This window comes from Dipodomys spectabilis, unplaced genomic scaffold, assembly GCF_019054845.1.
Source record: "Dipodomys spectabilis isolate Male_0828 unplaced genomic scaffold, ASM1905484v1 ptg000019l, whole genome shotgun sequence".
NCBI classification, from domain to species: domain Eukaryota; kingdom Metazoa; phylum Chordata; class Mammalia; order Rodentia; family Heteromyidae; genus Dipodomys; species Dipodomys spectabilis.
This window is the reverse complement of record NW_024870696.1, coordinates 6622483-6694571: the sequence shown is the minus strand read 5'-3', so window position 1 is coordinate 6694571 and position 72089 is coordinate 6622483. Positions and strand designations below refer to the sequence as shown.

General features: G+C 34.5%; 1 protein-coding gene across 2 annotated transcripts; it reads right to left on the bottom strand.

Moving 5' to 3' along the window:
- Window positions 1–33849: 33849 nt before the first annotated feature.
- Window positions 33850–49485, bottom strand: Rgs18 (regulator of G protein signaling 18). Of its 2 annotated transcripts, none has more exons than XM_042674646.1 (5): window positions 49177–49485; window positions 48575–48676; window positions 47061–47122; window positions 37497–37684; window positions 33850–35159 (listed from the first exon to the last, which is right to left on the bottom strand). In XM_042674646.1, exons 1-5 carry the CDS (start codon window positions 49293–49295, stop codon window positions 34902–34904), a joined length of 729 nt encoding a protein of 242 aa, XP_042530580.1. In that variant the 5' UTR covers window positions 49296–49485; the 3' UTR covers window positions 33850–34901. The 2 variants fall into 2 exon arrangements, with proteins under 2 accessions (XP_042530580.1, XP_042530581.1); XM_042674647.1 differs by having other exon boundaries at window positions 37497–37663; window positions 49177–49482.
- Between the last annotated feature and the right edge of the window lie 22604 nt (window positions 49486–72089).

Genomic DNA, 72089 nt, shown 5'->3' with positions numbered 1-72089 from the left:
CATTCATGCAAGGCAAGCACTCTACCACTGAGTGACCTTCCCAGCCCCTAAACTTTTTTTTTAAATTTCCCTTTCACAGTGCTCTAAACTATTATTAAAGGATAGAGAAGTATACCTTTGTAATAATTTCTTTCTTTAAATGTAACTTCCTAAAAATACAGTTGCTGCAATTTTTTCTTAGAATGTAGGTTTGTATAACTATTAATATTCCAGTATTCAGCCAGTCGCTGGTGGCTCACTCCTGTAATCTTAGCTACTCTGGAGGCTGAGATCTGAGGATTACCGTTCAAAGCCAGCTCAGGCAGGAAAGTCCATGAGACTATTATCTCCAATAAACCACTAGAAGATTGGAAGTGGTGCTGTGGCTCAAGCGGTAGAGTGCTCACTTTGAGCTGAAGAGCTCAGGGACAGCACCCAGGACCAGAGTTCAAGCCCCACTATTGCTATTTTCAGTAATTTCTTGTCTAGATATTCTATTACAATTTCTGTTACCAGTTTCATTACTTCTGTGAAACAGCAATAAAGTAATTACATGTTTGGAACCAATTAGACTGCTGTTGATTACCTCTTTCTTCTAATATAAATCTATAACACACCTACTCTCTCTCTCTCTCTGTCTCTCTCTGTCTCTCTCTGTCTCTCTCTCTCTCTCTCTCTCTCACACACACACACACACACACACACACATCCAAATTATCTAACACCAATGTATTTTTCTAAAACTCCAATACCATTAATACCTATATTAATGCATTTACTAAAATTCCAATATCATTTTTCAATTGATTAACTATAACGCTTATATTTTTATAAAATTTTAAGTGCTAAATCTGTCTCATAGAAAGTTATATTCTAGTTTGGTTTGTCTTCTTAAGTTTTCATTGTGCCTCTTTGACAAATTTACCTCTCACTGTCTTTTTCCTTTCCTCTTTTTTCCCCCTAAATACTATATATCCTCTAAAATAAAAAGTGCTCTGGTTTTTGTAGGAAGCTTTCAAAAATGAAGTCATTTTGTGCAGATATGGTCTTTATCTAAACTCAAAGCTTTTGGAAATGGCTAACATCATCTCTGCAGCTGCTTTGGATTTCTCTTCTACTCTTGTACTACTTGATGTTCAAGTCTGAAAACATCAGTCAAAATATTTTACAAACATACATTTAATCCTCAGTGGGATCTAGAATTGTATATACCTTTTTTGTTACTTCATGTTTTTCTTTTTATGGTACTGATGTTTGAACTCCAGCTTTTTGTGCCTTGGTTATTTTTTTAGGTCAGCTCTTACTTTATGTTTAGGTTGTGCTGCTTCTTCTTATCGTTTTTTTGTATCTCTGGACATGATAGGTATGGACTACTGTGCCTAGCCATGGGTTGAGATGGCCTATCAACTTTTATGCCCAAGCTGGTCTACAATCATGACGGCCCAGATCTCTGATTCTCAAATAGGAATAAAATACATACTTGATAAATGTCTGATATGTGTGTCTGTATCTGATATATGTGTCTGTATCTGAGATTTTTAGTATGTTCCAATGATCTATTGGTATTTTCCTCATTCATATTCTCTTAATAATGTAGATTTTTAGCAAGACTTGAGGTTGAGAAATTCATATCCTTTGATCATTCTATTTATCCTTTGAGTTTTTATATAAGGTTATAATCAATTTAGTGGTAATTACAAAGTTATGTCCTAGAATTTTAATGGTTATGAACTTACATTTTCAAATCATTTTGGCTAAAACCTTAGCTATACTAGGCTCCAAACAAATAATATCTCCATTCATTTCCTCAAAATTTCCTCATTTTCATTTATGTATTTTGTTAGATTGATATCTAAGCACCTCTCACTCTTAAAATCTACAGGCCCAAACTGAGATCCCAGTTCAAACCTAGCCTGGGTAGGAAAAAGTCAGAAGCAGAAGTATGACTCAATTGGTGACTATAAACCTTGAATACAATAGCTAAGGGAATATACCCGGGTCTTGATTTCAAACTCCAGTCCTGGCCCCCCATCCCCCAACACACAAATGTTCATTGTTCAGTTGTCCTATGTTAAGAAATACTTGAGTTATATGTATAAACGTTCTGACTTACAACCCTGATGTATTTTCTTAAGGGTTTCATGGGATTTTTATTACTTTCTCAAGATTATAGGTATACTGAACCAAATTTTATTTCTTCCTCCCCAATCTTCACCAATTTTTGTGCTATTCTTGTCTTATTACCTTAAAAAATCCTTCTAGAATGATACTGACAGAGCGATCAGAAGGAACATTTTTGTTTTGTTCTTCATCCTAGCGGCAAACATTTCAGTTCTTACCACTAAGTATGATGTTTATTGTACTTGGTCTATACCAAGTTCAAATTTCTGTTGATCTTGCTAGTCATAACAGCAGCAGTAAACACCTAAATAAACATACTCATTTTTACTGATCCGAGTAAGAGAAAATGGTGCAAGATTTACTTTTATATGTTTAGTAATTACATTTCTTGGATGGAAAATAAAATGTCATAGCAAATGGAATAAATGTTACCCTGGGTGGCCTTCGTATTTCTCCCATCTACATCATCATTTGCAATGACAGTGTACTTGTGGTCAATTCCTTGCTTCCCCTGTAAATGTGATCATTGTTGAAAGCTGAATGAGGAGAGTGAAATCACCCTGAGACCTGACTCATAGTCTTCCACTAGGGAGAAATGACTGGCTACATTTGTGAAATTTTTCTTCAGAAACACAACCTCAACAGATGATTTATATAAATCTTGGTTAGATTAAATATAATTGTACTGCAGCAGTAAGATAGAATATCATACATACAAATGAAAGAAAATGAATTTATCCTCTCAAGGTTGTTGGAGAAGTTATGTGAACTGATTACAAGAATTCTGTAAGTGATCAGCTTGTGCTATAATATGATTTCAGCTTCACATCTCTGTGGTTTCCTTTCACCCACTGCATACTATTATGTCCCCATGTGCTATGTCCTGTCTATTGGAAGTGTAATATCTGATAGACGGTATTCTTCTGTTCTTCCCCTTTGGGGGGAAATAATATGAGATGGAGTTATGAGAGACAGCTTTGACAATGTTATAACTGTTATTACATTAAGAGAAAGAACTAGATTTAGCTTTCTCAATTATGAAGGATTATAATAAAAATTATAGCTCACAGTAAGCAAGAATGAGGACCTCACTAGGTTAATTTTATCCTTTGCTTTTATTTAACATATCCCACTTCTAGAATTGTGAAAAGTGAATTCTAATTTTTGAATTCACCCAGTCTATGATATTTTGGACATATCAGCCTCATGGAAGGAACACCAAAACGAGTAATGCATACAGTTTGAATATAATGATTACTGAAAAGTATGGGCCAGAGCAATGAATAAAGTCTGCAAGAACTTTGAAATACATATTTAAAATTGTCATGAAGAGAATTTGACAGGTGTGTCTGGAGAGTTAAGAAAGAAAATAAAATTTCCATTTACTTAGATACAATGTGTACATCCCTAAAAATGGAAATGCAAATGTTAATGTGTAAAGTTTTAGTAGAAGCAAAATTAAGGTCGATTCTAACAACATGTGTCATGGAATCAAGGTGCACATTAATGAAAAATAGCATAGGCTTTGGCTGGCTAGTGATCATGGGCTAGGAACATGGAACAAGGAAGTTGAAAGGATAATTTCTGAGGAACTTTCTAAGCATAATGTTGAAGAAGCAGATTGGCCTCTCCTGATTATTTCTAGCAACATGGGAAAAGAAAGGAGCAAAAGGCTTAAGATGTTGCCAGAAGGGAACAAACATTTAATCATTTGGGGTTGGATGCATAGATCAGAAGACAGAACAGCTGCTGATGTGGGTAAAGCTTCAGTTACTGGGCTCAAATAAGAGTCCTGTCTTGGATAAAGGTAAAATAAAATAAAATGAATAAACATCTAAAAGTTATCACCAGGAAAAAAATGAGAAAATATGTTCTGAAGAACAGCATGTGATGATTAGCTTGTAGTGATGCCTGTATGTCCTCCAGTACACATTTGGTGTGAGATTGATTTATGAAACACCTCCCACTTTACTGCCCTGGATTCCATATCTATCCCTGCATCTCTTAAAAGATTTGAAATTTCCATTCAATGTTCTATTATCCTAAAAACATCTGATAATGCAGGAGAAAATTAAAACATGCACATATGGTTACTCATAGAGTTGCATCTATGTTTATTTATTTCAACTACTTATTAAAGATTCTCATGTCTGTAGGCACATATTTTTAATCCTTTCTTAATAAATATTTCAAAAATATGTCTCTCATATTTTTGGAAATAGTGGGGTTTGAGCTCAGGTCTTTGAATTTACTAGAGAGTTGATCCACTTCTTGAGCCATACCACCAGGTTTTCCCCCTCTGATTACTTTAAAAAAAACATGCTGTTTCAAGACAGGCATTGAGAAAGTTACATGGATGAATCAAAGGGTAAAACGAGTAGTCTCCATTTGAAAGAATTAGAAATGACACATCATGTTACTGCAGTTCTGCATTTAGACCTGTGACATCTGATCAAACTTTTAAAGCAGGAAACATTGACTAATTTTTTATGTTCTGATATTTATTTATTTAAAAAAATTTTTTTATTGTGAAAATACGGTACAGAGGGATTGCAATCACATGAGCAAGGTAATGAGTACATTTCTTATCAAGGATTGTTGCCTCTTCCTGTGTTTTTCCCCTACCATCCTTATTGTGTATCTTGAACTCAGGGTCTGTGTGCTGTCCTTTAGCATTTGTGCTCAATGCTGGTGCTCTACTATTTGAGCCACAGCTCCACTTCCAGTTTTCTGATGATTAATCACGGATAAGAGTCACATGGACTTTCCTTCCCTGGGCTGGCTTCAAACTATGATCCTCAGATCATGGCCTCCTCAGTAGCTAGGATTACAGGCGTGAGCCACAAGCACCTAGTATATACTTTTTATTTTTAAGGGACTATTTTTAAAAATATCTTTAGCTATACAAAGGCATTGCCATTTAACAAAGCAGTTTATTAGTGCAATGCATGTTGGACTGTGTCACCTCTTATTCTGTTTACTTGTCTCATTCTCTTCCCAGAAAGAACTGGAGTCCTTATATTTATGATTTTTGCCATAATAACATGCTGTATCACTATTCCCAACTTTAAAATTTGTTGAGCTGGGGTTCTCACAAACTTGTTTGCCCAGGTTTGCGTGCAACAGAGATCCTCCCAATCTCAGGACTCCAAATAGCTAGGATTATAGATGTGAGACACTAACACCCAGCCTGAGGATTGGGTGGGGGGGTGGGGGGAGGCTGGGACGGGATGGGAAGGGGAAACAAAGGAGGAGGCTACAATGCTTGATAAGAAGTGTACTCATTATCTTGCCCATCTAATTGTAACCCCTCTGTACAGTATTTTCACAATAAAAACAAATAAAAATTAAAAAAAAAAACAAAAAAAAGAATTTTTCTAAATTATGTAATCTGCCATGTTCTTCAAAGGTCATATTTGTTATTTAAGAATAAGAAATACTTCAACTGAAAATGTAGAAAAACTCTTCAAAACACGTTCTAATTATATAAACTTCATATTTATCTTTCACAACATCACAATTGAGTGGATAAGATTGAGGATATGATTAAGTAAGTGTATATAAAATATAAGAGACTAAACTAGAAATGTCTAGAAGAAGCTTCTGTTTTCACTATATTTGATGTTGGTATAATTTGGGGAGGGGAAGGGAAAAACAAATTGTTTAAATAGGGAAACAGATTGACCCATTGCAACAATTAGATGAACAAGATGCTATGTCAAAAAACAATCTTTATAATTTAGGCAGGGGAGGGTGGAGGGAGGGAGGAATGTAGTTGTGGAGGTGGGAGGGAAGGGATGATAGGGGAAAAACAAAGGAGGAGGCAAAAATGATGGATAAGAAATGTACTCATTACCTTGCTGTAATGTAACTGTAACCCCTTTGTACAGTATTTTCACAATAAAACTTAATTAAAAAATTAAAATGAGCAATTACTTATGTAACTGTAAGCCCTCTATACATCACTATTCCAAAAACAATTAAAAATACCTCATGGGATTGCCTGACTTGGCTGTCTATAAACCACAATCCTCAGATCTCAGCCTTCTGAATAGCTACGATTACAAACATGACTGTACAGCACATACCTAAATTGAAAGTTCATAACATGAATTATAGCTTTAGAAACAACTGTTTATTCTGACCACTTAATCTTCTTTCTGTACCCTTTTGTTTTAAATGTACTGAGTTCTTCTGTGTCATGAAGGACTTGTATTCATTTTTGTCTTTTCCCTGAATTCTAGACTTCAAAATAGGCTCAATATTTTTATTGAGAAAAAACCCACATACTATACAATTAACCTAGATAAAGAATATAGTCTAATGGGTTTTAGTGTACTCATAGACTTGCACAATTAGCAACTCTCTCACTACATGTATTATATATATGTCTACACATGTGTATATAAGTGTATATGCATATATAAGTATATATGTGCATACATGTGCATATAGTGCATATATATACATTTATACTAATAACATCCATGTTCCATGCTTCAATAGACATACATTTTTAAGTATTTTTAGAAGCACACTTTTCAGTGATGATGCCAGGGCAAAAGCTATCTACATTTTTCCTTCTAAAAATTTGCCAGACTATTTTTCAAACAGACTGTGAACCATTTACATGTCCATCTGTAGAGAATGAGAGTTCCAAACCCTCCAAATTATTGGCAATGCTGTTTTTCTTTGTAATAGCTTCTTTTCTTCCTAGGATATAATCTTTTTTAATGCTAGCCTCCTTATTTTTAATAGGAGATTATGATTTGTCTTTCTTAAATTTCATCTGTCAGATCCCATTTTAAGGCTACTTCCTCAGGAATTTGTTCCTGATAGCTTTGGGTATTTTTGTATAATATTTGGCATGGGATTACATATTTATCATAAATTACTGTAACTAATAATGCAATAGTTTCTCTTTGTAGTTGCAATATCACCTAGGCGAAATACTACCACTCTCAGTACATCTGAACTCTTTGCTTGCCTCAGGTATTTCCTTAATGATTCAGTAAAAGAAAATTTGACTTCACAATCCCTTCTCTTTCTAATGTTCAGCAACAATTAAATTCCTTCTATAACCTGTCCCACTCATAAATTCCCCATCCACATCTTTGGCTTCATTTACCTTTATAATCCAATTTATGATTTATTTGCAGAATGTGATAAACACTTTCACATGATGATATTGTTTGTTTTCTCCTCAGACATCTGAAAGGTCCTCCTGGGTTTTCCTTTCTGCATAAATCTGCCTATTATCAAACTGTCTAAGTGCTATCTTGTGGGAGTCTTGGAAATAAGTTCTGTATACATCTAGGATAATGGTGTTTATGTCTTCATTATAATATCTAGAGGCTATTTGGGACAAGTTTTAAATAGCATTTTGTATAAGCATTGTATAGAGGATTTTCATGTTACTCTGTCAGTAAATTAGTTTTGAATACCTTTCTAAAAATTGATTAAAGTTGGAGATGTGCTTAGCAGTGATGTACATCTGTCCCCTAATAGGTTGCATCCTTACTTTTATTACTGTTTCACGGCCTTATAGCTAAAATAACTGTCTAAAGTCTGCAGGTAGCTGTCTGTTTCCATCAGTTCTCCTTGGTGGCTCTCTTTGTGAATACATATAATTTTCTTGGTAAGTTTAATTTATAATAGTTCTCATATTCACTTTGGGTTTAAGATACTGAAATTTTTATAACAAAAATAGTCTCCCGTTGCTTCCAAATGTATATACTAAGCAATAAGAACATATTATTATTCGAAATACTTCACCAATAAAAGAAGACAGACACAAAACATTAAGCATAAACCCTTCAGTTGCAAAGGTAGTCAATGCTCCCACATTTATGCTATATGTGACCAGGCCACTGTGAAAGGCCAGTGAACTTAATAGTGACAATAACTGTGTAAGTTTTATTAATTATTTGTTAATCATTCTTACCATTTCTTATGGCTAAAAAGACTTGCTCTGAGATAAAAATGAATCTCTTTCTTCTTTGAGTAAAAGAAGGCTGTCTACTTTTTTTCAGCCATTTTTCTTACTAGCATATTTAATGTAAAAAAGAATGACATTCCATCTTTGATATTGTAATTAGCTTACTTTCCTTAAAAATAAAACACTTCTCAAAATTAATTCTACTTTTACAGATAAGTAACCCTCCAGCAGGATTTAGCAGGTTTCCAGTATTTTTGATCTGTGTGTAAGAATTCCCGGGTAATCAGATGGTTTTACAGCGGAATTCTACAAGGCTTTCAAAGCAGAGCTCACACCAATACTCCTCCAACTCTTCAATGAAATTGAAAGAGAAAGTTCACTACCGAACACATTCTATGAAGCCATCATAACCCTCATCCCAAAACCAGGCAGCGACTCATCAAAGAAAGAGAACTATACACCCATTTCTTTGATGAACATTGATGCAAAACTTCTCAACAAAATTTTAGCCAATCGACTTCAACAATCCATCCAAAAAATCATACACCACGATCAAACAGGATTCATTTCAGGGATGCAAAGCTGGTTCAATATACGCAAATCAATTAATATTATTCATCACATCAACAGGAGCAAGAATAAGAACCACATGGTTATCTCAATAGATGCAGAAAAAGCATTTGACAAAATCCAACACCCATTTATGATGAAGGTTTTGGAAAAATCAGGAATCCATGAAACATTCCTCAATACAATAAAGGCTGTATATGACAAACCTACAGCCAGCATTATACTTAATGGTGAAAAACTAAAGCCATTTCCTCTTAACTCAGGAACAAGACAAGGATGTCCACTCTCTCCACTTCTCTTCAATCTAGTATTAGAATGCCTAGCTACAACAATAAGACAAGATGCAAACATAAAGGGGATCCAAATAGGGAAAGAAGAAATAAAACTCTCCTTCTATGCAGATGACATGATCTTGTATTTAAAGAATCCCATAGACTCCACTCCCAAATTACTCAAGCTGATTCAAAACTTTGGCAAAGTAGCAGGTTATAAAATTAACCCCCCAAAATCAATGGCTCTTCTGTATGCCAACAATGAGAAAAGTGTGGCTGAAATTAGGAAAGCAACTCCATTTGTAATAGCCCCACAAAAAATAAAATACCTAGGAATTAACCAAAGAAGTGAAGGACCTCTATGATGAAAACTTTAAAATCTTGAAAAAGGAAATCAAAACAGAACTTAGAAAATGGAAAAAAAAAACTCCCATGCTCCTGGATTGGAAAGATTAAATCATGAAAATGGCAATACTTCCCAAGGCTATCTACAAATTCAATGTGATAGCTATCAAAATTCCAATGTCATTCTTCAAGGAAATAGAAGAGGCCATCGAAAAATTCATATGGAACAATAAAAGACCCCGAATAGCAAAAACGCTCCTCAACGGAAAGAACACTGCTGGAGGAATATCAATAACAAATTTCAAACTCTACTACAAAGCCATAGTAATCAAAACAGCTTGGTACTGCCACAAGAACTGACGTCAGGACCAATGGAATAGAATTGAAAACCCAGAAATGAACCTACAGACCTATAGCCATCTAATCTTTGATAAGGGAGCTAAAAAAATACAATGGAAGAAAGACAGCCTCTTCAGTAAATGGGGCTGGCAAAATTGGTTAACTACTTGTAGAAAACTAAAGCTAGATCCTTATATATCACCCTGCACCAGAATCAACTCCAAATGGATCAAAGACCTCGAAGTCAAAGCAGACACTCTGAAAACATTACAGGATGGAATAGGAGAAACCCTAGGTCTCCTTGGCGCAGGCCAAAATTTTCTGAATAGAGACCCGGAAACACAACAAATCAAAGAAAGGTTGGACAAATGGGACTGCCTGAAGTTGGAGAACTTCTGCATGGCAAAGGACATAGCTAGCAAGAGCAATAGAAAGCCCACGGATTGGGAGAAGATCTTCATTAGCCATACAACAGACAAGGGTCTCATATCTAAAATATACTTGGAACTCAAAAAATTAAATCCTCCAACAACAAATCCTCAAAGAAACAACTGCCCAATAAATAAGTGGGCTAAAGACTTAAAGAGAAACTTCTCTGAAGAAAAAAGAAGGATCACCAATAGACACATGAAGAAATGCTCAACCTCACTAGCCATAAAAGAAATGCAAATCAAAACAACATTGAGATACCACCTCACTCCAGTTAGAATGGCAAAAATCTAGAACTCTAACACCAACAGATGCTGGAGGAGATGTGGACAGAAGGGAACCTTACTTCATTGTTGGTGGGAGTGTAAACTTGTTCAACCACTTTGGAGAGTAGTATGGAGGTTCCTCAAAAAACTTCACATAGAGCTCCCCTAAGACCCAGCAATCCCACTTTTGGGCATTTACCCAAATGTTTACAAACAAGACCACACTAAAGCTACCAGCACAGCTATATTTATTGCAGCTTTATTTACCATAGCTAAGATATGGAACCAACCCAGATGCCCTTCAGTAGATGAATGGATCAAGAAAATGTGGTATATATACACAATGGAATTCTATGCCTCCATCAGAAAGAATGACATTGCCCCATTTGTTAGGAAATGGAAAGACTTGGAAAAAATTATATTAAGCGAAGTAAGCCAAGCCCAAAGAAACATAGGTCCCATGGTTTCCCTTATTTGCAAAATCTAGTATATGTATGAGTCAAGCAGAAAAGGTCAGATAATGTGATGTTAGGAAAATGATCCCTTAGATATTTATTTTAATGTTTTTTTCTTTCATGTATTTGTTTCTAATGCATTTATAAGATTATTTCTTTGTTGCTTTGTATGTCCCTCCTCCACAGTATACCCCCTGCTTTCACTATATTTGATGTCGGTATAATTTGTGGAGGAGATGAGGAAAAACAAGTCGTTTAAGGATACAGGTGGACCTGTTGCAACAATGAGAAGTACAAGTTTTCATGTCGAAAATGAACTTTACAACGTTGTTGTGGGGTGGGGGAGGACTGGGTGGGGGTTGGGGGGGAGGCTGGAAAGGGATGTGAAGGGTAAACAAGGAGGAAGCTGCAATGCTTGATAAGAAATGTACTCATTATATCTTGCCCATGTAATTGTAACCCCTTTGTACAGTATGCTCACAAATAATTAAAATTAACAAAAAAAGATTTCTCGGGTTAGTTGAGTCAATATTTGTATAAATAAAATTTTAAACAATGTAGGATCAGAACCATACATTTCTGAATTTAAAATTCTGAATAAAATTGTCATGCAAACTTGTCATCACTGTTTATAATGGTTCATAAATCCCTTGTGTTGTAAAAATTAAACAGAGTAAGATTCTATGTGAAGGAGATATGGATTCTGTGTGTGACAAAAGGCAAATCTGTGCAAGGTCCCTCTGCTGGTCCATCTATCTCTTCATTTGCTGCATTTGTCTTCCCAGGAAAGCATGGGTACAAAGTTTATTCTTATTGAAAGTTTGAAATGATTTGATTTTTTTCTTATTATTAAACTATCACTCTTTTTTCTATACCAAGCCTCCTTGTCCTTCTTGTTCTTCCTTTTTGCACAAATGTAAAACAAAAGCCTTTTGCATTCCTAAAGTGTGTATTAAGAGGATAGAAAAATGAGGCTAAATCCATTGACAATACATGGTGATGATAACTTTGAAATGTTAGGGGTTGTTCAAAGTTTGTCCTTATAGCAATGACCAGACATTTGCCTCAGGTAAGAAAAGAATTGGAGAACTGAAAAGTAAATGCTATCAAGGTCTCTTCCTCAGAGTTGGCATTCATCTTAAAATCCTAGCCTTATTGCCTTTGTCTGTAGATCATTATGGCCTCTATGTAGACGTGGCTGCAGAAATATTTGTATCTTCCTGCACCCTGTATATTCGTTCTGTATCTCTTCAGTATAACTTTAAAATGCATTATGTAATTTTATGAGAGATTTTTGCAGTTTGAGATAGGAACAAGAAATAAAGCTTAGTGTTATTTACCTTATCACTTTGACACTTTTTTTGTTTAACTGCCAAGCAAAGGTGTGGGTGACATTTGAAGTTTGGTTAAATGATTTGGAAGAAGCTTTATTTTTTACATAGTTTTAGAGGCTTTCAAATGTATGAGTGGGCTTTGCATAGCAGGTGGTGAGTGACAGCTGTTTGGGCAGAATATGAATGAGAATATCAAACACCTCCACATTTTAAGTATCTCAGAAACAAAATATGTTGAGTCTGATAATCAAATGCATGTTAAATTGTCCATTGTTTTATTTTCTTTTTCTACACTCTCATTAAAATTCTAACATTTTAATTTTAGCTAAAACGAAAAAAAATATTTGAATATAATTAGAGGTCATTCTTTCCAACCTTTAATAAACGTGTACTTCAAGGCAGATTGGAACTTTAGATGTTTTAATGAAACATATATTCTAAAACAGAAATAAAACAGGACTTTGAATGTTCTTACCATGAAGAAATGATGAGTGTTGAAAAGAAAATTATGCTAATTATTCTGTCATTATACAATGTATATATTTATTGAAATATTACATTGTACTCTGAAAATGTGTGTAATAATTTAGTCAATAACAATTAAAGTGAAACAACCAAAAGTAAATATCAAATAGAACATTTTGAAACACCAATTTTTCTACTTCTTTGCCTATAAATTTATAAGAAGGGATAAGTAATTGAAAAGAGTGTGAATTTGAAATCTAGGCCTGACTTCTGATTCATTTCAATTTCTATTCCCTTAAAGTAGTTACTCTTGAGTTCAATATTTTAAAAAAGTTTTAGGATAAAATCTTGAAAGTCCTACTTTTCAGTTCACAAATTCATTTATCATATCTACTGCATATCTTTTTACAATATATACCATACTGGAAATTCTATGTTGAGTTTAAAGATAAATTAACAAGAAGATGCATACAGGATAAGTGACAATAAATAAATATCAAGAAGATATATTGAGGATAATTATATCATAAAGTGATTAATGAATTTTTCAAATCTAGATAATTCTTAATGGTCAGCATTAAAAGAAAGACACAATTTAAACAATGACAGAATTTTTAAAAAGAAGTAAGATGGGAGTTCTCAAAGAGTAATATACATAAAATCTTGAGAATATAATGTACTGAGTTTGTGCTAAACAATTAAAATTATTTAATTCAAAACAGGCAGTTTTAGCAGAAAAGTCTCTGAGGTAGGTGTGGTAATGAGAAGAGGGTTCCAAATACAAAGGAAAGATAAAAATCATATGATGAGGGGGTGCTAGTCAATTAAAAATAAACTGATAGTAAACATGAGAAGCGTTATTTTACAAAGATTTTCTCACTTTTGCTTGTCTCAGAGCTTGAACTTGAGACTTGTACTTGCTCTATTTGATTGCTTGCCTAGAGTTTTGCTAATTAAGCCACGCCTCTAGGTATATTTTTCGTTCTTTTTTTGTTTAGTTATTGTTGTTTGCTGGTTAATTAGGAATGGTGTCTTTCAGGCTGGTCTGCTCAGCTGTAGTTCTCAGATCTAAGCATGGGCTGGCTCTGCAGCACAATCCTTGTGCTGTTGTCCTCGTGAGTAGCTAAAATTACAGATTTTAGCCATCAGTGCCCAGCTTCTTTTATAAGTACACTGAGCTTTAAATATAGCAAGTGTTGGATAAATATAAATTGGATAAGTGTGTTATCACATTTAATTCCCTAATAAATTAGATGTAAAGGGAATAATTATTACCATATTACAGAGGGGAAAACTGGTATGTAAGAGACAATCAGCAAACATCCTAGTACTCAAGAGGCTGAGATGGAGAGGTTGGTGGCTTGAGTGCAGCTGGAGCAAAGAAAAAAACTCATGAAACTCCATCTACAAAATAACCATCAGAAAAACAGAAACACCAGGGTCCGGTGACTCACACCTGTAAAACTAGCTACTCAGGAGACTGGGATCTGAGTTTTGCTGTTTGAAGCAAGCCCCTATAGGAAATTCCCTTCAACTCTCTCTCTCTCTCTCTCTCTCTCTCTCTCTCTCTCTTATTGTGAAAATGCCATACAGAGAGGTTACAATTACATGGGCAAGATAACAAGTACATTTCTTATCAAGCATTGTTGCCTCCTCCTTTGTTTCCCTTACCATTCCTTCCCATACCCCCCACGCTTCCTACTTGATTCTCCCTCCCCCACAAAGTTGTAAAGTTCGTTTTTCAACATAACGACTTGCACATCTCATTGTTGCAATGGGTCCACCTGTATCCCTATTTAAACACAAATTATACCAACATCAAATACAGTGAAAGCAGGGGTTATACTGTGGGGGAGTTACATACAAAGCAACAAAGAAATCATCTTATAAATGTGTTAGAAACAATTGCATGAAAGAAAAAAAAAAACATTTGAATTCTTATCTTGGGTTTCATTTTCCTAACATCAAATTATCTGGCCTTTTCTGCTTGACTAAGATATGGAACCAACCCAGATGCCCCTCAGTAGATGAATGGATCAAGAAAATGTGACATACACACACACACACACACACACACACACACACACACACACACACACACACACACACATACAATGGAATTCTTTGCCTCCATCAGAAAGAATGACATTGCCCCATTTGTTAGGAAATGGAAAGACTTGGAAAAAATTCTATTAAGTGAAGTAAGCCAGGCCCAAAGAAACCTAGGTCCCATGTTTTCCCTTATTTGCAATAATCAGTGTATGTCTGAGTCCCTTCAACTCTTATTTCCAATAAACCACTCAGTGAAGGCAGAAGTGGTGCTGTAACTCAAGTGTTAGAGTGCTAGCCTATACCTCAGAAAGGCTCAGATACACAGCCCAGCCCTGAGTTCAAGCCCCAAGATGGGCAAGAAAGAAAAAAGAGAAAACAAAACCAACAAAACCAGAATGGTGTCATGGCTCCAGTGTTAATAAAAAAAAAAAAGTAAGAAAGAAAATCAATAAATACAACCTGGATGTATCTATGCACCTGAAAAGGTTAAGAACTAATATTTAAAGTCATTTGCATTAGTTTTAAATTCTTATGATTATAAATTATATAATACTCGCTTTTTCTCTAGGAACTGAATTCAAGTAGTGTAACATTTACAGGATAAAACTGTAATTTTCACTAAACATTATGGTCCAAATCAAAGAAACCAACTAAAGGAAACCATGTATAAAGTCAGTATCAATCTACTACATGAATGACTTAATTATGAATTAAAATCCATTGGCAAAACTATTCTACCTTTTATTTCTAGCTCTACTCTAAGTTAGAGATAATAAAATATATGGACAACTAGAAAAAGTATTATCATTACAAAAATCACATTATCATCATTAAACATGTTAATATGCATTGAAATAAAAGCTGTGGTGTTATTCTATTCTTTAAATTTTTCTAATCAGGTCAATGCAAATTACATCTAATCAATCTGTTAGAATTAATCTAGTATAGATGAATATCACTCAGGACTTTCAACATACAGTATGAGCCTGAATTGAAATGAATGAAATCTATATTTTGTTATTAAAAAAACTAAGCATTGTCATTCTAAAAGTGCAATAGATGGTTTCCCTTATTTGCAATAACTAGTATATGTCTGAGACAAGCAGAAAAGGTTAGATAAGATGATGTTAAGTGAAATGAACCCCAAGATAAGGAAACAAGTGGTTTTGTCTTGCTATTGTTCCTAAAATATTTATAAGGTGATTATTTTGTTGCTTTGTATGTCCCTCCCCCACGGTATAACCATTGCTTTCACTGTATTTGATGTTGGTATAATTTGAGGAGGCGACGGGAAAAAAAACAAATTGTTTAAACAGGGATACAGGTGGACCCATTGCAACAATGAGATGTACAAAATTCTATGTTGAATAACGAACTTTACAACTTTGGCAGGAGAGGGGATTTGGGGATGTGTATCTGAGGAGGCAGGATGGTAGGGGAAAAACAAAGGAGGGGGAAACAATGCTTAGTAAGAAATGTATTTATTACCTTGCTCATATAATTGTAACCCCTCTGTATGGTATTTTCACACTGAAAAAAATTTTATTAAAAATTTTTCAATATAAATACAGGCCAGAAACTCTCATGTATGTAATCTAGCTAACCAGGATGCTAAGACTTGAATACTGTGTTTTGAGCCAGCACAGGAGCAAAAATTCATGAAATTTATCGATAATTGATCAGAGAAAACAAAGCCAAAAGTGAAGATGTGAGTCAAGTGGTAGAATTCCAGCTATGAGTGAAAATGCTAAGCGGCAGTGTCCAGTACAGGTAAACAAATAACTAATAAATAAATAGTAAATAAATAATTTTTAAAGTGCAACATAAACACATATGTATATAAAATATATAATACAAATTAAATATTCTCATACTCCTGCCTATAAAAAACTCAATAGCTACATCTCAACATCACAATGCATTTGTTGGTTGTTCTAATCCAATTAGTAATAACTCAGTGCATCATGTGTATAATTCTGCTGAAATAGTTTAAATACTGTATGTGATAAATATAAACATATATATTCCATTTTAAGTAGATTCATCAATGAACTTTGTTACTAGAAAAATCTTTTTTTTATTGTGAAAATACTGTACAGAGGGGTTACAATTACATGGGCAAGATAATGAGTTTATTTCTTATCAAGTATTGTAGCCTCCTCCTTTGTTTCCCCTTCCCATCCCTTCCCATCCTCCCTCCCCCCCACTGCTCCCCCCACAATCATCCTCCCCTCCCCCCCACCAAAGTTTTAAAGTTCATTTTCGACATAATGACTTGTACATCTCATTGTTGCAATGGGTCCACCTATAACCCTATTTAAATGATTTGTATTTCCCTTCTCTTCCACAAATTATACCAACATCAAATACAGTGAAAGCAGGGGTTATACTGTGGGGGAGGGACATACAAAGCAACAAAGAAATCATCTTATAAATGTGTTAGAAACAATTGCATGAAAGAAAAAAAAACATTTGAATGCATATTCCAAATATCCAAGTAAAATTAAATGCTGGAAAAGACTATATGCCATCCATAATCCTTCCTTTGCTACAGGAAAAAACAAAAAATGAAAGGAGCAGTTTAGTAAATATAGTGTTCATTTATACAATCAATATTCACTTATTAACAAGGAGTTAGGCACTTTGGAAAGTTTTTCTTGTATACCTGTCCTGTGGACCTCATACAAATACATTTCTCACAGAAGAACCTCATAGATGAGCTTCCAGAAAATCATATTGCCCTTGACATTATAATTATCTTAGTTGTGAAAGTATATTTAACTGAGTTTACACAATAAAGAAGTTGCCTTACAATGCAGTTACCTAAATCTTTCCATCATTGACATATAATATTAGATTCCGAACTTTCACTATCCACTGAAGTTAATATGTGACGGTATGGTCACGTGACTGTATGGTCACATACCATTGCATGGCCACATGACATATTCCTGGCCAATGTGGTCAACAGAAGATCTATAGAAGCATTATGTGTGGGAAAAGGAGGGTTGGCAGGTTTCTAGAAAGAAGTTCTTTGTATCTTTTCTATTCACTCTTCCTTCCCCTCTAATGAGCAAGGAGACAGCATGGATGAATTTACTACAGCATCTTGTAATTGTTCTTGTCTATCTTTTACAGGGATAAAGGAAAATGAGACAATATGATACAATGAACATAAGACACTGAAATCATGATGAGTTATCAGATTATGGAAGTTCTGCTTTTGTGTGGTTTGATGTTTGTTTGCTGAGCAGGGACTTAATTCAATGCCTCATGCTTTCATATGGCTTTGGGCTCACAGTTTATGTTCTGTCAGTTAACTTCCTTTCTTCCTTTAACTTTCAACTGCCTAATTAAAGATTAAAAAGCTTTTGGAATTTTTGGAATTTTTCCCCCTACTGACTTGGAAACTTGAGTTCAGAACTCAGAGTCCTGGCTAGCTAGGAATAAAGGCATGAGCCACTGGGCCCCTGCTAAACCTGTTTTTGCTGTTGTTGTTGTTGTTTTGCCACTATTAGATTTTGACTAACAAATTTACTACATGGATAGAACATGAAGGGTGAGGTAAAACACAGGTACAGTCATGTGGTCATATGAGTGAGCATACAGCTATTCCTTATTTTAATAAACTATCTGGGTTCATAACCTTAAGAAACTCAGATTTCATGGAAAAACCAGCAAAATGAATGGCCAAAGTTACAGAGCATAAGATAACATTACTATAATTACTATACATATAGTTCACAACTATGACACTTTTGGGTTAATTTCTGGATTTGGGAACACTATCTTGGTAGAATTCATTTGCCATTCTATTGTCATCTCTCTTCACTCATTCTTTTACAGAGTATCAACTAAAAGTGAGACAGAATTTAGTCCCAAAATGAAGAAGAAATTATGTTCAAGAGGATAGGAAAGATAGGTTATTTTGATGTCAGTGGCTGGTGCCTGAGATTTGAACATGACAGTTTGAAGGTACCATGATCAGACAAATCTGAGACTTCAGTTTGTACTTGCCATGAGAGGCAATAGATGTATAATAATTTAATATACACTAAACAGTTTATTTATAAATTCAAATTGTGTCATTCATGCTGCTTATCAAATAGTTTCACTGTGAATCAATCCACAAAGCAGTATCAATAGATGTTTCTATAAATTTCAACTGCTTTTTGGTTTAGAATCAATTCATCGCACCTACCTTAGTGCCTTCTAATTGACATTTTACTTCAGGCTAAACACAGATGGTGGAATATATGTGTGACACGAAGAGCGAGTGTTTTATCAATGTTCTTTTAAAAAACAACTTGTGATAAGTTTGCTTTATCCTTTGTATGTATAATTCACTTATGGGCTTGTTTTTCTAGCCTAAACTAAAACTCAAGGGTTTTGTTCATTAGCTAGTCTTTAATTATAGCAGAAAGCAGCTGGCAATATGTTTAGTGTAACAATTGGGTCTTTTGAAGATACACAAGAATCTGTGATTAGTCAAAAATAAAGTGATTAGGTTAGTCAATATGTAGTCTGATGTTGGTCTCTTGAAATTCTGTATTAAGTGTTAAAGCTAGACTCTAAACTAAGATTGTATTTTAAATTATTACAACATTGAAAATTATGATACCATAATGCCAACTATCTTCCAAAAACTTGCTGAAATTTGGATTTAAGGAAAATTTAATGAAATATGATATTTTAATTTATTTTAAGCACTATTCATTGCCTAGCATGTTCCAAAAAAGGTAGGAAGATATGGTCTGATACAGTAACAAAAATCATCTCTTTTTACATTTCTTAAATAGAATAATGATTATACATTTAAATTAGGGTGTATGTGTCTTATTATTATAATGGCTTTGTCAATGCACTTGTAATGCATTCCTCCTTCTAGAGACTTATACTGTGTTTTAAACATGTTTGTTCTCCTTCATGGTAAGTGTGAAAAATGAGACAAATCTCCTTTCTAAGAATGTCACAATGTGAAAAGAATTTTCTCTGTTGGAATAAATGACCTAACATTGGATACATAACAAAAAACATATATCCCTACCTTTGTCTATCTCATAGGTTATGGGTCAAATCAATACTTCTATTGACATTTGCATGAGTCTGAAATCACTTGATGTATTTGGTAAATTTTCAGTATAACATTTCAAAAGGGAGTTGTTGTGTGTCATTTATTAGTTTATATATTTTAGTGCCTCTTATATGTTCATGATTATATGATAATTTTTCACCAACATTAGTATTTGGATTAATATCCAATGATGACTATGCAAATGTCACAAAAGGTATTCTTATTTTCAGATATTAGGTTTGGGTTTTAGGCAGGGATCAAATGTATTCTCTGATTAGTTCTTCACCAGTAAAAAATTAAGGACACGGGAAACCAGAGTATCAGTTGTGGCTCTGGATCTTTGATAATCAGGGAAAATATTCAATCACGGTTTCTCTAACCCAGGGACAAACTTAGGGAATGACCAAAGGCTATTCATGGTTACATCCACACTCAACAAACAGTATGTGCTTATATAGGGTCTGGATAGGAAGGAGTAAGAATCTTGAGAAAGATTCTTATCAGAATTCTGCTACCTACAAGAAATGGAAACACAGACAAAATGACACAGATACAGACTCATACCTACACACACACACACACACACACACACACACACACACACACACACACACAGAATACCAGTGAAAAATATTTTGGAATTCTTTAATGTTTCTTTGCTGTTATCTCCTATTCTAGGAATAGAGGCAAGAAGAGGAAGATGGAAACTTTTCTTGTTTCAGTAGGTCAACTATCTAAAAATTGACTTGTTGCATGAAATAATAGCTAATATACATAGAGTGAAAATTACATGCCAGCCACTTCTTTTGTTGCCGGTCCTAGGACTTGAACTCAGGACTTGGGCATTGTCCCTGAGACTCTTTATGCCCAAGGCTAGCAATCTACCACTTGAGCCACAAAGCCATTTCTGAGTAGTTTATTGGAGATAAGCATCTCACAGACTTTTCCACCAGGGCTGGCTTCAAATCACAATCCTTAGATCTAAGCCTTCTTAGAATGTTGGATTACAGGTGTAAAGCATTGGTGCCCAGCTTTAAACCTCTAAAAAAAACCCCACAAAAACAACAACAACAAAACTATAATCATTAGCTCATGAAATTCTAAAGAAGTAATATCTTTATTCCTTTTTGTAGCTGAAAAATGTTAGAAACAAAAAATAATTGTTTAACAGTGTCAAAGTGGCAGTAGAAACATATTTTACACTCCGCAAGTACAATCCAATTATTTTCTAGAATTATTAGTAAAGGAAATAGTATAGAATATCTTTGTATTCACACATTTATTTAGCTAGCACTTTTGCTGTTTTGTATTATAGTCCCTCTAAGGAGTATGAAAGCAAATTGAGGGAAAAAAAACAGTTGAAGAGAACTTCTGAAATAAATGTTTACAATTCAACATCTCAGTGTCCTGAGTAACACACAAAAGAGAAAAAGAAGACAAATTGCTATCCAGATCATGAAAACTAAATCAGAGTAGCAATCACCATTGCATGTAATCTCAATTATATTTGCAAAAGAGAGAGAAGGTGAAAATTATTCAAGAGAAGTTTCATTGAGTAGGCACACCTGGCCTTTGACCTTAGACAACGTTATGCAAAAGGATGGTTTGTTTCTATGAAATTTGAGTTCACTCTTTCAAAAATGATCTAGGTAGCCTCTTCTCTTCCTCATTAGCTGTTTGACAGGTGGTGATAGTAGTGGTTTGTCTATCCCTTCCTTATACTCTGTTTCCAAGTATTGTTATCTTTCCAATATAAATTCTCACCTATACAGGAACTACAAAACTCAAGCTGGAGCAGACTGTGTGTTACAGCTGCATTGGGTGTGAAGAGAGGGGTATAAGGCAGGAGGAATTTACTCCCAGAAACAAGTATTGTGAGAAATTTAATACTGAATACTGAGTTGTCATCAGAAGAAACCTGGGAACAAGATGACTGTTCACATGCAACAGAAATTGAGCTAAGCAGAGCAATTACATCATCTTCCTGAGTTAATATTTTATATGACCATGCATAAAATTTTAGAAAAAATTTTGCATGCACAAGAGATGCGAAGAACTATGAATTCTTAAGTGAGTAATATACAGAATTCTTAGTTATTTCGAGTCATAAAGAACAAGATAGGACTGGCTCATCAATCCTCAAAAAGACTGTAATTTCATTACTTTTACTAAAATAATTTTATTTTTATATAAACAATACATTAAGAGAGGTCTATAAATAAAAATGCAATTTAAAATTTGTTCAAATAGATTAAACATTTGATATTGGGCCATAGAGTGTGTTGGATGGCATGGTAAAAATAAAACACAAACAAAAAGCACTGGTATAAAGTTGGTGATATGCAAAATGGTAATCTGCATAGAAAGATATAGATATAAATGAGTTGAAACTACCTGATTAATCGAACTGCATAAGGAATTATGTAGCTGATAAACCTTATATTGGTAAATATATTCTAAAACCTAATAACTCCTGAATAAGTAATAATAAGATGGCTAATTATTAATTATTAAACTATAAAACTGTCTCTACTCAACTCTCATGGACATGTATCTTAGCTGGCATCAAATAAAAAGTTTTTTGTAATTGTTGAGCCATTTTCTATAACAATTATATTGTTATCCATAAGCTTGGTTTTAATAGCATGAATTATGAATATTTCCTTGTATATTATTTTAATATTCCATGTGCATACTTAATGCAAATCAAATTTCAGATTGCTTCATGCTGACCTTTACTTCATTGAAGGAAATTAAATTGTGAAGTGAATCTGCTTAGGGAAATCTTAAGAAAATATCTCCTTCTGTACATTGTTGAGGCTTGACAAGTCCTCAGTATTATGTTATCAATTGCAATAATATTGATACATAAGTTTACATAACTGGTAAAAGAATCAAAACTTGAAATGCCTCTAGTTATCTTTTCAGATTGATAATAAAATTCCAAATTTTAAAATATTGTAATAGAAAACTGAGAAACTTCTGATACAAGTATCTATTAATATTTTCAAAATACAATGTGTCTTAACACAATATATATTGGAATATTTTAACATTTATCTTAGGTTGTTTAAAATTGGTGTGAAATGTATCATGGAAAATATATTTGATTCTGTAGATTTGTGAAAATCCCCAGTTATACTCCTCATAATGTATTCATATGTTAAGAAATAAAAATACTCTAAACAAAAAGGAATAAATTAGGTAAAACTTTTGCTCATAGTGACAAATAATGCTCTACTTGCTCTTTTATCTGAGAATGCCTTGTTTTAAACCTGTGATGACTTGTGATAGAAAAGATGGCTACACATGTTGTATATTTCTGATCACAAAATCTCAAGTGTCTATTAAAATTTACAAAAGCAAACTTAGTATAACTGACAGCACTAATGTCATACATACTAAAGAGGAAAAAAGGGAAGAATTTTGGGTTTCTCTCTCATTGTGTATTTAAAATTCACAGTGCATCTTAGTTTGCAAGGTCTGAAATCATATTACAAGGATTATTCTTCTTTTATCTAAGAATCCTGAATCAATTTTCATATTAAAGTGTTTTGAATGTACCATTAGGCGTGGAATCAAAAACAGGATTCTGATGTTTATTCTTGTATCCAGAGATATGTTTGCTCATAATCTAGGTTTAAAAGGAACAAACTCGAAAAACACAACATTTATAGATTGCAGAAAAATTGCAATAAAATGACTACTAATTATTCAGGAAAATGGAGTGTGAGAGATAAACTAAACAAGGTTAATAAAATTACATGAACAATGAATATAGAAGATTAAATTGATTTAGTTGGACATTTTACATGCAGAATAAAGGAGTTACTGGAACTTCAAGCTTGCTCATTTGAGGACTTTTAAAAGAAAAAAATAACCAAATATTAATGATTTGATAACACCTGTGCTTGCAGTTATATGCCCCATAGTAAGGCTGGTATTCATTTGTTTCATATTTGGAAACCTCTCTCATGGATTATTTTTCAAAAAAAACTTCACCCCAGTATTTCTGTTACAGCCTGTATAAGAATTATTGTTGCCTATGATTGATGCTGCTTTCTATTTTATACAGCATAATATAAGTTTTAAACAAAAATATATTCCAGAAAAACATGGAAATATCTGATTATGAAGTTTCTTGTTCCCCAAACCCTTATTGCTATTGCTATTCATCAGCTTTAAAATTTTAATTACACTTTGAAAAGACCTCAGCAACCAACCCATTTTACCTTTTCCAGAGACAGCAAAGCAACATGGAAGAGAAAATCCAACTGCCATTTTACAAAAACAATATTTATTTTCACACTTCATATATAATGCATTTTAACTACTAGTAGTCATTTAATATTTATTTGTGTATTTATTTATTTATTTTGTTGTCAGTCGTAGAGATTGTCTGGGCCTGGATGCTGTCCCTCAGCTCTTCAGCTCAAGTCTAGCACTCTACCACTTGAGCCATAGCACACTTCTGGCCTTTTCTGTGTTTGTGGAACTGAGGATTCAAACCCAGGGTTTCATACATGCTAGGCAAGCACTCTACCAATAGACCACGTTGCCAGTCCTCAGTCCTCCAATATTTATTTTAGAGATAAACCAGAAACTTATTTTATTTGCCAGTGTATAATTTGAACACACTCAACTTCCTTGTTCGTAGCTGATGCTGTTTTGCTTGAGGCACAGCTCCTGTAACTAGATATGTAGTCATTTGATGTATCTGCTAGAGATGATTTTGAACCATGATCCTCCAAATCTGTTTCCAAAGTATCAAAGATCATAGAGTTGATACCCAGCCAAATGAGAATTTTGTAAGAAAATACCAGTGTGTATTTATATATGATATTTATGATAATGTAATATGATTATATAAGACACTTATAGCATGAAAGAGAAGTTATGAGATACATCATATAACAAAAGAATAAATCAAGGGCTTCTGTTATTTTTTAAATATATAATAAAATATCTAAAAAATAAAAATAAAAAAAATAGTTTAGATTTTAAAGTAGATCCATTAAACAGTTGTCTAGTATAAAAGTCAAACCCAATATCTCCTGTGCCTTACTTTAACCAAAATTGTTACAACTGAATATTTATTTAATTGAATGTACAATTTCAATTTACTTCAAGTATTTTTTATTCATATATAAAAACAGGGAAATGAAATCTGTTGAAATTGTTTTAAGAAAAGGGTACAAGTGATATGAGAAAATGAAGGAGGAGGTAAGCATAATCAAAAAATAATTTGAGCCTATATGAAAATGTCATAACAGATATAACTGGTATATGTTAAAATGTTGAAATAAAATTTAAATATATATGAGTATAATTTTAATTCTTATATATTATTCATAAAGATTGATTTCAAATACTATATACCAATAAATATAATGTTTTGCTTTCTATCTTTTATAAAACAGAATTATCTGGATTTGATTTCATCCCCAAACTACCATTTAATTAAATAGTAACACAACAAATCAAAGAAAGGCTGGACAAATGGGATTGTATAAGGTTGCAGAGCTTCTGCAGGGCAAATGACATAGCTAGCAAGATCAATAGAAAGCCCACGGACTGGGAGAAGATCTTTACTAGCCATACAACGGACAAGGGTCTCATATCTAAAATATACTTGGAACTCAAAAAATTAAACCACCCAACAACAAATCCTCAAAGAAACAACTGCCCAATAAGTAAGTGGGCGAAAGACTTAAAGAGAAGCTTCTCTGAAGAAGAAAGAAGGATGGCCAATAGACACATGAAGAAATGTTCAACATCCCTAGCCATAAAAGAAATGCAAATCAAAACAACATTGAGATATCACCTCACTCCAGTTAGAACAGCAAAAATCAAGAACTCTAACAACAACAGATGCTGGAGGGGATGTGGACAGAAAGGAACCTTACTTCATTGTTGGTGGGAATGTAAACTTGTTCAACCACTTTGGAAAGCAGTATGGAGGTTCCTCAAAAGACTCCACATAGAGCTCCCCAACGACCCAGCAATCCCACTTTTGGGCATTTACCCAAATGATCACAAACAAGGCCACACTAAAGCTACCAGCACAACTATGTTTATTGCAGCATTATTTACCATAGCTAAGACATGGAACCAACCCAGATGCCCCTCAGTAGATGAATGGATCAAGAAGATGTGGTATATATACACAATGGAATTCTATGCCTCCATCAGAAAGAATGACATTTCCCCATTTGTTAGGAAATGGAAAGGCTTGGAAAAAATTATATTAAGTGAAGTAAGCCAGGCCCAAAGAAACATAGGTCCCATGGTTTCCCTTATTTGCAATATCTAGTATAGGTATGAGTCAAGCGGAAAAAGTCAGATAATGTGATGTTAGGAAAACAAAACCTCAAATATGTATTTTAATGTTTTTGTTTCTTTCATGCATGTGTTTCTAATGCATTTATAAGATTATTTCTTTGTTGCTTTGTATGTCCCTCCCCCACAGTGTAACCCCTGCTTTCACTATATTTGATGTCAGTATAACATGTGGAGGAGATGGGGACAAACAAGTCGTTTAAGGATTCAGGTGGACCTGTTGCAACAATGAGAAGTACAAAATGTCATGTCAAAACCAGCTTTACAATGTCGGTGGGGGGGGGAGGAGGGGGGTATGATTGGGTGGGAGGGAGGGGGGAGGCTGGGAAGGGAGGTGAAGGGTAAACAAAGGAGGAGGATGCAATGCTGGGTAAGAAATGTATGCATTATCCTGCCCATGTAATTGTAACCCCTCTGTACAGTATGTTCTCAAATAAAATAAAATAAAATTTAAAAAAAAAAAAAATTAAATAGTAATACTCTTAGAATTTTGTATATAAAATTACATTGAATATAGTTTGAATTTTTGACAAAAATTATGCATGTGTATATTTAGTAACACATTAGCATAATTCACTTTAGAAAGAAAGAATAAGGCTTCATATTTAATTCTGATTACAGGTTTAGTTTCTACTAAAGCAAATATATTAATCTTTGAGGCACATAAGTGTAGGTCATTCATTCTTTACTATTTTGAGGATATTTTAAAAGACAATTTTCATATTCTCTCTATATATTCATGTTTAATAATATTGGGTGATAGCTGAGACATGATTTAGAGTATTATAGATATGACTTCATTATTCTGACCATAAACTGTGCACTATGGGTAAACATATCTAATCTACTTCTAGTGCTTGTCTCTAAAGGATAAATAAAATTTAAGAAATCAGCAATTTTCAGCCATCAGTGAATTTTCCAGAAGAATGCCATATTTGTTTTTAAAAAAATCAGATCTTTCCATTTCCTAACAAATGGGGCAATGTCATTCTTTCTGATGTAGGCATAGAATTCTATTGTGTATATATACCACATTTTCTTGATCCATTCATCTACTGGAGGGCATCTGGGTTGGTTCCATATCTTAACTATGGTAAATGATGCTGCAATAAACATAGTTGTGCTTTTAGCTTTAGTATGGTCTTGTTTGGAAAGACTTGGAAAAAAGTATATTAAGTGAAGTAAGCCAGGCCCAAAGAAACATAGGTCCCATGGTTTTCCTTATTTGCAATAACTAGTATATGTCTGAGACACAGAAAAGGTCAGATAAATTGATGTTAGGTGAAATGAACCCCAAGATAAGTATTCAATTTTTTTTCTTTCATGCGATTGTTTCTGACATATTTATAAGATTATTTCTTTGTTGCATTGTATGTCCCTCCCCCACGATATAATCCCTACTTTCACTGTATTTGATGTTGGTATAATTTGGGGAGGGGAAGGGAAAAAACAAATTGTTTAAATAGGGATACAGGTGGACCCATTGCAACAATGAGATGTACAAGTCGTTATGTTGAAAAAGGAACTTTAAACTTTGGCGGGGGAGGGAAGGAAGGGAAGAGGGAGGAACGTGGGTGTGTGAGGGAAGGATGGGAAGGGATGGGAAGGGGAAACAAAGGAGTAGGCAACAATGCTTGATAAGAAATGTACTCATTACCTTGCCCATGTAATTGTAACTCCGGTGTACGGTATTTTTACACACACAAAAAATCAAATCTTAGAAATTTTTGTTTATTCAAGTACACTGAAAAAGAGCATACTTTTGTAAAACAAAGCCCAAAGGTAAATCAAACAAATAATCCAAAACACAATAGTAACAAAAAACTCACACTGTTATTTACTGCTTTGAACTCAATTTAGCCTTTCTATTTTTCAAACCTTTTTATGTTTTTTTTAATCCTGTCTAGGTTTGTCCCTCAAATAGATTATCATTTGTGATTTTTGAGGAACAAGTATACTTTGTTAGTACCTCTATTGCCCAGCTCATAATGAGAATGTATTTTATCTTTTAAGAATTAAGTTTTAGGGGCTGGGAAAGTAGCTCAGTGGTAGAGCGCTTGCCTTGCATGTGTGAAGCTCTGGATTCGATTTCTCAGCACCACATTATCAGAAAAAGCCAGAAGTGGTGCTATGACTCAAGTTGTAGCGCGCTAGCCTTGAGCTGAATAGCTGAAGGACAGCGTCCAGGCCCAGAGTTCAGGCCCCAAGAATGACAAAAACTAAATAAACAAATGAATATAATAATAAGATTTAAAGCAGACTTATTAACTTTGTAATCAAGGAGAATCCAAACAATTTATGCTCTTATAATTCATTAATCATAAAAAAGATTCAAGTAGAATATATATATATATATAAAAGATACTGTACAAAAGCTAGGCACCAGGGGCTCAGGCTTGTAATTCTAGCTAATCAGGAGACTGAGATCTGAGGATCATGGTTCAAAGCCAGACTGGGCAGGAAAGTCCATGAGACTCTCATCTCCAATAAACCACTCAGAAACCCAGAAGTGCCGCTGTGGTTCAAATGGTAAAGCGCTAGCCTTGAGCTAAGAGCTGAGGGACAGTGCCCAGGCCCAGAATTCAAACCCCACGACTGACAAAAGAAAACAAAACAAAACAAAATGATACTAGATAAAGTGGTTACCTGAGTAATAAGTACATTTCCTATTGAGCATTGTTACCCCTTCCTTTGTTTTTCCCTTACTACTCCATCCTTCCCCACCTCCCCATGTTGTAAAGTTCATTTTCAACATAGTGTCTGGTACATCTCATTGTTACAATGGGTCAACCTTTATCCTTATTTCAGCATTTTGTTATTTCCCTTCCCCTCCCCGTTATGAAAATATATATGCAAGATGCAGGGCATCAGAATCAAATATAGTGAAAACTGTGGTTATACCATTGGAGAAGAACATACAAAGGAATAAAATAATCACATATTTTAAATACATTAAAAACAACAGCAGCAAAGATAAAACCTCTTGTGTCCCTATCTTGGGGTTCATTTCGCTTAACATCATCTTATATGTTCATATGTACATAGCTTTTGACCATTTCTGCTTGACCTAGACATATATTAGTATTGCATATAAGGGGAACTAGGGGACCTATGTTTCTTTGTGCCTGGCTTACTTCACTTAATATGATTTTCCAAATCTTTCCATTTCTTAACAAATGATGCAGTATCAGTCTTTCTGATGTAGGCATAGAATTCATATATTCATATATATATGTATACCACATATATATATATACAACACATATATATGCCACATATATATCACATATATATATGCCACCATATATATACATACATATATATGTATATATGTTCCACATTTTCTTGAGGGGCATCTGGGTTTCTCTTTGTTGTTTACCATGAGGTTGGTTGATGAGAGAGAGAGAGAAAGAGAGACAGAGACAGAGAGATTGACAAAGAAACAGAGATGGAGAGACAGAGACAAAGAGAGACAGAAAGAAAGAGACAGAAAAAGACAGACAGACAGACAGAGACAGGGAGAGACAGAGAGAGACCTTCTTATAAGAGATTATGGTTCAGATTATTTAAGCTTTCCTTTTTCTATAATATACTTTTGTTCAGAATATGTACATTGATTTTATTGTCAATATCCTGGCTTTGAAATTAAGGAATTTATTCTCATAAGACTTATATTGTTGTGCTAGAAATGACTTAGCATGTCATTTCTAAAACTAGTTTTGAATTATATACAAGTGCTGTAATAATTAACTCTACTTTTAGAGATGCATTGCCTGAAAATGAAATTCTCTCTCTAAGCTGTTGTTCTAATTCTAAACATTTTAGCTATTCTTTGTGAAAACAAAACAAAACGAAAGACCCTAAATGGTGTTTTCTCTCTTCCCAAAGACACTGACAGTTGTTAGAAAACCATAATCAATAATAGTTGTGATATTATGGAGGAAAATAATGTTTTCCACTGGTTTTTAAAAACATGACAATTATTATTTTACAGCTCTGTGATGACAGTTACCAGTTATTGACAGTTTCAATTTTTTTTTTTTTTGCCGGTCGTGGGCATGAACTCTGGGCCTGGGCACTGTCCCTCAGCTCTTCAGTAAAAGGCTAGTGCTCTACCACTTGAGCCACAGCACCACTACCAGCTTTTTCTGCTCATGTAGTGATGAGGAATTGAACCCAGGGCCTCATGCATGCAAGGCAAGCGCTCTACCACTAAGTCACCTTCCCAGCCTCACAGTCTCAATTTTATATTAAATATCTCCCCCCCAAAATATAATTTTTGTCTTATTTTTATCATGCCAAACATTTGCCTAATGCTTTATTTCCTCAATGATAGAGGAACAAAGTCATTGCATAGCATAAAAAAAATGATGCTGACTGAAGAATGAGTTTAATTATTTATTATAGGCCTTTAAAAAATAAAACAATGTGGCATGGAATAATTTTCATGATTTTTATACACTGCAAAATGAACACCTTAAGGAAAAACAAAACTGACCAAGAAAAACGAAGAAAAAAAAAGAAAAAATTATCAATTTTCTCTTAATATTCTGATTTTTCAGTTTTACAAAAAATGTTACTTCCAAACATGTGTTAAATAATTTTTCTGTTACTAAAACCTAAATGTACTTTTGAGAGTTTATACTGCAAGGGAACCCTTTATGAATCTCATAAAAATATGTATAATTCTAACCCAATCAGTTCAAATTTCCAGAGGCTGACATTTCCTCTCTCCCCTCTTTGAGACTGGTTTTGGTTGTGTTGTCCAGAATCAAATTCTGGATCCTTTGGCATTTACCTCCTGACAACTGGGTTACAGAAGTTGCCAGTTAACAGTGGCAAAATCCAGAGATTGACTTTGTTAAGCAGGTTTTAAGGAAAATGCATACTTTCAGGACCGATCCTTTTAGCATAATATACACAGGGCTGGCAAAGACAGGAGAACTTAAGTGCTTTGCTTTGCCTGGCCTTTTCTGAGAAGGAAGGCAGGATAGATGTGAACGCTTAGCATATGATGAGAAAATGACTGGTTTCTATATTTACTTACACAAGTATACCACTGGGTGTAGTTGAGGATTGACCATTTTAGTCCTCTTTTCATTTCTATATTCTGTACAACAACTGCAACAGATGTGAAGCATAGTAAATTTTTACTGAAACTTTAATGGCTTCTGTGATTCAGTACTAACAAAGTAAGTATAAGATATTCTCAATTGTAGGATAGTAGTTAATTTTTCATTAAGTGTCTGTTAATTGACTTGAATATTATAAAATAACATTTAACTTTTAACTTTTTATTGTTCAAAAACTTACTTGTGGAGTGCATGTAATTGTCTTTTAGATTCAAGAAAATGGCAAAGGGGCTAAATATAAACCAATTTATATAGCACAATGAAAATTATTTCACTGTGTTAATTTTTTCTTAATTCCCATAAATATTAGTATTTTTGTAGTATATAACATCAATTTGCTTAGTTCTCTTTCTCTCCTAACGAATGGCTCAACTAGCCGGACACCGGCGGCTCGTGCCTGTAATTCTAGATACTCATGAGGCTGAAATTTGAGGATCACAGTTCAAAGCCAGCCAGGGCAGGAAAGTCCGTGAGACTCTTATCTCCAATAAACCATTAGAAAAGCGAAAAGTGGAAGCACCCAAGCCAAGAGTTCAAGCTCCATCACCAAAAAAAAAAAAGAAAGAAAGAAAAAAGAATGGCTCAACGGAAAAAAAAAAAAATTGAGTAATGTTTTTAACTTTGTATTTAGAGAAATGGTTATAATATTTCTGTTTTATTGTTTTTACTTTACAAATAAATTTTCATTTACTTTTCTTTGCAGTGCAAATTCATAAAATTTGTGATGAAAGATGTAGCTGTTCTTGTGTTTTATTCACAAAAATAAGTGATTATTTCAGGAGTGTATTTGATTTGCCACTAAGATATTACGGGACAGAATTCTAATTAAAATGTGATGCTTAAATATAGCAAATGATATAATTCCACCTAAATATTGAAGCTACTCAAATATTTAATTCAGTTGCATAATGACACTTTAAAATTTTTGTTCCACTATCAGGAATGACAAACAGAAGTCCAGAAGACTTATGTGTGAACTACAATACCTAAATTGCTTTTATTGACAGGGTCACAAGACTTTTTGCATAGCTGACCTTGAACCATTACCTTCCTTTCTTGCCTAGCAGGGATAGGATTACAGGTATGAACCAACATGCTGAGTTTTCATAATGCTTCTCTTGATTCCATTTCATGAGTCCATAACTTATTTAGCTTCTATTTTTTTAATTAAGATTTTTATTGTGAAAATACTGTATTGAAGGGTTAGTTAAATGAGTAAGGTAATGAGTACATTGCTTATCCAGCATTATTGCCTCCTCCTTTGTTTTCCCCCTACCATCCCTTCCTCCCACCTCCTCAGCTACACCCACCACAAGCCCTCCCTTCCCTTGGCCCTGCCACCCACCACGTGGGCCTGAATTGAAAAGTTCGTTTTTCGACACAGCATCTTGTACATTTCATTGTCGCAATAGGTCCACCTGTATTCCTATTTAAACAATTTGTTTTTTGCCTTCCCCTTCCCAAATTATACCAACATCAAATGCAGTGTAACCAGGGGTCATACTGTGGGGGAGGGACATACAAAGCAACAAAAAAAGAAAATCACATGATACCTTATAAATAGGTTAGAAACAATAGCAAGAATGAAAAAAATCATTTGCGTCCCTATCTTAGGGTTCATTTCGCTTAACATCACCTTATCTGACATTTTCTGCTTGTCTCAGACATATATTTGTTATTGCAACTAAGGGAAAGCATGGGACCTATGTTTCTTTGGGCCTGGCTTACTTCACATAATATAATTTTTTTCCAAGCCTTTCCATTTCCTAACAAATGGGTCAATGTCATTCTTTCTGATGGAGGCATAGAATTCCATTGTGTATATATATACCACATTTTCTTGATCCATTCATCTACTGAGGGGCATCTGGGTTGGTTCCATATCTTAGCTATGGCAAATAATGTTGTAATAAACATAGTTGTGCTTTAGTAAGGTCTTGTTTGTGATCATTTGGGTAAATGCCCAAAAGTGGGATTGCTGGGTCATAGGGGAGCTCTATGTGGAGTCTTTTGAGGAACCTCCATACTACTTTCCAAAGTGGTTGAACAAGTTGACACTCCCACCAACAATGCAGTAGGGTTGCCTCCAGGCCACATCACCTCCAGGTTTGTTGTTATTAGATTTCTTGATGATAGCCATTGTAACTGGGGTGAGGTGGAATCTCAATGTTGTTTTGATTTTTAGCTTCTGTTTTCTAAGAAGTGACATCCTTTAGACTGGATATTCTTTCTTTTTTTTTTTTTTTGGGTCCGGTCGTGAGGCCTGAACTCTGGGCCTGGGCGCTGTCCCTCATCTCTTCAGCTCAAGGCTAGCACTCTACCCCTTGAGCCACAGCGCCACTTCCAGCTTTTTTCTTTTTGCTTATGTGGTGCTGAGGAATCGAACCCAGGGCCTCATGCATGCAATGCGAGCGCTCTACCACTGAGCCACCTTCTTTAATCACTCAAGTTCCCAAAATAGCTTCCTAACATATAAACTCTCTTCAATCTTCTAATATTTGAAAGATATTCAGATATACACACTGGCCAAAAACAATCTTAAGTCACATTTTCTGTGGTTTCTTTCATATAAAGGGAAAGTATACATTTACAAAGGAATAAAATTCATGATTTTGAAAGGTATTGTTTTTATACTAATACAAGTATAAAGAATTAAAACAATATTATCATCTATGATTATTTCTATCTCGATATCATCTTAAAATAAGAAAATAGAGCTATTTGTTCTTTTAAAACAGGAAAATTAATCAATAGTCATGGAGATTATTTTTACTAGCTGAATAATATCTAATGTTTATTTTTATAAATGATACAGAGATTTATATTCCACAGATTAGTTACAATAACATTTACCAAAGCCAAACATGATGTTTAAATATAGTTATTTACAGATGGTATAACACATACTATGTTATATATTTCTATGAAATACAGAAATATGTTTACCTTCTAGTATAATCTTATTTTGATAATAAAATATGAAGTAGAATTTGTGATAGAAATGTAATCAATGGGGTACATGATCTGAATACAAATAAGCCCAACAGAGGCCTGACATCTAGGAAATTCTATGCTTTTTCTCTTCTTATTTCCAATTGTTTTGCTACCTCTTAAAGCACAAATATAGGACCTAATTAGTGGTGAGAAGAAAGGTCTTCTGTTCTCCATGACTCCAAAGCTTCTTTGACCTGGAACTGCTCCATGTGAGGAGAAAAGCCCAGTTACTTAGGAGTAAGTCCAACTGTGGATTTCTGACACTTCTTAACCCAGCTTACAGTTGACTTCAAAGTTCTGGGAAGATACATATGTTTTTATTTCTGAGCCAGGATTAGTCACCAAAGAACAAATGTTCATCTTTTCCCATTGTAAGAAATGGCACAACTCTATATTATTGAGATAAATAAAGGTACTAATTGTTACAGAAGATGTCATCTGAATATATAGATATGTTTGGGCTACGTTATTTACATCTAGAAACAACAAAATACGACATATTTGGCCAAAATAATTTATATTTTTGCAAAAGCTAATATTTAGCTTTGTAATCTCATAAAATATTGATAATACTACTTTATTTCCTCTTGATTAAAAATAAATTTTCTTCTGATCATAAAGATAATTGTATCAAATGGAAATTATTACAGATTATACTGGAGAATGTAGTATTTTAGCATAAATGTTTTATTTTTATACATATCATATATTTTACTTTAAAATATGTAATATTTTTTAACATAACCTGTTGCATCTTAGAAACAGATGAACAGATTTATCATGCAAATTACTTTTTCCTATAACCAAATAGCAACATCTGAATTTACATCTTGGAATTCATTGTAGGTAAATGAACGTGATCGTCTCCTAAGATTTGTTGGTCTCGGGGGTCTTCCTTCTACCAAGTCTAAATAGATGTCAGATTTCAGAAAGCGTGTATAACTGTCTTGCTCCATGAGCTGATATACTCTGCTTTGGGCAGTATTAAAACAGTGAAGGGCTGGTTGGGTGATACTCTTGGCAATAACTTCTTTAGTGTGAAAATCAAGGTTAACCTGGAAAAACAAAACAAAAAACAAAAACAAAGTGTATCACTGTCAATATATTTAAACAAAACAGCTTTTAGAAACAATGTAGGATCCTACAAAGTTGGAATGGGTATATGGCATGCTTGGATAGGTGAATGTCATTCCTCATAAGGATCTCTCCATCCAGTTATTTATTCTTGTTCAGTGCTGCCTCTGCCTCTTCTACCTCTTACATTTCTGTTTCTTTCTAATTTAGAACAATGCAATCTTGGGTTATAAGTATAAAGTAGACCATTCTGTTTTACTCATTAATTTTAAAATTTATAGAGGGACCTCATAAAGTATTTGGTGCCAAGAGCCAGTTTTCCATGCCTATAATCCTACCTCCTCAGGAAACATTGATCTGAGGATTGTGGTTTGGAGCCAACCTTGATATACAACTAACCATCAAGCCTGAGAAGTGGAGCTCTGGCTCCAGATTTAGAGTACTAGATTTGATCACAAAAGCTCAGAAACAGCATCCCTTTTTGGAGTTTAAATCCCAGGACCAGTATGAGAAAGAAAACAAAGAAGAAAGAAAAGAAAGAAAGAAAGAAAGAAAGAAAGAAAGAAAGAAAGAAAGAAAGAAAGAAAGAAAGAAAGAAAGAAAGAAAGAAAGAAAGAAAGAAAGGAAGAAAGGAAGGAAGAAAGAAAGGAAGGAAGAAAGGAAGGAAGGAAGGAAGGAAGGAAGAAAGAAAGAAAGAAAGAAAGAAAGAAAGAAAGAAAGAAAGAAAGAAAGAAAGAAAGAAAGAGGAAGGAAGGAAGGAAGGCAGGAAGGCAGGAAGGAAGGCAGGAAGGAAGGCAGGAAAAGAGAGAGAAGGAAAGAAGGAAGGAAGTCAGGAAGGCAGGCAGGCAGGCAGGCAGGCAGGAAGGAAGGAAGGAAGGAAGGAAGGAAGGAAGGAAGGAAGGAAGGAAGGAAGGAAGGAAGGAAGGAAGGAAGGAAGGGAGAAAATTGAGTGATTGGAAACAATGAGCTTGGTTAATCTTGAAAACATGACTATGAGGTCTCTTTTTACACCAAAGTTCAGTTTTGGTAGGCTTTGATAAAAGAAAATATGCTATGATTTGCCTAAGGATAAAAAATTCCCTATTAATTTTCTTATAGGAATCCTGATTTATCTAGTTATGATGGTGGTAAGATTTTAGATCTGGGCCCTCTGCTTTCCCCTATTGGGTAACATGGCAAAATTGCCTTCCTTTCTTCTGATCTATATATCTACCCATCGATTAGATAGATAGATAGATAGATAGATAGATAGATAGATAGATAGATAGATAGATAGATAGATAGATAGATAGATAGATAGATAGATAGATAGATAGATAGATAGATAGATAGAATGAAGGAATGTGGACCTAATGGAAGGAAGTTAGGAGACTGGGTTGTAAGCTTGAGGAGATCCTGGGATTCTAGAGCCCATTTATGTACCCTCAATGCTTTTGTTTCCCAGATATCATGGGTGACAGGATTTCTGCACACACATCTTCACTATAGTCTTAACCTTTCCATAGACCAATCAACTATGGACTTCAGTCTCTGAAAACATAAGACAAAGTAAAGATTTCTTCCAATAGTTTGATTTATCTCAGATATCTGACACAATGGCAGAAATGCTCATACAGACAATATTAACTAATAATGAAAAAGTAAAATTAAAATGACAAAAACATCAGTTCCACCATTTAAATTAAGAATTGCTTTCAGATATATGAACAGAAACATAGACACTTTTTAATATTTAATGATACTCAAATATTATTTTCTAGACCTCTAACCATTTGAGAAATTACAACATTGTACTTTTTTATATTTTCTTTACAATGTGGGAAAACCTACATTTTTCCAGTTAATTAAAAGCCAGATTATATTTTTATCAACTATTTTGAAATTTCTTTTCATATCTTAATGCCAAGAAATAGCTTTGGGGGCAGCAAAGCTACAAAGAAGGATGCTGATGCATGGGAATTACTTTTTTTTCTTTCCTTCTTGCCTTCATCATTTACAGAAATCTGTAGTTTCTTTGAGAAATTGTTTTGTTGCGGTGATTAATATGAATAAGAAGCCAAAATGTTGTTTTAATAATATTGACTCATTCTACATGAATGTAACTCTAAGGAGTGATCCTAGATAGGCCTTTTTTCTCATCGTAATATCTTACACTAGTCTTTGCTCATATATAAATTTCAATATGAATAACCAATTTTGCTTTAACAACACATCAAACTCTCTGGCAAAAGGTATGGCAGCACCACTCTGAGGAAAGCAAATTCTCACAAAGCTATTTTTACAAGGACGATACACATTTCTAGTTGTGTTTACTATACCTCTTGTGGAGCATCGCTCTGTATGAATTTCTCATATATTGCTTTGGCTTTGAGTATAATTTGTTGGGGATCCTCACTTTTCTTGAAATCTTCACAGGCAATCCAAAATTCAATGTTTTCCTCACTGAATTCGGTTTTAAGAAATCGGGTGAAAGCATCCAGTCCATCTACCAAATAAAATAATGTAACTAAAAATATCAAACAAAATACATGGTAGGAAAGTATGAGTATACATATTAACCAAAAATATGTCTTTCCTGTAATGCAATATTGTGGTACATATATCCCACTACTGTAGGAGAGCTGAATACGTTAGCTGTAGTTTTCATAACCATGAAAAATAAACATGGTTGTTAGTGAAATAAGGTTAATGTCATACTTGGACCTAAATAACTCACTGTAAATGGGACCCTTATTTGTCAACTTCAGTTGGTATCTTTCATATTCATGCCCCTTTCTCAGAATGGGGCTTCATTCCACAAAGCATAAAGTTTTGTAACTGACAGCCCACAAGTTCCATTTCCATGTCATTCTTCTAATTCTCAAGATGCTGGATTTTCCTGTACAAAACTGCTGTGTTTTCCGAGTGTTAACAGCCCTCTTTCCCCAAACCCACACATTAAAATCATATTGACTCATCGCTGTACATAATCTTAGTCCTGTTTCAGCCACTACAAGTTAGCTATTACACAATGGACTCTTGGGAGTCACATTTGAATTTCTCTCTTGGAAGCATCTGATAACACTGACTTGTCCTCTTTGAAATACTTATCCTTATAGGATTCTAGGATGCAATACTTTTGATTTCACACTGTTGGATCACTTTTGTGGATATTTGTGGATGATGGTTTTCCTTGTTCTGTTCTCCAGGAAATAGATTTATTTCAGCCTGCTCTGTCTCTCCTCCTCTGTCTTCCCAGTCTCTCCTCTTCATCTTGTTTTCTTTTCAACATTTTTTTATTTTTATTTTTTTCTGGAGCTCCTTTACCCCATACCCTGTACTTTTATGCACATTGTGGGCACCTGCATTCAAAATGAAGTACTAACTTTGGCAAATGATGTTTTCCTGAGTTATATTTTGATAGCATTAAAAGATTTATAGTGGGTGCCAGGGGCTCACACCTGTAATCCTTACTACTAACAATGCTTTTAGGAAAAACACAGTTTCATGCCATCCCTGCAGAAAAGTCCTTCTGACTCTATCTTTAAGGAGGGAAGTTGGCATACAGGTTATGTGTTGATCTAGAAATGGCAGTAATTCCTAGAGTAGGCTGATCATGTTTCATTAATAGTGTACCAACCTAACAAACTAAAGGCTCTGACTTCAAATCCCATACTACCAATAAAAGGACAAAAATGATTTACATCTCTTTATAGGAAATTATAAAAAGAAAACTTTCTTGCCATGAAATATTTTCCAGCTAATGAAATATCTTTACTATTTACTTATAGTCTTTGTTTAAATTGTCTCCATTTGATGTCTTAATCCCTTCTTACCTCAGTTACTTCCCAACACACTATAACAGGGCTTGTATTGAAACAATCTCCTTAAATTACTTTACCAGATCAATTTATCATTCTAGTCCGTGAACTTTTTCTCATTCCACATACTGTTTCTCTCTATACAGACCCCCATGGCCCCTGCACTCGTTAGTTTCCTCTTACATTTTGGTCTCCTCTTTCTCTGACACCTTCTCTGCTAATTTCTGTCCAACCTTCCCTTAAATTTCTATTCTAGTAAAATCACCCCATTACTCCAAAATAGTCTTCTGGGCATTTTCAGAATTCACCTCTTATCTCTTTCCAGAACCATTAGCTTATTTAGGGGGAAATAAAAGCAGGTTAAATATCTCCTCCACTGAATTTCCTAAAAGATGTACCATAGCACAGCTTTTGGGACTTACTCCAAAACTCTTACCTCATACATAGTGTATAATGAAATTTTATTGTGTGTCCCCTTTGTTGTTTCTTTTGTACGTTTGTCTTTTTCTTTTATGAAGTATGTTACCACTTGATTCAGAGCAGAATTATATACTATTGTAAGAACATCCCTGTCCATGATAGCATTTCCAAGTGTTCCTTGCTTCCTTCCAGCTTCTTGGTTCATTATACCCACTGTAATATTCTTAACATGCTTCCAATTTAGATTTTAATTAGAGGTCATGTAGTTTGGAAAATCACAAATCCTTCTAAAATGATCTGAATATCATTTCTATACAGTTTCCTATTACTGTGACAATATTTAAAATATCATGCTGAGATTTCATATAATTTCCTTTGCTACATTGAGAAGGTCATGAGACAGGATACATTTTTTTAATTTGTCACCAAGTCTCCAATCTCCAGTATAAAGAAATGATTAAATTATTTTTTAATGTAAAATGTTATTTTAACAAAAGTTTTTAATTTTACTAATAAACAAATTTAATTTAAAAAGTAAAAATACACAAAACCCTTCCAGAAAATAATTTCGATGAAATATCAGATCTATGATATTTATCAGAGAAAAAGACAATTACCAGAAAAAATTCACCAGGGTCAAGAGATAGTCCATAAAATGAAAAAAAATGCTCTATAGTTATTAAATAATTCATTTCCCAAATAAAAAAGTGGTAACAATGTAAATAACAATCCAATTAATAAATGGACAAAGTATTTAGATAATTCTCTAAAGAACGAAGTGCTAATAAATACGTAAAGAATCTTTTGTATTTATGAAACTAAGATCATTGTTTTATTTCCTCATCTCTGGTTTGAATTTTACTTCTTTCATTTTTTCCATGTTTTGCAATGATACTTGGCAAGAAGTGGAACTTGGTATGTGACATATCTTATCTGTAGAAGCAAAACCACAATTAAAATAATAATACATAAATCAACCGCTTGAACTGAATTTTCTGCACCCAACTTCAGCTCCAACCAGAATGCTCAAGGCTACGGCTCTATCACTTGAGCCACAGTGCCACTTCCTGTTTTCTGGTGGTCTATTGGAGATAGGAGTCTCATAGACTTTCTTGCCCAGGCTGGCTTTGACCCACTATCCTCAGATCTCAACCTCCTGAGTAGCTAGGATTACAGACCTGAGCCACTGGCGACCATCTCCAACCAGAACTTTTAAAACCTCTTATTTTTATTGATAAAATAATTTATTACTGGATGAGCCTGAGCAGATAAATTACAGTCTGCTAGAGAAGAAAGCAACGTTATTCGAAAACCCTAGCAAACATAAAAGTGTAAGCAATTTAACAAGCATAGTAACAGGAAAGTACGGAGTCTCACTTGATACTCAAAGAAAAAAGGGATGTCAGGCGTGTAGCTCCAAACAGAATTTTCTGCTGTTGCTCTCAGTGAGTAAAACCAACATAGTCTTCCTGGTTCAGCAGCTGGCAGAGACCATTAGAATGGCAGCCATGTACAAGGCAATGTCTGTCTTAGTTAAAACCTCTTTTTGTGCATGTCTTGAGAAGAACTTTTACTGTGATGCAAAGTGTCTGCCTAACACCCATACTTCTTTTACTCTTAAATTTCTAATATTTTTTGTGTTTCCTCATATTAATATCCATTTCATTGGATTATGGTCCTAAACATTTCTTTCCATTTGTCTTTATAGTAATTTTTAGAACTGATAAGTTGTTCGTATTTTCTAGAAGAATTCTCAATTATTTAAAAATTTCCTGTTGCAGTCACTGTCCTGCTATAATTCAACTGGTAGTTTCAGTCAATTAGATTTCTTCAATTTCATGGTTGGTTATTAGAAAACAATTGAACCCAAGGCCACAAAAGATTATGAGAAGTTTCAGTTAACCTAATTATAAAACAACATTATGTACATTTAGTTAATATACCTCTAAATCTGGTTTTGGCTTTCGACAAATTACTATCTTTAGTTTTTATTAAACAGAATTTTTATTACTAAACCATGTATATGTAAATTATACTTTCTTTGGATTTACTTTTCAACTTATGAAACATTTTCTCCAAGGTTTATTCCTATTACATTCAAAAAAGTATATGAGGAACATAAGCTGTTGATAAACTTGAATGAGTAAAAAGTAACTGCATATCTCAATTTATTTATTTAAATAAATATTTTCATTTGGAACAGGTGTAAGTTTAAGGATTATTATGATAAATAAGTGTACTAGTTCCATTTATTTACTCTTAATTTGTCCTTGTATTGAAGATGGTACTTTTATACTTTATAACTAATAGATATATTGAAATGTATGTATTTAGTGCATTCAGATTTTCTTGGACTTTTTTACCTTTATATGAATTTTATTTTAAAAAGAGTGATTCTATATGAATAAAATTTGAATAAAGTGCAATTAGCAAAATAACTTATTTAGTTATTTTGATTTATTTGGAACTCAGCACCAGTGATTTTTCATTTTTTTTGTATCATGTCTGTCATCTTACACCTCTATCTCTTTTCTAAATTATATTTCTTAATAAGATCTTATTTTGTTTTCAATTTCCTAAATAAATTTCACAGTTTAATTCTTCATGCCTTATTTGCTCCCTGTTTAGATGGTCTTTTTCTCTTTTGGTTCAGTAAGTGAATTTTGATTAATCACTTGAAACCTAGAATGCAATCCATCTCTGCTATGGTTCCATTCCCATTGCTGTTACCAATCAGTAGTTTTAATATTTGCTGTTCTGATCAATGTTACTTCTAAATTTCCATTGTATTTTATTTTATTTATCACTTAATTTATCATTTGGGTACATTTAATTCAATTTTCATTTCCTCTACAAAAGCATAGAATGCAGAATCTGACAAAGTTACACTTTTGTCCCACAGGAAATTTTATAATATTTGATAGAGCTTTGTGTTCCATAAAGTATGTGAATATAGCATCTTTTTCTTTTAAAGATATGAGTGTGTGTTTTCATTGATTTTTCTTCTTTCTTTTCCCTAGAGTCAAGTAACTAGAAATGAATAAACTTTTACCATTTTAATCAATATAATATTTTAGTTTAATGTAGTATTTTAGATAATTTTAATATGTAGGTTCTTGGTATTATTAATCTTACTATAATATTTTATTATATAATAATTGTAATAACTATTGTATTATAAATAAAATAATACTAATATTCATTATTATTACAATCATTAATTAAATTAATTAATATTTATTATATTTATATATTAATATATTACCAATGAATTAATATCAATGTATTTATATATAAATGATACATATTATTTATATATAATAATATATGACATGACATATTATATATAACATATATATTATATAATAGCATAATATGATATGTATAATATAATGCATAATATATTATATATTTATAATAATATTAATATATTATGTATTTTAATTATATAATATTAAATCATGAATTGTATTATATTATTATATTAAATTTTTATTTATTATTATTAAATTGCTGATCCTGGGGTTTAAATTCAGAGCATAGTAGATTTCCCTGAACATTTTGCTCAGAGTTAGTGTTCTAACTCTGAGCAATGTACTAATGAATACTAAAATAATACTAGTAGCATCATTTGTTTTTTTGTTTTGTTTTTCGGGTTTTTTTTTTGTACATTGTACTATTTGTACTATTGCGGGGAGGGACGGGAGAACAATGAAGGAGGGGGTAAAAAGTTTGACAAGAAATGGACAACTCCATTTCTAGATTTTTTGGTGGTTAATTTGAAATAAACGTTTCATGGACTATCCTGCCTTTGATGGCTTTGAACTGAAGTCCTCAGATCTCAGTATCCTGAATAGCTCAAGCTACACATGTGAGCTACAGTGCTCAGCTTTAATATTTAGAATTATTTTAAGCATTTTGGTTTAATACTATCATCAGAATTTCAATAAAAATAACTGATTCCACAAAATAATACTAGTAGCATAATTTGTTTTTTTTGTTTTTTTTTTTGGGTCCGGTCATGGGGCCTGAACTCTGGGCCTGGGCGCTGTCCCTCAGCTCTTCAGTTCAAGGCTAGCGCTCTACCACTTGAGCCATAGTGCCACTTCTGGCTTTTTTCTTTTTTTGCTTATGTGGTGCTGAGGAATGGAACCCAGGGCCTCAAGCATGCAAGGCAAGCGCTCTACCACTGAGCCACCTTCCCAGCCCGACTAGTAGCATAATTTGTTAACCAACATTTTCCATTTAGGACTTTAATCACGATACATTATGGATGTCTCATTGTAACAGTATTTTTTTAATGCACATTGCCTATGTTTATTTATATTTTTAATCATTTGCATGTAATTAATATTTTCACTAATAGTGAAAAGAGAGAATGTCAGATTTAGTTTTATCAATATGATTTTGGCTAATTACAATTGTAAAGAAGGATATTTACAGAATGCCAGGTGAAGTTATTTTGTAGGAATTATTACCTTGCTAAATCTTTCTTCACTTTGGATGAGAGTATGATAGAATCATTATATGACAATTTATTAAATTAGAGTAATAAATCCAGGTTATATATTTCTTTCAATTTTAATCCTTACCATCTAACTTATGGTTATACAGTTTATAGCATATTTGAAGCAGAAAAATGATTTTTAAATTTAGTAATTGTTATTTTTCATTACAGTAGTAACCATTGACCTTTGTGTAGTGTCTAACGTTTATTGGTTTCTTATTCATCATGTAATTTAATCCTGACACATCCATTTCTGTTAGAACTAAAAGCCATTATCTCAATTTACGTTGGAGGAAGTTGAAAGTCAGAGTGATCAGGACACATAACTAACGCTGATCAATCGTTTATGCTGCAGGGGAAAAGAGATCTCAAATCTCAGAGGAACTCAGGAAGAACATTTTCTTAGAAACAAATTTACATTTGTTATGTGAGCACATAATATTTTAGAAGCTACATTAAATTTCCACCAATAGACAAAGGACAAGGGAGACCAAAGCATCAGTGATACTCACAAGGTACTATGTTGAAAATGATCTGTACTATTGGGGAGAAGGAAGGGAGAACAATGAAGGAGGGGGTAACAAGTTTGACAAGAAATATACTCACTACCTTACTGATGTAACTGTAACCCCTCTGTACACCACCATTACAATAAAATTTTTAAAAAAGAAAAGAAAAATATCTCATTTTTCCAGTAAATCACTCTTATCTGTTTCCTTTTTCTCATTAACAAAAAATATTGAGTAGTGCTGTATGTTAATGTTGGATAAGAGAAGATAAAGGCTTAGAAATATGGCTTATGTACAAGAGTATCTATGTAGCAAACCAAACCACAGTACCACCAAAACACAGAAAATTTTCAAAAATATATAAATTGTATTATGGAGAAAAATATCATGTTTAGTCACTTAATAACTTACAAAGTCTGATAAAACTAGTCATAGCAAGAGAGTGAGGGTGATAATATTCTTCCTATTCTCAATACCAAGAAATCAAAAAAATCTATTAGATAAAAGGATAAGGGAATGTGATGTGTGTATGTCTATTGTATTTACAAAGTAGGCAACTATCTATGCAGCCATATAGTAGAAAATAATTATGTCATTTATGGAACAGTCAAAAGACAAATATTTTTTGATCTCTCTCATATATAAGAAGGAATAATTTATTTCATGTAAGTAGAGAACAGAACAATGGTTGCCAGAGGTTGGAAAATGTAGGGGAAGGGGTCAGAAAAGATAGACAAAGATTAATGGTTATTTAAGAAAATACAATTACATAGAAGTATATTCTACTGTTCTATAGGTCAATAGAGTGATTATAATGAACCACAATTAAACATAATTTGATGTATAGCTTAAATTGCTAGAAGGTTTCCATCTTAAAACAAAAATGAATAATTCTAACTATGCTGAGCTATACTTTATATACCAACATCAAAACATGACAAAACACCATACAAATATATAGAATTATTTCTCAACAAAATAGCTCAAGGGAAGGTCAATATGTTGGTTGACATTTATTTTTTTAATAATTGACATATATGTTGGACATGATTTGAAATTTGAATTGACATAATTCAGCAGTTATAGGTTATCAAGAATGAAGAAAATGAGCAATTGGGGGAAATTCCCTGTCATTCTCACCAAGAATAAGGAATGACAGTAATGTTACAGTGTAACTAAGGTAAAATAGGTTGTGAGAATTTTTTCAACACTGACTTCTTTAACCATAACACTCTCCATCCTCATCCACTAGATCTTTGCCTAAATTTAAGCTTTTATTTCTCTACCTATATTTTATTTTTCTAAGTTTATTTAAAAGATGGGAATTTTTCATAGGTAGCAGGAAGATACATTGAGTCCATACATCAGTAAATTCAGGACCCATAACCATTGCACCAAGACTTTAGAGAAAGTTCAACAATTAAAGAGAAAATGAGAGCAGACAACGTAAGTAGGGGTTTCATTAAAGACAGCAGAGTAGTTAAAGTTCTTTGGTGACAGGAAACAAATACCTTAAGATGAAACTCTTTGCGCTTTGTTATAAACAGAAATAAAAGTAATTGGTTTCCCTTATCTTGTAGTAGTGTAGGGAAAAGCTGGGAAATGATGGTATTTCAAAGAAGGAGGCAAGAAATTGGGAAAAAAATGTGTGCAAGGAAGTTATGAGTTTGAGGAAGTATAAATATTCAGTAATGATAATATATGGCTTTTTTAGCTGGTCGCTTCACTAAAGAAAAAGAAAATAAAGCCTGTAGCATTCTATCACTTATTCAGTACAAATTTAAATGATACGCTGAGCCAAAATAAAATTTTCTTTCTGACAATAGGTAAATTAACTAAATTAAGATTATCAATCCAGCTGGGCACTGGTGGCTCACGCCCGTAATCCTAGCTACTCAGGAGGCTGAGATCATGGTTCAAAGCCAGCCCAGGCAGAAAAGTCCGTGAGACTCTTATCTCCAATAAACCAATAGAAAACTGTAAATGGTTCTCTGACTCAAGCAGTAGAGCACTCTCCTTGATCTGAAGAGCGCAGGGACAGCGCCCAAGCCCAGAGTTCAAGCCCCATGACCAACCAAAAAAAAAAAAAAAAAAGAAAGGGAAAAGATGATCAATCCAGCTAACCTGTGTTTTAATTTAGTGTTGAAAAATTCAACCAGATTTCAATTTTACCTCCACCTAGTACACAAAACTGTACCTTAAAAGGCCTGATTATCAAGTACCTTTTCTATAAAATTCTGCTTTATAATTAAAACATTGATAGGATGTCTTCATTAATGTTTCTTGAATTTCCACAAAAAAACTATTTTAATTTCTTTATTATTTAACAGTGAAAATAACACAGATCATTTGTTAATCACAGATTTAATGAGACTGAAACTCTCCCTCAAAAGTAAGGAAAATTGAAGTTAACAACCACAGAGAGAAATAATTTACATTTTCAATAATAGGCATTTTTTAAATAAAATAAAATTTAAGAAGTATTTTCCCTTAGCTGACTATGCTGTTCTTTAGTTTACCCTGGCTGACCTGAAATTCAGTTACTCAACACCTAACATTTTCTGACAGCTTGTTTTGCATAATTGCATGCATACATTGCTTAATTTTCCATTGAAGAATAAAGTATTTGGTGAAAATATCACTAACCTCGATGGGAAAGCAGTTTGTCAAATGATTCACTCCATTTCACTGCTTCTTCAGGAGAGACTCTGCAAGACACAAAATGCAGCAAGTCTGTTTGTGAATCTGTTTGAACATATGCTGTCTGATTGCTCTTTATACTAAACTTCCCAGAATTCCCAGCATTTCTCCTTTATTTTTTTTTCCTTTCTTTTTTTCTTTCTTTCTTGCTTTTTTTTTTTTTATGATGGTCCTGGGGCTAAATGAGGAACTTGGACACTGTCTCTGAGGATCTTTTTTTTCTTTTTTCCTGCTCAAGGATAACACTGTAACACTTGAGCTACACTTTCAACTTTTTAGTGGTATTCAGAGATCAGAATCTCACATTTTCCCAGATGGCTTCCAACTATAATCCTCAGGTTTCACCTTGGAGTAGCTAGGATTACAGACTTGAGCCACCAGCACCCAGCTCCCCACCCCCTCTCTCCTTTTCTTTCTCTCTCTCTCTCTTAGTTTTTTCTTGTTTAATCATTTTAAACTTAGTGAAATATTAGCTATACAATGGCAAGAATGTATCTTTCTTAACTATAAAGTGTTTTCTATCAAATTTATATATTTTTTTCTTTCTCTGTTGATTTGTCTGTTGTGACAGTTTTATTTGCATTACAATCTTCAATTTTAAAAACTGTAGTCAATTTGTTTTAGATTTTTATTGTTAAAATAATAACAGTATGTTAAAATACCATTGTTTGGGGTTGGGAATTGTTTTATTTTTAAAAATCGAATTATGTATTAAGTTTAAAACAAGACAGATATGTAAATGGAAATCAGGTCAACTATCTACTTAATTAAGTGCATGAAACAAAATTAATTTTACAAATAAATTAATTCAATTCAATTTAATTCATAAGTAGTTGAATTTTTTAGTCAAACTTCTCTTTTGTAAAATTCAGTTTTCTTGAAGCTGCACTTTATTTTACACACAAACAGGAAGCATGACTAATTTATCAAGGAAATAAGAAATATATCACATTTTCATACAACAAGCATGTTAAAGGTATTGGTAGTATAGAAAGTGAAATATTTTTTTAATTGGTATTTTTTTAATTCGGAAGAATTTGTGTTCAAATAATATATAAAATGATTCTACTTCTTTTGCAATGAAAAATGATAAAAACTCTAAAGCATCCCTTATTTGTTAAATTGCTATCAGTTTATTTCATTTTTTTCAAAAGGAACTTCTCAGAAAATAAGCGATTACCTTTTTAGTGGAGGATTGCAGTGCACAAACAAATTATTGATATTTCCTCATTTTGTTGGATGTTAAATATTGGTAGGTATCAGTTATAAAAGATTATTCTTAAATGTTCATATAATTATTTCATTACAACTACTAATTTGATTTAATTTTAGAAATATGTCCAGTTCCTTGAAGTGGAATTCTGCCATTTTGTAGTGTGCTGTATAATTTTCATTGTATTATATTGTATCATAATTATAGAATCAGTACAATCTCCCCCTCAGTAATGACAATATTTTACCTTGTTTCTCTTGCCCAGAACCCAAATCTACTTGAGTGGATTGTTTCATGTAAGTCAGGTTTTTGTAGGAGAAGACTTAGCCGATTTCTTCTTTCTTTAGCTCTGTAATAATCATCATAATAAAAACAGCTGTTATATTTAGGACAATTTATGTAAATAACAAAATTTCTTCATTGGCCACTGAGATGCCTTCATTATTGGTAAAACTCTCATCTACCAATTCACAAATATAGTTCAGTACACAGATGAATCCCATGTATTGTGTTTTCATAAAACTACAGTAGCATGAGTTAAATATGTTTCTCTTTTACTTCAATGACAGGCAAGGACAGATAATTATTTGAGATATTATTTCAGAAAAAAAGAACTTATTCTGCTATTATTTTGTGGCTAAAATGGCTATTCTTTCTTTAATGAAAACTACTTTAGATTTAATAGTGATTTCCTCCAAATAAAGGAGAAAAAGCTGCCCATCACCCACCCAAGGCACAGTGGTGCAATCAGCATATTTTCCAACAGACATTTTTAAAGTAAGTGCTAACAAATATGCATCCATCATGGCTTTGAAAGTAACAAACTGGCTGAAATTTTTATACTTTTACCTTGTTTTGGCTTCTTTGCTGGTTTCTTCCTTTCCTGAACCATGTATTAACTTGAAAAACGTTTTTTCTTTAGATTCACACATATTTAGTTGAGAAAAGGAAACCAGTGATGCATTCATTTTCTCCCTCTAAAATGAAGAGAGGTCACAGATCAATGCCCGTCCGAAGGTATACATGGTAGAACACAATTCTGTCTCAACTCTTGCAGCAGTTCTTCAAGGAAAAAAAAAGCAAAAAGATCATAAGAAGAAGAAAAGCCAAGAGCTGTGTTTCTACCACTGTAAACATGTAGAAATGAGGAACCTAAGCACAGTTAGATCCTGATCTATTTAGGGAAATGATACCAAGAATCTGCAGAGACTCTTGGTTGCCCAGATAAAGAAGTGTCTTACCGCAATGTAACTTCTCCTTAAAGTTTGTGCAACAAGAATAACATGTTAATAGACTCAAACAACACTGTCATTTCCTACAGGAACCCTGGGTAAGGTCTTTAATATGTATTCAAATGCAATGTGCCAAAGTATTACATGGAACAAAAGAAGATACTGCTCCCTGTTGTTACAATTTCAATTTTATTTATTTTTATTACATTAAGATAATTAAATTATAATTAATTCATATAATGCAATGCACTTCTTAATTACATTTGCTTAATATATTGCATCAAAACAAAACTACACATCAAAGTTTTATGGTTAAAAGAGAGAGCAGAAAACAATTTTTTATTTCCATGATTACTTTGCTTTTTATTTATTTGCTTATTAATTTAGTTTTGTTCTTGACAGTCCTAGTGTTTGTACTTAGGCCCTGTGCTTGCTAAGAAGTGCTATAAAACTTGAACTATACAACCTGTCTGTTTGGCTTCGGGCTTATTGTTTTGTTTTGTTTTTTTGTAGATTTATTCTCATGATTTTACAAAAGACATGATTTTTTTTTTCTTTTTTTTTTTTGTCGGTTGTGGAGCCTGAACTCTGGGCCTGGGAGCTGTCCCCCAGCTCTTCAGCTGTAGACCAGCCTTCTACCACTTGAGCTTCAGCTCCACTTCCGGCTTTTTCTGCTTCTGTGGTGCTGAGTAATCTCACCGAGGGCCTCATGCATGCAAAGCACTGAACCACCACAAAGGCCATGATTATCTACCTATTTCTTATTTGTAGCTGGAATTAGAAACAAATACCACATCCATTTTATTAAAGTGGCAACATTTTGCCTGGAATGGTCTCAAACCATGATCACCCCCGCCCTCCACTTCTGCTTCTCCAGTAGGTGGTATGAAAGTAATAGCTGTAATAGCTACCTAAAATGTTGTTTTTTTAAGTGTACATTAATTGTCCCAAAAGTAAGTACAATTGACTTTGATTAGGACACTATTCATTACTCTTATGCTGAACTTCTTTAAAAAAGTAAATATATATTGACTTATTTAATTTACTATACATCAAGATTATTTTTTTTTTTTTTTTAATTTAATTTAATTTTATTTGAGAACATACTGTACAGAGGGGTTACAATTACATGGGCAGGATAATGCATACATTTCTTACCAAGCATTGCAGCCTCCTCCTTTGTTTACCCTTCACCTCCCTTCCCAGCCTCCCCCCTCCCTCCCACCGAATCATACCACCCTTACCCCCCCCCCCCCCCCCCCCCCCGACATTGTAAAGCTGGTTTTGACATGACATTTTGTACTTCTCATTGTTGCAACAGGTCCACCTGAATCCTTAAACGACTTGTTTGTCCCCATCTCCTCCACATGTTATACTGACATCAAATATAGTGAAAGCGGGGGTTACACTGTGGGGGAGGGACATACAAAGCAACAAAGAGATAATATTATAAATGCGTTAGAAACACATGCATGAAAGAAACAAAAACATTAAAATACATATTTGAGGTTTCGTTTTCCTAACATCACATTATTTGACTTTTTCCGCTTGACTCATACCTATACTAGATATTGCAAATAAGGGAAACCATGGGACCTATGTTTCTTTGGGCCTGGCTTACTTCACTTAATATAATTTTTTCCAAGCCTTTCCATTTCCTAACAAATGGGGAAATGTCATTCTTTCTGATGGAGGCATAGAATTCCATTGTGTATATATACCACATCTTCTTGATCCATTTATCTACTGAGGGGCATCTGGGTTGGTTCCATGTCTTAGCTATGGTAAATAATGCTGCAATAAACATAGTTGTGCTGGTAGCTTTAGTGTGGCCTTGTTTGTGATCATTTGGGTAAATGCCCAAAAGTGGGATTGCTGGGTCATTGGGGAGCTCTATGTGGAGTCTTTTGAGGAACCTCCATACTGCTTTCCAAAGTGGTTGAACAAGTTTACATTCCCACCAACAATGAAGTAAGGTTCCTTTCTGTCCACATCCCCTCCAGCATCTGTTGTTGTTAGAGTTCTTGATTTTTGCTGTTCTAACTGGAGTGAGGTGATATCTCAATGTTGTTTTGATTTGCATTTCTTTTATGGCTAGGGATGTTGAACATTTCTTCATGTGTCTATTGGCCATCCTTCTTTCTTCTTCAGAGAAGCTTCTCTTTAAGTCTTTCGCCCACTTACTTATTGGGCAGTTGTTTCTTTGAGGATTTGTTGTTGGGTGGTTTAATTTTTTGAGTTCCAAGTATATTTTAGATATGAGACCCTTGTCCGTTGTATGGCTAGTAAAGATCTTCTCCCAGTCCGTGGGCTTTCTATTGATCTTGCTAGCTATGTCATTTGCCCTGCAGAAGCTCTGCAACCTTATACAATCCCATTTGTCCAGCCTTTCTTTGATTTGTTGTGTTTCCGGGTCTTTATTCAGAAAATTTCGGCCTGAGCCAAGGAGACCCAGGGTTTCTCCTATTCCATCCTGTAATGTTTTCAGAGTGTCTGCTTTGAGTTCAAGGTCTTTGATCCATTTGGAGTTGATTCTGGTGCAGGGTGATATATAAGGATCTAGCTTTAGTTTTCTACATGTAGTTAACCAGTTTTGCCAGCACCATTTACTGAAGAGGCTGTCTGTCTTCCATTCTATTGTTTTAGCTCCCTTATCGAAGATTAGATGGCTATAGGTCTGTAGGTTCATTTCTGGGTTTTCAATTCTATTCCATTGGTCCTGAGGTCTGTTCTTATGCCAATACCAAGCTGTTTTGATTACTATGGCTTTATAGTAGAGTTTGAAATTTGGTACTGATATTCCTCCAGCAGTGTTCTTTCCGCTGAGGAGCGTTTTTGCTATTCGGGGTCTTTTATTGTTCCATATGAATTTTTGGATTGCCTCTTCTATTTCCTTGAAGAATGAGGGTGGAATTTTGATAGGTATTGCGTTGAATTTGTAGATAGCCTTGGGGAGTATTGCCATTTTCACGATGTTAATCTTTCCAATCCAGGAGCATGGGAGGTTTTGCCATTTTTTAAGTTCTGTGTTGATTTCCTTTTTCAAGATTTTAAAGTTTTCATCATAGAGGTCCTTCACTTCTTTAGTTAAGTTAATTCCTAGGTATTTTATTTTTTGTGGGGCTATTACAAATGGAGTTGCTTTCCTAATTTCAGCCACACTTTTCTCATTGTTGGCATACAGAAAAGCCATTGATTTTTGGGGGTTAATTTTATAACCTGCTACTTTGCCAAAGTTTTGAATCAGCTTGAGTAATTTGGGAGTGGAGTCTATGGGATTCTTTAAATACAAGATCATGTCATCTGCAAAGAGGGAGAGTTTTATTTCTTCTTTCCCTATTTGGATCCCCTTTATGTCTGCATCTTGTCTTATTGCTGTAGCTAGGCATTCTAATACTAGATTGAAGAGAAGTGGAGAGAGTGGGCATCCTTGTCTTGTTCCTGAGTTAAGAGGAAATGGCTTTAGTTTTTCACCATTGAGTATAATGCTGGCTGTAGGTTTGTCATATACAGCCTTTATTGTATTGAGGAATGTTCCATGGATTCCTAATTTTTTCAAAACCTTCATCATAAAGGGGTGTTGGATCTTGTCGAATGCTTTTTCTGCGTCTATTGAGATAACCATGTGGTTCTTATTCTTGCTCCTGTTGATGTGATGAATAATATTAATTGATTTGCGTATATTGAACCAGCTTTGCATCCCTGAAATGAATCCTGTTTGATCGTGGTGTATGATTTTTTGGATGAATTGTTGAAGTCGGTTGGCCAAAATTTTGTTGAGAAGTTTTGCATCAATGTTCATCAAAGAAATGGGTCTATAGTTCTCTTTCTTTGATGAGTCCCTGCCAGGTTTTGGGATGAGGGTTATGATGGCTTCATAGAATGTGTTCGGTAGTGAGCTTTCTCTTTCAATTTCATTGAAGAGTTGGAGGAGAATTGGTGTGAGCTCTGCTTTGAAGGCCTTGTAAAATTCCGCTGTAAAACCATCTGGTCCTGGACTTTTCTTAGCTGGGAGGTCTCTTATTGCTGTTTCTATTTCAATGCTTGATATGGGCCTGTTAAGATAGTTTACCTCATCTTGGTTTAGTTTTGGCATGTCAATATTTGCTAGGTAGAGGTCCATTTCTGTCAAGTTCTCAAACTTATTAGCATAAAGTTTTGAGAAGTATTCCCTTATAATATTCTGAATCTTGCTTGTTTCCGTGGTGATGTTTCCATTCTCATCTCTGAGTTTATTAATTTGGGTGTGTTCTCTTCTTTTTCTGATAAGATTTGCTAAGGGTCTGTCAATTTTGTTGAGTTTTTCGAAGAACCAACTCTTTGTTTTGTTGATTCTTTCTATAGTTTTTTTGGATTCTAATTCATTTAATTCTGATTTAATTTTGATTATTTCTTTCCGTCTACTGGATTGGGGTTTATCTTGCTGCTCTTTTTCAAGGAGGTTTAGATGTGTCATTAAATTGTTAGTTTCAGATCTTTCCAATTTGTTGATGTAGGAGCTCAGAGCTATAAACTTGCCTCTGAGTACTGCCTTTGCTGTGTCCCAGAGGAGCTGGTATTTTGTGTGTTCATTTTTGTTGAATAGCATGAACATTTGAATTTCCTTTCTAATCTCTTCCATGACCCACTCATGATTCAGCAGTGTGTTGTTCAGCCTCCATGTGATACCGGACTTTCTTTGGTGGCTTTTGGTGTTGAGTTCTAACTTTATTCCCTTGTGGTCAGAGAGAATGCAAGGTATAACTTCAATGTTTCTGAATTTAGACAAGTTTGCTTTGTGGCCTAAAATGTGGTCTATTTTAGAAAACGTTCCATGTGCTGCTGAGAAAAACGTGTATTCTGATGCTGCTGGGTGAAATGTTCGGTAAATGTCTGTTAAGTCTAGTTGATCTATGCAGCTGTTTAGATCTGCGGTTTCTCTGTTGAGTTTTTGCCGAGTTGATCTATCTAGTGGGGAGAGTGGTGTGTTAAAATCCCCAACGATTAATGTCTTTGGATCTATATGGGATTTGAGGGAAAGTAGTGTTTCTTTGATAAATTTGGGTGCTCCATTGTTTGGCGAATAGATATTTAGAATTGTAATATCCTCCTGAAGGAGAGATCCTTTAATTAGTATGTAGCGACCTTCTTTATCTCTTTTCACGAATTTTAATTTGAAGTCTATTTTATCTGATATTAGGATTGCAACTCCCGCCTGTTTATGCGGTCCGTTTGCTTGGTAGATTTTGTTCCAGCCTTTAACATTGAAAATGTGTTTGTTTTTACGGGCAAGATGTGACTCCTGCAGGCAGCAGATAGAAGGGTCTTGTTTTTTAATCCAACTAGACAGTCTATGTCGCTTAATTGGAGAGTTCAGTCCGTTAACATTAAGAGATAGGACTGAGAGGTATTTGGGAGTTCCTGCCATGTTATCTACCTTCTTGGGGGCTCCGAAAACTGGGTTCTTCCTATGGTTCTTGGATTCTCAGTTTGGGTGCAGTTTCTTGGCCTTTATTGCGGTCTTGTTGGTTTTCTATGTGTAGGACATCTTTAAGAATCTTTTGTAGGGCTGGTTTGGTGGAGATGTATTGTTTCAATTTTTCTTTGCTGTGGAAGGTTTTTATTTGGCCTTCAGTTATGAAGGAGAGTTTAGCTGGGTACAGTATTCTTGGTTGATAGTTGTTTGTTTTTAGGGCATGGCATACATCATTCCAGGCTCTTCTTGCTTTGATTGTCTCTGCTGAGAAATCTGAGGTGATTCTAATTGGTTTCCCTTTATAAGTGATTACCCTTTTCTCTCTGACAGCTTTAAGGATCTTTTCCTTGTTCTGAGTTGATCCTGTGTGGATTATAATGTGACGGTGGGATGTCCTATTCTGGTCTGGTCTATTTGGGGTTCTAAAGGCTTCTTGTATCTGGACAGGCCTATCTTTTTGCATGTTTGGGAAGTTCTCTGCTAGGATCCTGTTAAACAGATTTCCTAGACCATTAACTTCTGTTTCTAGGTGCTCCTCTACACCCATTATCCTTAGATTAGGCCTTCTGATGGTGTCTTCCAGGTGTTGGATAGATCTATCATATTTCTTGGACTTGTCTTGGATGGTTGTATGTTCTTTCTCTATAATATCTAGGCTGTCTTCAATCCCTGAGATTCGATCTTCTGCATGTTCTAACCTGCTGTCAAGACTCTCTACTTTGTTTTTTATCTCTTTTCCTTCTAGTTGGTCAGCTTTGATGGCTTCAAGTTCTTTGTTGAAGCTCTGCTTTAGGTCTTGTATGAATTTCTTTACTTCCTTAATTTGGTGTTCAGTGTTTGTCCTCAAATCACTTAGTTGATTGGTTATGGTTTCTTTGGGCTCCCATTCCTTCTGTTGGGTTCCATTCAGCATTCCCTTTGTGGTCTCCCTGACTTCCTTCATCTCTTTGTTAATGGATTCCATGAATGCCTTTAGTGATCTTTGTGTGTTCTCTACCTGGTCTCTCAATTCCTGTATTACTCTTTGATTAGCTTCCTCCCGTTCGCGGGATTCCTGCAGATCTCTTTGAGTGTTCTCAGCCTGCTCACGCCATTCCTCCCTTTCTCTTTGAGTATTCTCAAGTTGTTCACGCAAATCCTGTATCAGTTTTTGAGTAGCTTCCTCACGCTTATGATATTCCTGTATAAACTTCTGGGATGCCTCCTCTCTCTCCCTATCACGCTCATACAGAGTCCTTTGTACGTTGTCAAACTTTTCATTTATCATGTTTGCCAGCAGTGTTTGTAGAGCTGTTTGGGAACTCTCCTCTGGATTATTCATTATCTGTTCTAACCCCTGATTATCAGGATTGGGAATTGAGATACCCGAATTTGCCATTTTTCTTGTGTTTTTCCGGCTTACTCTGCCCATTTGAGATGAAGATAGCACCAGTTTTGTGCTAGAACACTATCTTAAGGCAACCATCAACCAAAGTTTGCATTTGTACAGTCAATATTCTACAGATACAATCTAGTTCAACAGATACATCTATTCGACATCAAACAACTATATGTTAAAGGACTTTGAACCGCAGAGAAGAATTTGGAAAACCAGAAATTATTAGGGTTAGGGAGAGATGTGGGTAAAAAATAGGCATAGATTGGTGTGGGAAGGCACAGGGAGAGTTAACTATGTCCTAATCACAATGCAGGAAATAGGTTGGGTAGGATGTAAGTAGAGAGAGAGAGAAAAGGGAAGAAAGGGAAAGAGGAATGAAAAGAGACCAGAAAAAAAATAGAGACGTAAAAATTAATGTTATTTTAGAGATTAAAAGACCATCTATTTATAGAGGGATATGAATATGTTGAGAGAAAGGGAGGGACATAGAGGAGATGAGAAAAACTTTTAAAAAATGCTTAAAATATTATATAGGTATAAAGAGGTAGTACTGTTATTAATGAATTTAAGTCTCAGAGGTTTTGAATTGAGTAATAAGTTTGTGGATTAAGTGTGTACACAATGGGGGATAGGGTCTACTGGTTAACTACGGGTTTATCTGAGGATGTGCAGGACAAGAGTTAAGTCACTTAAAGGTGAACAAAGAGGAAAAGTTGGAAAGGATAGGAAAGTGAGAAGAAAAGATCAGAAGTTCAGTAGAGCTAGAAAAAAAACAAAAACAAAAAGATAATTAAGAATGAATGAAAAAGAGAAAGAAGACAAGAAAAGAAAAGAAAACACACATTCACGTATTCCTAAAATAAAAATTATAAGAGGAGAAAAAAAAATTAATGGAAAACAATTATTTTTTCAGAAGAGGCAAAAATTAAAGATTAATAAAAGTTTTAGAAAAGCAAAAAAAAAAAAATTTTTTTATATATATATAAGGTAACAAAAAACGAAAAAAAAACAAAACAAGAAAAAGAAAAAAAGAAAAGAAGAAGAAGAAGAAAAAAAAAGTTCTTTGATTTTTTTTTTTTTTTTTTTTTTTTGGGAGGGGTGGGAAGAGTCCTGTATCTCCCTTTTGTCTGTAACCAGAGTCTGGTTGGAGTCTCTGGTCAGCTTGAGGTCCTGTGGCTTGATTGGTTTCTTAAGTCAGTTTGTTGGAACAGGCAGAAAAATGCTCTGCTTTACCCAAGATTTTGAGATCCCCCTCCCAGGTTAGTTTACTGGGAGGGTGATCTGCTTTGAGAATCACAAAAGAGGGGGATGCAGTGATGAGGCTAGGATCTGGGTAGAGTTGAGGTCTTTCAAGGAACAGTAGCTTTTCCCTGGGGCTATTTTGTGAAAAAAAAACTCACAGCACCCAGCCTGGAGCCATTCTCAGGGTTTCTGTTTTTCAATTGATTGTGGTGGCTGCTAGAGGGAGGGGCAGCCTCTGGCTCTGGCCACCCAGCGAGGAGAGCCACTCCAATGGCTGGTGCCTGAGCTGGGCGACCCCTCCCTGGATGGAACTGAGTCTGTGAGGTCACCTCGCCGCCAAGTTCCCGTGAACTGCCAAATGACTAGCTCTATTCCAAGGCCTGAGCTGGAGCTAGCCGCTCCTCCGAGCTTTGTCGGTATCCAAGATGGAGATCACCGGTGCTGGTGGGGGGAGGGGTGGCCTTCCCTCCTCTGCTCCCAGAGGAGTGAGGAAGTGGGGCTTCTACTCACGCGGAGTCATGGATCTCGGGTCGTCTCTGGTCTGCAAAGTGCAGGATGAAGTTGTCCGCTCCTTGTCGGTTCTTGCTGGTGTTGAGTAGAATCCGCTCCACCGCTGCGTCTGGCTCCTTCGTCCCGGACTGCGTCTCAGGTATGCCTCCGCGGCGGTGGTCGCCGCTGCGACCCTGCCGCCGCAGCGGCAGCTGCTCAGATGTGTCTGCTTGGCTTCCCCTCTCTTGACTAACTCTCTGTCCTGTGATGGCACACTTGGTGTGATTCTCTGGCTTGGGACTGTTCACTGGAACTCTGAAACTGTTTTCTATGCAAGAGCTTGTTCAGATTCCAGCTTCTCCTCCGCCATCTTCCCGGAACTCAAGATCAAGATTATTTTTAAGTGTGATTAGATTTATACTTCAAATTATATTATTTTGAAAGAAAGTAATTATTAAGTCAGGTTCTCCAAATAGTTTTACACAATTTTCTTTTTTGTAAGCATGATGAAATGGAAAAAAAATAACTTTTTTTAGAAAGCTATCTTCTTAGTTATGTGCAAGATTTTTTATTTTGAATTCTTTAATATAAATAATTTTCTCATTTTATTTTTTCCCTAACTTGCTGCTCTTTAAAATGAAACACTTTGATGGAGATGACAATTGGTGAATTAGTTTACTTAGTATGCTCAGTACAAAGGAAATGTTGACATTCCTTGTTCATTGCTTTCACTGTTTCACAAAGGCATAAGTCAGAGACATACTGATTATAGGTCATACCTAAAGTTTATAAAAAACAACAGAGCACAGATCTCACATGTCATAATTCTTTCCCACAGTATCAAACAGAAATTAATAAATAATGTTGAATAATCAGAGGAACATCTGGTCACCAGTTGGGAATGCTTTACTTCACTTAAAAAAGTATGCCTTAAACCAGGTGCCTGTAGTTCATGCCTGTAATCCTAGCCATTAAGGAGGCTGAGAACTGAGAATGGCTCAAAGCCAGCCAATTATAGAAAGTTCTTGGGATTCTTATCTCCAGTAATCACCAAGTGGAGATCTGGCTCAAGTGATAGAGTGCCAGCCTTGGTAAAATGGCTAAAGGACAGACCTCAAACTCTGAGTTCAAGCTAAAACTTGGAGAAAAATCATTATGCATTAATTTAAAACATATATTAATTTAAAATCAGCAAGTACTTGGAACTGGGCACTGGTGGCTCAAGCCTGTAATTCTACCTCCTCAGGAGGCTGAGTGAGATCTGAGAATGGCAGTTTGTGGTCAGTCTGGGCATGAAAGTCTATGAGACTCATCTCCAATAAGCTAATCAGAACTACTTAAAGATAATATTTTTTAAATCTTTATATTGATTGTAATGAGTTAAAATATTACATTTGGATGAGTACAGTACCTTTTGTCCGTAGTTCCTCCTATATGAGAGGCAGAAATCAGGAGGATCATAGAACAAAAGCTGTTTCAGCTATCAAAAGATGGGCTACTGAAGTAGTCATTTTGATGGGGACCAAGCACATACCGATGTAAGGAAGAAAAAACCCTTAGAGGGAGCATGCAGTCCTGGGAGCACCACTTGATTTTTGGTTTTATGGCAAAGATTCAAAGATGAAATCTCGACCCTGGCTAAGAGATAGGAAAAGAAACTCATATGCTTGATTTTCTCTGTGACAAATGCCCATAGGGAAAAAAAAAATCCGAGAGCTAAATTCTGACATTTCACCTCAGCTGAGTGAGTGAATACCCTTCACTCTCCTTTCATACTGACAGAGTAGAGAAATCTAAGGATCAGGGGTCATGGCTTCTCTCTAAAACAGATTGGGAGAGCTACTCACAGAGAAAACAGTGAGAGGCTGAAGGCTGTGAGCCATGATGAGGGAAATTCTTAGGAAGGCCTCAACCCCCAGTTTTGGGCCCACCAAAAGTTAGAGATTTAATCAGCAGACAATAAACTATCATGCCTTCTACACTTAGGCCACATCAACAGTGTATCATGATAAAAGTGGACTATAATTGAAAGAGCTGAAATGTAGATATTTTAGAAAAATGGACGGAATAGCAATCATAGTGTTAAATGAATTTATCCAGTGCCACTAACATAGGTTGTGCATGTGGAATCTAAGATGCTGGGGAAGATTAAGACTGATATAAATGGGGATAGGAGGAAAAGGCAAAATAAGAAAGGGTAAAAAGAAAAGTAAATATGATCAGTGTACATTACATGTATGCATGGAAATACCACAATAAATCTTCTTTGTTCAATTAATTTATGCTTATTAAAACAAAAAGCATATAAAAGAGAAATTTTAGTGAATCGCAAGGTCAACTGAGCAGACCAAAACAAACAAGGCTTGGGATTTGGATTTGGAATCTGTCTCAATCTTTCTTTGAAGAAGAAAGTCTCTTCATGAACTTGTGAGTCATTTCAGCAAGCTCGGGTCTAAAAATATATAAAATAAAATAACAGCAACAATAAAAAAACACTTCATCAGCTGCTAGCAGAGATTATATGAGTGAGGACATATATAAGAAAATCACTTAGATTTCATTTTTCATTTTATGAGTATTTGTACAGAAGTGAGAGAAAAACCAAAAGTTTAGAATCCTGATCCTTGCATATCATTGCATCAAATGTATTTATTTATATATGATGGCATCTCCACCTGTACACATGGTTTGTTCTCATTTCAATAAATGAATAAATCACAGCAAGGTAGTAAGGACTAATGATAGCTGGTAATAGCAGCTACCTTTGTTGGAAATGTTTACTTAATTTTGTTGTTATTTATATTTTATGAGTATTTTGTAGATTGTATTTCCTAGAGTGTTTTATAATGAAGCTGCCTCATAGTTAGCTCAGGTTCATGTTCATCCAATGCATGGTTTTAAAAGAGGGTTTACAGTTACATAGTTAAGGTAATGAGTACATTTCTTGTTGAATAGTGTTACGCCTTCCCTAATTTTCTGTCACTTGCCCTCATTGCCAACTCACCTTTCCCTACAAATATTGTTAGAAATGAATTGAACTAATGCACCCTTTTTATAAGGTCAAGATGGCTGCTGTTTTGGTGTTTTACATTCCTTAGAGGTCGTGAACTAGACAAGTAGATATGCTCCAACAATTATCTATAGTTCCAAGTTTCCTTTGGTGAAGAATGTCTGATGATATAAACAGAGTGTGTACAAGAAATGACCCTGGATAAAAACTTAATGAAAACTTTCCTTGGTCAGAGCTTTTTCTCAGGTCAACTTTTAAATTTCCACACCCAGGTTTTCTAAGCAGCTTTGTTTGTATGCCTTCTTTCTTAAAGAATTTTCCAACAAGAACACATCTAAGATACAGTGCTACTGTCAACACCGAGAAATGAATTGGTAGCAATCAAAAATGTATATGTTGTCTGGTGTTGGTGACTCGCACCTATAACCTTAGCTACTCAGAAGGCTGATAGCTGAGGATGCCAATTCAAAGCTAGTCTTTAGTCCAAGAGGTTATTGATTCTAATTAACCACCTAAAAACCTGAAAGTGGAGCTACGTCTCAAGTGGTATAGCACCAGTATTGTTCAAAGAAGTATGAGCCAGCACCCAGACCTTAAGTTCAAGCTCTGCTACTGCCATGCAAAAATAATGTAGTATGAAAAGGAGAGAGAGAAAGAGAGAAGAGATTGACACATTCAGAGACACAGAGACAGATACACTGAGGACAGAAAAAAGGAGAGGAGAGAGAAATACTTTACATATAATATTACTCATAACTGGATTCTTAAAAAAGATAAAACATCTCTAACTTGCTGTTGATTAAGGCTTATCTCTAGGATAGAAATAAGTCTAAAACATATATATATATATATATATACATACATACAATCAGTGCTATTTTGTGCTTTAAATCTTTAAAACTTTATATTTAGGTATTTCATGTGAAGTTCATAAAAATGATTTACATACTAAAATCTGACATTTTCTTCCATTTCAGTTCCACAAATTGAGAGAAATAGTATTGCAAATGACATTAGTATTCAGCTCACCGGAAAAAAGTTAGATTTAGATTTTGAATAAAGATAATTCATCAAGCTTCTCCATGATCTGAATAAAATATGTTTAAATCCTCTATGCTCCAAATGTCCCCCAAATATACATATGGATACCTGATCTGTTCACAGTGGTATTAAAAGGTGAAATATTTTAGAAAGTGATCAGCTGCAAGGGCCTACCCTCATGCATGTATTAGTGCCTCTTAAGAGGGCAGCAGGGAAGATGTGAGAAGTCTGCTAAAGTCTAATCAACCAACATACTGTCAAAATTAAGTTTAAAACCAAGTGCATCTGAGGCCTGCAATTAAAGCTTTCCAGTTCCTTTGAGAAGTCCAGTGTGAGTTACTAAGTCACATTCTCTATGCTACCTTGCTATTGCTAAAACAATGTTCATGATCATCCCCAGCTTGATTTATTATTATCCATCAGAGAGACAGAATGAAACAAAAATCATATGATAAACCTTAAATACAGTTTCCTTAATAACAAAATTGGAGTTAGAGACAATACTGTATTTGTCAGAATTTTCTTTCTAACCCAGACCTCCTTCCAAGGACTTTTCTTCATGAAGGAGTAAAAAAATCCTCCATAAAATATTCACATTTTCCTAAGTCATGTGCTTTCATTCATTTTCCCTGCTCTTGGCAGATGAATGATGAATTCAAAGGCCAGTTGGTTCCCAGTAACTCTAAATTCAACATGCTGTTTAGGTGCTTCTGTTCACCACTATCAGCCTGATACATACTTCTGCCTCCTTGCTATTAGCTAACCATTTCTCTGAGGAAAAGCAGAGCATAATATTTATCTGACTCATGCTTCTTTGCAAGCCTTGTTAATTACCTATTTGTGCTATCGCAAATCACCAAAGACCTCATTGGCTTAAACATATCCTGTTACAGTTCTCTAGGGTAAAAGTCTACAATACGCCTCACTAATCAATCTAAAACCAAGATACCAGCAGGAATATGTGTGTGTGTGTGTGTGTGTGTGTGTGTGTGTGTGTGTGTGTGTGTGTGTGTTTCCAGGGACTATTTAATTATTTCCTTATTTATATTGGTATTTAAAAATAAAAAAAATTTCTAGGGTCTTCCTGTAGAGCATGCTTGGACTCATTGCTTCTCCCTCAGAAAGCCTCCAACTCTTGAGTTTTTTCCCCCATTCTGTCACTTTAGTACTGACTTTTCTGCCTCTTTCATTCATGCTTTTGAAACCTCATAATTACATTGATGGTACCTACATGATCCATGTTACTGTCATAATTTTAAGTCAACAAACTTCATAGCCTCACTTGCACAATGACGAAAAATAAAGCCGCTGAACAATCCGACTTGTTGGAAAATGGCCAGCTCTCATCTTCCAATGACCCCCTTGACACTTCTATAGGGAGAATCTTTCATAATATTTCTTAAAGTCGTAAGAGCTGCAAACAATTTGGTACCTCAGTTGTCCAGGGCTTCAAAAAGTAGTATCCTTCAGAAACTGGGCTGGGAACAGCTGCTCTTCTTCGCATGTATCAGAAGAGTTGTAGTCAACTGAATCTACGAAGGACACAAAAAGACTGAAGTTTCTGGGTTGACCAAATGATTTGTGTATGCATTTTGTGCGAACAGCATTTCTGGCAAGCATCCTTCCAGACAGGACTTCTTCCTCTAAATAGGACTAGAAACTAAGCAGGACTCAGAAAGCAGAGGAACTATTATGAATAGTAATAGTAATACTAACTATTACTATTCGTAGTAGTTCCTTAGTAATAGTTCCTTTGAATTTTCAGTTTATCTATAAAAGTTGATGCTGAGAAAATGGCCCTTTTCTCCCTGCGAAGCTGCACATAGACCAACTCGACCCCCTGGTTTTCCATGCAGGACCCTAAGTGTCCTTCCCTAGAAATCTGCCCCCAGCACCTCTGTAGACCAGGTGACTGGCACACCTGGGAGCAGGGGGAGGTTCCCCAAGGTTCGCAAGTCACTTCCGCTTCCTCTGAGGTCATATCCAGGACTACCCAGGTCAAGCCTCCTTCTGACCATGGGAAGGTCCCCAGCTCCAGGATCATTTCTGCATCCACTGTGGCCACTCCTCCTCCCTGCCCTCCCCTTACATTAACCCCAATCTTTCTAAGCATCAGTGTCTGCACAGGTACAACTTGTGTGGGCAGCAGTTCAGGTACCTCTAATAAACTTTTTATTGCCTTAACGTTCGAGTGGCAATCTTCTTTCAGCCTAACCTGACAGTTACATTTCAGTGGGCAGCTATTGCTTAAGTAATAGAGCTGACAGGAGCAAGGAGACACTTCTGGGTGCTACATCCTGATTAAGACTGGGATCTTATTTGTATTTTAAACTAGCCATCGTAATTCGATCAGTTTCCCTCATTATTCTTTACAATGTAACATTACGTACTGACAAATTCTAGAAATTGATGCTTGGAATCTTTGAATATTCAATCCTAAAAAGAAAAATTCACAGAACAAGGTGTATGTATATTTAAATCTTACTGTTAGGCCTGACATGCGTGTCTCTAATCTTAGCAAGTCAGAAGAGGCAAGCGCATCACAAAATTGAAGCCAGTCTTGGATGGATGTATAATCAATTGGATATATATAGATATATATTATATATCTACATATATCTATATCTATATATGATATATATCCCTCTATATATAATATATTTCTCTATATATTATACATATAATATATATAACATATATCTACATATATATTATGTATGCAACCTTTATAACAATACTCTGTCTATAAATGAATGAATAAATAAACAAATGTCATCCTGATAACTGTGAGACTGTTTACATGACAATGTATCATGTCCTTAGTGAAGGTAAGTTTTGTGTCCACATGTATTTCATCTTTTTTTTTTTGGGGGGGGGGTCAGATCATGGGGCCTGAACTCTGGGGCTGGGCGCTGTCCCTCAGCTCTTCAGCTCAAGGCTAGCACTCTACCACTTGAGCCACAGCGCCACTTCCGGCTTTTTTTTTTTGTTTATGTGGTGCTGAGGAAACGAACCCAGGGCCTTGAGCATGCAAGGCAAGCGCTCTACCACTGAGCCACTTTCCCAGCCCCTGTATTTCATTTTTTTCAAACATATGTTTGGTGTGGTCTCTGGTGCACAAATTTTACAAGTGAAATCACTAACGAAATTGTAATTATGGGAAGAGAGGAAATTTTGTTTTTGGTTTGTAAATCCACTTATGTCCTTTGTCTCCTTAGCCTTTGTAAAAATTGAGTGCTTCTTTTAATATAATGTCACATAAAATTATTCTCTGAGTCATAGTCAAATGAATGATAAATGGTCTGAAATAGAAAATATGAATAATTTTTCCATCAGTGGTTAGCCTTCCAGAGCAATGCTTCTCAAGTGTTTTGAACATAATTTGATTGGGGAATATAAACATATTTTACACTATGATAGCTAGAATATTTTACCCTCCCATTGACTGAGAAACACATCATAGCAAAAACTAGAGATTTCACTAATGCTTTTAAATAAGGGTACACATTATTCACCATGATACATACATATGTTTCAGAGGATGAACTAGATTTGTGTGTGATACTATACTAGCCATTCAATATTTGTTCTGCATACCTAATATTATATGAAATATATTCTGGTTCTTAGCATTTTTGATAGTTCTGACCTCTAAAAATCTACAATAATCCTAATTTAAAGACTTCTTAAAAGTCATAAATTTCTCAGTCTATCTCTCTATCCTCACCAATAATGACAATTATCTTGTTCAAAAATGTAGTTACAGATTTTCAATGACTATGAAGCAACCCATCTGGTAACTTTTTTCAAAAGCAAATACGTCATGTTTGCTGGAGGAGTCCTTCAGTAGGAATAGAAGCCATAAATGGTAGGATATGCAGGACTGAATGAGGTTATAGATTTAGTGTATAGTGCCAGGGGTACAAATTAAAATTATCCTGCTACCAAGAATCCATTCCCACAGCTTAGTGGTACAAGAGTAGCTTTTGTAATGGAAGAGTACAATTAAGCAACTGGTATCCATCCATTTGGAGATGTTTTACATATTTGTATTTGAAATGAACTTTGCCTGAGAAGCACAATAGTGGGAAAGGAATATGTGAAGGAGAAGTTTTTTTTTTCTTGCAGAAAGATATGACAAAGATTTGATTGAAGGTATGATTCATAGATTATATGCATAAAATAGCTTCCAAAGACAAATAAAAGAATATAATATTGAAGCTGGGATCTGTGATGAAGCTAGCTTTGAGAGTCTCACTCCACATGGAAGTAAAGATCTCTTGGCTACCATAATGAAAAAGGTCTGTTTAATCCAAAATTTCAGAGAATCAACATAATCATGTTTAAAGCAACTTAGATTTTGTAGGCTTTTTTTCATACTTGTTTCTACATGGTTTAATTGATCTTTTGAAATTACATTTATGAATTATAGTACACAATTAAATCTGATTTCTAATTTTGGGGGGGGGGGTCTCTTGACCAGTTGTGTGGCTTGAACTGTCACCTGGGAACTGTCCCTGAGCTCTTCAGCTCAAAGATATAACTCTACCACTGGAGCCACAGGAGATAAGAGTCTCAGGGAAATTCCTGCCCAGGCTGGCTTTGAACTGTGATCCTTACTCATCCTCCTGAGTATCTAGGATTACAGGCATGAACCACTGGCACCAGGCTTTATTAAATATTAAAATAGGACAAGCAAGAACCTGAAGTCTATTTGGAAAAAAAATTCAATATATAGAATAACTCTAGAATTATATGGATGTAAATCATGGAACTAACCTATAATCTTATAGAAATACATCATGGAACAAGGCTTAAGTGAGATTATTGAAAATGTAAGAGAGTGAAAATGTAGAAGCCAAATTATTAGTATGCATAGCAAAATTAATCTCTTCATATTGTCTCCATCATTAAGAATTTTAAACTTCCACCTAAGTTAAAATCTAAAGTCCTTAGATTTTAATATTTGTTCAAGTGGGTGCATGTAAACCTGTTTTATTTTCAACGTAGTGTCTAATGAGTATCACCACTGTTGCATTTGGTCACCCTTTGTCCCACATTTTCTGTGTTCCCACTTTCTGTGACCCCCACCCTCCCAATGGCAGACAAATGAACAAATAAGACAAAAGGAAAAGAAAATTAAAAACATCAGCAAAGAAAAAAAAAACAGCTCTTGTTTCCTTTCCCTGAAGTTCATTTCGATAACTATCATTTTATATGATCAGACACACATAGGTATTGCACCTTTGTGTTCCTCTTCTAACTGTATTCTCCTTTGGTCTCACTCTGTGCAAATGTGTAGAGTATAGTGTATGCTATATAACTTGTGGGTGGGAACTGGAGGGAAAATCTAGAAGAGAGTAAGATGACACCATTCACAAAGAAATGTCATCTTTATCAGACTTATGTAACTGTAAACCCTCTTTATCTTCCATTTACAATAACAATAAAATGCATGAAAGGGTAAAATAAACTTGCTTTATTCAAATATATATTGGGAGTATTCAATTGCTTTTTCTTCACAATTTTAACCATAGTCATTTTTATAAGGGAGTTGTGTTTTGACATACCCATTCATGCATGTGATAGACCTTGACAAGATTCACACCTCTCTCACTCTTCCCTCATTTCTCCTTCCAAAACAAATCTCAGAAACTTTGCTGTTTCATTTTTCATGTGCAAACAGTATTTTGACTGTATTCATCCTTCTTCATCCTCCCTGATTTTTCCCTATCTCCCACATATGCTGTTTTTGATCAGATAATCCTGAGAAATTTACTTTTGAGATAATTTGGTTTCCGGATATAAAATTACTATAGAAATGTCCAAATGCTAGTAATAGATTAGGATTCTATAACAATTGAATTCCCTTCAAGTTTAAGGAGAATCAAGACCGTATAAGAGAAAGACATTGGCATATTTCCAGTGCTAGAGGCTAAGGACACAGAACATTTACAGAACAAATAGTGTGTAAACTTTGGGTTATCTGACTAATGCAGCCACCATAGCAGGATATAGGACTCACACTACGTGAAGCATGCTGAACAGCATCTCTACAGTCCTGTTCCCCAAAACTAAATTTATGGCATTAACACCATGTGTATCAGGATCTGAGTATTTTGGCTCTATTTTCATATTTAAATGATATTTTGAAAATTGAGTATCACTTTCTTAATCATTGGCTCCCATCAAAAATATTAATTTTTGAAAACCATTAACACCTGAACAGAGTATCTTAATTTCCACGGGGTTTAAAATTTTTAGGATAATTGTTTAGAGTTCCAGAAAATCTGCACTAGGGGCTTGTAAGTCCTAAAGTAGAACTGAAATATAAGCATTTTATTACCAGGGGTTAATATTATTGAGTTATTATTTATCGGGTTATATGTATTTTTCCCCATTGAAAATTGTATACAAACATAAGACAGTTTGATCTAGATTAGTTCTCTAAGTGATAAAAAAAAATTTGAGTGTGAATTGATTAGGTGTTGTTTAGTATTTAATTCAAACCAGTAATAGTGACTCTTGATATATGGGAGTTAGACTTAGGTGGGTAGTGGTTCAATGTTAACCCTGGCAAAGTCAGGTTCCCAAGATTCCATCTCCATCTGGGCATAGTTGTGCTTGGCTGCCATCACTTAGCCACAAATAAGCACCAGTAAAATTCCAAAAAACCTGCCTAGATATAAACCAAGACCCATCTTAAAAAGAAACAATATTAAAAAAGTGCTGTAGACATGATTCAAAGCATCTACCTAGAAAGTATAAGCCCGAGTTTAATTCTTAGTCCAGGCAAAATATATTACTTACTATAAGAAATGCAACTTTATTTTTATCTTTTTTTCCATTTTGTTCTTTTTTGTTATTTTTCCTTTAAAATCTACGTCTCTGAGTTATATAACAACACAATTAATAAAATGTATTCTAAGAATAAGCCAATGTAATAATACTTGTTTCAATAGTGTGTTCAAACAAGCATGTAGGCTATGGGTCAGAGCATCAGGACAATAAACTTATTTCTAATATTTTTTAAAGGATTGGTAGTTGTGAGGAGCAGAGATTCTCACCACAGTCTACTTTAGGCTCATAGGTTGTTAACTGGATAACTAAGGTCACAATCTCATTCAGCTTCAGTTTCCTTTTTTTAAAATAGTGATAATAGTACTTTCTTCAAAAGGCTGTCATGAGGATTGACTGAGTTAATATAGGTAATTCCATTAAAATATTAGCTGATAACTTTCAAGTAGTTTTGGAGACAAAGAGTATTAACTCATTTATTATTTTAAGTTCTGAGTACATAGCAAGGACTTGGCTATTCTGGAGACTCAAAGGCAAATAAATTGTGTTTCCTGCTTACAAGGAGTTTGTAACATGGTTTGGGAGATTGGATATATATTAAGAAATAAAAGTGTGAAATTCTTGCCGTAGGCTACGGAAGAATCTTGCCTGTGCCTTAGAATTGTCTTGCAACAGTTGCTGTTAAGCTGATCCTTAAATGCAAGTAAAGGGAAAGTAAGTAAAGGGAAAGCAAAGAAGCTGGAAAAGGATATGTTACGAAGACAGAAAGGCATGATGTAAGTAATAAAATGTGTGCAATGAGGAACTCTTGGCAATTCCAGGACAGCTTGCTTTATCACAGGGATGAAAAGCTCTGTCATGCTCCCCAACTTTGGCTTGCTTCAGATAAATCAAATACTTTTAGATACTCCAGCTCAACCCATGCTGACCTCTCTTTCAAGATAATGCCTGGAGTTAGGGGCTTTGGAGATGATCCCAGAAATCACTGGAGTAAAAGTGCTCCTGAAGAAAGAAAAAGAAAGAAATGCAAATAAGGTTAGTGTTATTAAGTGGATTTCTGTTTTGGAACAACTAAGATTTAGCCCTTTGGGGGATCCTATAAAGGATAATGTAGAATAGAGTCCTGAATTGGTCCATGGGAAGATGTAAAGATGAGCACTTATTCACCAACACTATACCTTCCTCCCAACACTATGAGCTAGAGTTTGATTCTTGAGGCAATCTCTCCTATGGACTTCATTTGTAGTGGCGGAAAGCCAGGGCTGAAATTAGTTATTCTGCAGGGAAAGAGAGAGGCAGTGTCTAGTGGAATGCTATCATCATGGCAAACTGTTTTATAGCTGCAGATAGATTCAGAGGTGGACTTAGGAATTAGCATGGGAAGTATGGCCATACATTCAGATGGTTCTGTAGGCTTCCACAGGCATTTGATTCTTAGATCTGTGGCATGAAATAAGAGACAAGAGCCGCCTGGAGAAATAAGATAAGTACGAGGAAGAAGCGGAGAGAGGGACCATTACTCAGAGTCCTTGTAATGCTTTCTATGAGGCATCTATTTTCAAGAGAGACATTTTAGATGGTTTCAGTAGGATGTAAAATATTTCCATTCACATTCTGGATTCTTTCATTAGATTGTATGCACAATTTCCACTGGAACATTTTTATCTACCGAAATATTTGTTTGAACAGGGTCTAAATATGACTTTTGTTCCATAAATGAAGAACTAGATTTAGAAATAAAAGAATTTCACTTAATAATTTGTAGAGAGCTAAACTTACTAAATATGTTTTAAACAGTTTTAATAACTAAGTGAACTACAGTACATTTTTAAGCAAAGAGTAAATTTTACATTTTACACTTGGATCAATATCAATTGGAATGTCATATGCTTGATAATTACACAATGATATACTGCCAAAATTTATGAATGAATAGGCCACAGTGACACATAAAACACTCAATGAATAAGAATTTTACACTTTTAAATTTGATTATAACCACATGTTACATTGAACACTGTGGAGACATGGTTGCATAACATGTATTCTAGGTGTGTTTCAGTTCATCTTCTGTCAGCACAGACATTCCTAAAGTACCACGAAGAGAAAATATGAAGTGGTTGATCTCTTAACTATCTTCTGTTAGAGAATTTAGTGTTGATTTGGCACGAACACTTTTTTTTTAAATTAAATACACTAGTAATTGCCTTGCAAATCCTTCCAAAAGAAAAGAATAATAGTATATACGGAGAGTTAACAAGTTATTTTAGTATGTTGAACTTCTGTTGACAGGCCCTTTGAAGTGCTGTCCATTTTTTGAAGGTTTATACAAATCCTGCTTGCTGCTTTCTAATCTAAATGAAAAGCCTTTGACAGAGGGAGAAATTATCCTCTCTGCATTTTATATTAGCATATTTTAATATACATATAAGTACATTGTATTATTTCTTGAGGAAAAAATATTGAGTAATTCAAACATAAATCAATCAAATGTAGCTGCACACATTTACTCAAACACACTTAGTGATAGCAGATAAGTTATATATTTATTTACACTTAAATTAGTTAAAATAATTTAGTTTAAATAGTTGCTACTAACTTAAATAGTTTAAATAGTTGCTACTAACTTCCCAGAAAAAATTAGTTAAATATATACAGGCAAGATGTGTACATGTATGTTTTGAAATATGTTTTAATGTTTTATGTGCACTTATAGAGGGATATTCACATCACCACTTAGGAAAACAATCACTCTTTGGTTATTTCTTATAGCACGTTTTATTTTCTAAGTGGATATTATCTTCATTGATTAGTCATGGATAGTAATCTTAGTACTAGACTTTGAAAAACAAACAATGCTGTATGAATCTGCCAGCGCATCAGTGGCACTGTGTATTTCTCTGATGCAGAAGGAAGATCTGCCACGTTGTTATCTAGGTTGCTTAGCATGGTCTTTCATGTAGCTTCCATGGGAACAACAGCAGCTTTTTTGTAAAGATTCTTCTTGCAGGTATCTCATGATAAATAAAGCACATAGTAAGGCCTGGTAGCTCATTTCTATAATCCTAACTAATCAGGAGGCTGAGATATATAAGGTTATATTTATATGTGATACAT

Bases quoted from the DNA above. Each gene is read 5' to 3' on its own strand.
- Rgs18 (XM_042674646.1), bottom strand. From the start codon at position 49,295: ATGAATGCATCACTGGTTTCCTTTTCTCAACTAAATATGTGTGAATCT. The intron at 37,685-47,060 runs GTTAGTGATATT...TGATATTTTTAG, and splicing joins CAAACTGCTTTCCCATCGAG to TTACATTATTTTATTTGGTA. The intron at 35,160-37,496 runs GTATAGTAAACA...TTGTTTTTCCAG, and splicing joins AGAGCGATGCTCCACAAGAG to GTTAACCTTGATTTTCACAC.